The sequence below is a fragment of the Rutilus rutilus genome, assembly GCF_951802725.1.
Source record: "Rutilus rutilus genome assembly, chromosome: 14".
Classification (NCBI taxonomy): Eukaryota; Metazoa; Chordata; class Actinopteri; order Cypriniformes; family Leuciscidae; genus Rutilus; species Rutilus rutilus.
Window position 1 is genome coordinate 23979015 of NC_140219.1, and position 72089 is coordinate 24051103.

Below are 72089 nucleotides of genomic sequence, written 5' to 3' on the forward strand. Positions count from 1 at the left end.
TCGCCATTGCCCAATACCTGCAAGAACTCTCTTTTTTCTTCTTCTTTTTTTTTTTTACAGTTACGAAGGTTAACTTCCCCTGAGATTATCTCTAAACGAGTGTGTCAGAGAGAGACAATGAAAATGAGCTGCATATATTAGAAATGCAATACTGAACATCATTACTCATGCACAATACAGAGTGAAATAGCCTTTTGTGTTGCAGTTTTAACAGAGTGATTCAAAGATGACTCATTGTTATGGTTTTATATTTATATATTATATCATATATAATATTTATAAATATTTAACATTAATATACACTGCCCGGCCAAATAATAAATTAAAAAAAGGCACAGTTTGGATTTAAATAGGCAAATGCTTAAGAGTCTATGATTGGATCATTACTGCAGTGACTATCTATTATGTTTCTAGCATGTTATATGTTTAGCATCAGTTCTTCTAACCCTAATTTATGGAGTGTGTAGCTTTTAATTTTTAAAACAACCATTTAGGAAGACACATCATGGCCATATTCCAGGATGACAATGTCAAGATTCATCAGGCTCAAATTGTGAAAGAATGGTTGGGAGGAGCATGAACAATCATTTTCACACATGAATTGGCACCTCTGAGTCCAGACCTTAAATTCAGTGAAAGTCTTTGGGATGTGCTGGAGGAGACTTTACAGAGTGCTGGACTCTTGCATTGTCAGTGCAAGATCTTGACCAAAAACTGAAGCACCTCTTGATGGAAATAAATGTTGATGTTATTTCCGAGAGCCTAGCACTCTGTACATTAGCAGCTACTTGTACGAGAGTATTTCTCAGCTGTGTGTAAGGTGAACAGGAATAATGTCAGCGACAGTGACAGATGCTGAGGCTGCAGGGAGGGCTTGTGTGCTGCATGGCTGTTTATCAGTCTTGGTCTCCAGTTGCCATTCTGGATACGATGGGACACTGTTGCTATGGCAGCCACAGTCCCATCAGGCATGACAGATTCACAGTTATGATACAGTTGTGTGATCGTATACATTTTAAAATGAAATGTGGTTGTGATTTGTCTGAAAATGATAAATTCAGGTAAATCGTCTCACTCTTTTACCTGAATTCTATTCCTAGTTGATGTGTTTTAGAGAGATATGTATAGGTATTAACTGTCTTATTATTTGTTAGTGTGAGTATTTTCAACCCAAATAAATAAAGTGATACTGGTCCATCTTAAACTGTTAAGTTCTCCACAGCAACTGTGCTTTCAGAAGTTGTGAAATAAAACATGATTTCCAAAGCACTGCTCTCCCTTGTGTACGTCTGTGTAAAGCTGTTCACAGGGGATAGCCTACTATTTTAGAGTACAGCTGTTCCCGGCGAGAGAGCTGGCAGCTTATGGTTGCCCTGGTTTGCTCAAAATATATCTTAATTTATGCTTCAGATTAAATATCTGTGTCATTCTAAACACAATATAATGCATTATTATACACGTGTATGTGACTGAGCTTGAAGGTAGCGGACCAGGTTAACGATATTAAACATGCCAGGGTTTCCTAGAAAACAGTTACATCTTGCCATAGACAAGTTTCTATTTGGTTCTTTCCATCTATCCTTCACTGTAAAAAAATAAAATAAAATGGTTACACTTTATATTGATAGTCCACTTTATACATTATACAACTAAGTAACTTTGCAACTTCATGTCAACTAACTCTCATTAGAGTATTAGTTGACTGTAGGAGCATTAATTCTTTGATATTTATTATTGGTTATTCACTGTCACGTGGGCACAGGTGATCACTTCCGTTTGCTTTATTATTTCCTTTGGCAGATTGTTTGAGGAGTGTTAGAAGGGGCGAGTTGCGGGAGCCAACTATCTGTTGACCGTATTGCGTTGGTTGAATCATGTCTGCATATGTCAAGCTGAAATAAAAGTAAAATCAAGATAAGATCGCCAGTCTATTATTTTGGTAATAATATGACGACCGAGTGCGAGCGAGTCACAAGCCATCCCGTTACATAGCCTCTATGTGGCTATTGGATGCCGTGAACATAGACTGTTAGGTTAGGGTTAGGCATAGTATAATAAGGGGTTCGGGTTTTTAGAATAAGGGTTAGGGTATAAAATAATATATAATATAAAACTCTCCTGATAATAGATCACTTACAGAAGAATAAAATAAAGCATATTTTGTTACGTTTTGTAGCGTCGAAGGGGTCAGTTTGAGCAGATGTTTTATACCATCATCACTGTCCTCGTCAGAGCTCATTTCCCAGTACATTCAGCATCTGGCTTATATTCACCATCTCAAACATATTCTCAAAACTATAATTTTCAACATCTTCAAGATCAATATTTTGATCGCTGACAGCTTCTTCACCATATCCACCATCAAGTGACAGTGACACTAATACTTGATTGCGTTCAGTACTTGCTCTGCAGTAAATCACTGAGCCATTTCAAGTTTTGCTGATGATACTTCCTAATCTTTTGTTTTCTGCCTGCTGTAAAACTGAGTGAAATGTCACTTCATCATTGTGTATCAGACATTGCCACCTTGTGAAATAAAGGTGAATTGCATCAAAGATTCAATTATTGTTGTGCAGAAAAAATATATACGTACACTTTTTCAAAAAGTGAATGGGAAAAGCCTTCTTTTATAATTTTTTTCTCTTGTTGTATGGTTTATAATGAATTGATTGAGCAAAAGTTGATGTCGAACTTTTAAAAAAATGAATGAGGAGGTGTAACGAGGAGAACCACCCAAAACAGTTTAGGAGGGTGGTGAAGTGGAGACAGTCAAGGGGGCGGGATGGAGGGCCAGGCCTGTGAAGGGGCAATTGAACAGGATCATGGAGCAGTGGCAGGCCTGGACGGTGGAGCAGTGGCGGGCCTGGACGGTGGAGCAGTGGCGGGCCTGGACCGTGGAGCAGTGGCGGGCCTGGACGGTGGAGCAGTGGAGGGCCTGGACGGTGGAGCAGTGGCGGGCCTGGACGGTGGAGCAGTGGAGGGCCTGGACCGTGGAGCAGTGGAGGGCCTGGACCGCGGAGCAGTGGAGGGCCTGGACCGTGGAGCAGAGGCGGGCCTGGACCGTGGAGCAGTGGAGGGCCTGGACCGTGGAGCAGTGGAGGGCCTGGACCGTGGAGCAGAGGCGGGCCTGGACCGTGGAGCAGTGGAGGGCCTGGACGGTGGAGCAGAGGAGGGCCTGGACGGTGGAGCAGTGGCGGGCCTGGACGGTGGAGCAGTGGAGGGCCTGGACCGTGGAGCAGAGGAGGGCCTGGACCGTGGAGCAGTGGAGGGCCTGGACCGTGGAGCAGAGGCGGGCCTGGACCGTGGAGCAGTGGCGGGCCTGGACCGTGGAGCAGTGGAGGGCCTGGACCGTGGAGCAGAGGCGGGCCTGGACCGTGGAGCAGAGGCAGGCCTGGACCGTGGAGCAGTGGCGGGCCTGGACCGTGGAGCAGTGGAGGGCCTGGACCGTGGAGCAGAGGCGGGCCTGGACCGTGGAGCAGAGGCGGGCCTGGACCGTGGAGCAGTGGAGGGCCTGGACCGTGGAGCAGTGGAGGGCCTGGACCGTGGAGCAGAGGCGGGCCTGGACCGTGGAGCAGAGGCAGGCCTGGACCGTGGAGCAGTGGAGGGCCTGGACCGTGGAGCAGTGGAGGGCCTGGACCGCGGAGCAGTGGAGGGCCTGGACCGTGGAGCAGAGGCGGGCCTGGACCGTGGAGCAGTGGAGGGCCTGGACCGTGGAGCAGTAGAGGGCCTGGACCGTGGAGCAGAGGCGGGCCTGGACCGTGGAGCAGTGGAGGGCCTGGACGGTGGAGCAGAGGAGGGCCTGGACGGTGGAGCAGTGGCGGGCCTGGACGGTGGAGCAGTGGAGGGCCTGGACCGTGGAGCAGAGGAGGGCCTGGACCGTGGAGCAGAGGCGGGCCTGGACCGTGGAGCAGTGGCGGGCCTGGACCGTGGAGCAGTGGAGGGCCTGGACCGTGGAGCAGAGGCGGGCCTGGACCGTGGAGCAGAGGCAGGCCTGGACCGTGGAGCAGTGGCGGGCCTGGACCGTGGAGCAGTGGAGGGCCTGGACCGTGGAGCAGAGGCGGGCCTGGACCGTGGAGCAGAGGCGGGCCTGGACCGTGGAGCAGTGGAGGGCCTGGACCGTGGAGCAGTGGAGGGCCTGGACCGTGGAGCAGAGGCGGGCCTGGACCGTGGAGCAGAGGCAGGCCTGGACCGTGGAGCAGTGGCGGGCCTGGACCGTGGAGCAGTGGAGGGCCTGGACCGTGGAGCAGAGGCGGGCCTGGACCGTGGAGCAGTGGCGGGCCTGGACCGTGGAGCAGTGGAGGGCCTGGACCGTGGAGCAGTGGAGGGCCTGGACCGCGGAGCAGTGGAGGGCCTGGACCGTGGAGCAGAGGCGGGCCTGGACCGTGGAGCAGTGGAGGGCCTGGACCGTGGAGCAGTGGAGGGCCTGGACCATGGAGCAGAGGCGGGCCTGGACCGTGGAGCAGAGGCAGGCCTGGACCGTGGAGCAGAGGCGGGCCTGGACCGTGCAGCTGCGGCGGACCTGGACCGTGGAGCAGCGTCAGGCCTGGACCGTGGAGCAGTGAGTCGTGGTGCATTGGTGGACCTGGGACGTGGTGTAATGGCAGACCTTGTCGGTGGAGCAATGATGGACCTGGGCTGTGGTGCAGTGGCAGACTGTGGAGCATTGGTAGACCCTGGCCATGGAGCAATGGTGGAATAGGGCAGGCAGAGTTTTCACCAGCGGTCACTACTGCCTCAGGAGGAGCTGTAGCTGTCGCCGCCACCTCGGGAAGAGTGTATGTGGCACACATCTTCCTTTTTTAAGAATGACTTAAGTGCCGTTCTTTGTTCTTTTCTCAAAGAAAAGTTAAACTCCAATTCCTCCAGAGTCGCGGCCAAAGCTGATTCGAAAGACCGCTGTTCGTCATCAACCATTCTTTGTTTTTAAGTAGCAGGGAACTCACACAGAACTCTGTCGTCATTATGTTAAGCCCACCCACTGACTGTATACATGATGTGATTGGCCTGACCAGAGTTTGGTTTTTCCAGCTCCAAAGTCACCGCTAGACTACCCTGGAAGCAAAATAAATTTTGCTGCCGCTAGGGTGTGTCTAGATTTCTAGGCTAGACTTCCATTACAGGCAGCGCAGACGGCAGTGGCAGGGACCACGCTGGCGTGGGGGCCACGGTCGGCATAGGACCAGCCTCCGTGGCCAGGAGTATGATACCCCCCAAAAAATTACTTTAGGAAATTCTGCCGTAGCGGCCATGACGACGTGTCCAGGCTCTGGAGAAGTGGCCATTTTTGCTGGAAGGTCAGTCGTGGCGGCCATCTTGGCTGCAGGCTCAGTCGTGGTGCGGCCATTTTGGCTGAAGGCCACCACATGGCAAAGGTTCGGACATAGGACAGATACCTTGACGGAAGCGAAGTGCTAGGTTCATTCTAATTGGTCGAGTATTCTGTAACAGATCCACAGAGAGGCGAGTTACAGTTTTATTAAAGATTATCCAGAACAAACAAAACAAGACGATAACTTAAACTAGACTTGACCATAAACATAGCATGACCATAAACATGAAAATTAGTGATGGGTCGTTCATTGCGTCTGTCACGTGACAAATGAACAAAAGACTCGGAAGGTAAAGTAATTATTTATTTTCCCTGTACATCATTTTTGACTGCATTATAATGATTTCTTAATTCAGAATATGATCAAGATTGCGTAGGTGGATGTGTTCGGGGAATTTGCCAGTTAAAAGTATAACATTTAAAGCCACTTAAATGAAAGTCAATAAAATGATCCAAACTTCCCATCTCTAGTGAAAATAATCATGACCTTGACAAGACTAGATGCATGAGACTCTCCAACAGACAGGGAATAATATTTGACAAGAGTCAATGGAAACATGAGGTCTGTTTATACACAAATACTAATTACTGAACAAGATACACCTGTGAATAATCAACAAGGAACCAATGAGGACATGACACATAGACAAGGGAACCAATCAGAACATGACACATGAGACTGGGGAAGCACATGACAAGAACACAAGGGCAAGGAAATCACATGACAAACCAGGAAACCATGACTAAACTAAATTACAAAATAAAAGACATGAAACATGAACAAACCAAAACCCAAATCAACGTGACAGGCGGGTAGTGAATGACGTCCCGGGACACTAAAGACCCGAGGTATGCGTTTAAGGGTTAATATGTTTAAATATGTTATTATTATTATTATTACTCCTAATTCGTTATTAGTTATATTTATATATTTACATATTCTAATGTTGTTGTGACAATATTTTTATGAAAGAAGATTTGACGTTGTCATCTGCACTCCACTATTTACTGTTTTAACTTCAAAACAGAAGATCCCACATACACTCCTTTAAAGAACACAAACATCCTGACACAGCGAAACATAGGTTTTGCTAAGTAAAAAACACAGAGGTAAGGACACACGTTATAAATCAAAGGCCTTTCAGAGAGAGAAACTAAAGCTCCCAGGATGTACGTGGGCCATGAATAAGTGATTATGAAGGTCTGATGAATAATGAAGGTGGTTTAGAGATAAAGCTGACAGCAGCTGAAATCCCATTGTTCTCAGATCCGAGGGTCAAAGGTTCAGAAATACCCAAGCTAATTGTTTGTGTTTACTTACTATTTATTTTAATTGTTTGCATGCATAATCCCCACCCCTTCACTATTAAATATCCCAGCCCAGATCTTGGCAGGTCAAACCAGTTCTTGACAAGATCAATTCAAGACCTTTGACCAAGCCATGCAACCACTTAAACACAGTAGATTATGCACAAACACTCATGCAAAATAGGAGACATTTCTTGGGCCATAGACTCAAATCTGAGTTTGAAGTCCAGGTTTATAGGATCTTGATTTTCAGTTGGTTTTTTTTGTTTGCAGTCATAAATCTACATGGCCATACATGTGCCATAATTCTGCACTATATGCAGTCCATTAGCGTGTGTGAGAGTGTGTGTAATCAGTTCTCACACCGCGCGAGTGCTCCTGCAGGTGTAATCTGTAGACTAAAGCAGACAGCAGTGCTTCCGTTGAGCTATTTCTGTTCTGTTCACACACTCAACCCTGATAATACAGCACACGCTGTCTGGCTTATGCTCCTTTCGTCTGCATGTAGTCAGCCAAGAAAACCATGTGCATTGGTGTTGGTTATCAATGAATGAAGAATAACAAACATTATAATATTTAAAAAAATATAATAATTCTACAATGGCTTTTCTAATGATTGATGAAATGGCAAATCTGAGTTCAGAAAATGCTGCCATATTTCCTGTAGGCCTATATGTTTAATCTTATATTAAGAATGTTTAAAAAATCAAAACATTTCCATAGTTTGCAACATGAAATTTTGGGTTTAAATGGAAAACAATTTAAATTAATGGTTTTTAGAGGACTTCTCATATCAGTATCATGTGCATGTTACCTTTCAGCCCAAAATTTGCTAAGTGTGCATGTATTCAAACTCAGTTTCTCCCAATTACTTTCTACCAAGAGTAAAAGGAGGCCACAAGCACACTCTAGTCGTAGCAAGACTGGAAAAACATGGGAATGCAAGCCAGTTTGGGAGCCTCGGGCTTAGGTGTGTGGCTAACACTCACAGAAATCGTTGCTTTCCACTTGAATGAAATTAGACAGTATCAGCACTTTCGGAGGCAGGCTGAAACAGTATAACACATCTCTCACTTTCCTTTTCACTTCCTTAAAAATTCACACAGACAGATGGATTATCGCTTTTTCGGTATGCTGTCTCATCTAACTTTGACTCAACATACGCTCTCTGCAAGGTTTAATACTCTGGCCTGGGTTAAAGTGGACTTAGATGTACAATACTGCTGTGTTAGCTTTGAGCCTGAGGTCTGAGAAACCCACTCAGGTGTAAAGAATAGAAAAATGGCCTGTCTCCATTGATTAGACCGTCTAGAGGAAATGAGTGCTCAGATTCAACAGCACATCCGCAGGGACAGGGAAGTGCTCCAGGTTGATTTGAAATAATTAGCTATATATTTGTATTGCATATAAGTAAACAATTAAGTATTTATTTTGTAAAGGAATGTTAGTTTCATAATGAACTAACCAGTGGGAAACAGAAAAATCAGAAGCAAACATTAGATAACAAATTGGTGCATTACATTAGTTTAAAAAAGGTTGCATGTTCTCAACAAGCGAATCAGTGGTCAATAAATACTACGCTGACCTCCCTTCAGAGTTATTGACTGACCCATCCAAGTTCCAAATTGATTTTTTATGGCCACAAGACAAGTCCCATAAATGCTGTTCTCTATCATTTTCTGATCGAATTATCTGATTTGCTTTCTGGTTTGAGTACAGAGAATCTGATGCTATAGTGTTCAAGGGATCTATAAACTTTAATCAGAGGAGATGCTACAGTATATTTAATTTGACACAATTGCAAATGAGGCTTTGAGGATATTCGGTCACAGCTTTGATAACTTAATAAGATTTTTTGGAAAGACATATTTTCAATGATTCATGAGCTGAAAGATAGCCAACAGTACAACCAACTGAATGTATCATGACCGGTGCATTCTAGAAAATAAAATATGCTGGATTCACACAAAGTATATAAATTTAAGGATTTTGTCATGCGCAGAGCTTTGTTGCTCTTTGCATGACTCGTGAAGTGGATAGCCTATTCAGTGCGAGAACAAAACTGTCATTGTACTCCTACAGTGTGTGTCTTGTTGCATTGCGCTTGGTGTGTGTGTGTGTGTCTATGTGTGTTATTGTTTATTCTCTTGCGCTGTGACTCTCCTCTCTGCTGCCAGGCCAAAGCAGAAGTTCTCACATGGCCAAAGCCCTTAGTCACATGGCCTGGGCATGTGCCACATACCGCTAGCAGTCAATGCACACCAACACTAAAGCTTCTCTCCTTTAACACAGATAAAGGACAGTTTAAAAAAGAACCAGAGAGAGACGGAGACCTGAGGCCAAGAGCTTGAAGATTTGCATTGAAACCGAGAACCTGAAAAAGGACCGCAGGGGAATCGATGTGAGAAACTGAGGAAGGTCAAAGGAGGAGAGAGAGAGAGAGAGAGCGAGAGAGCGAGAGAGAGAAATAGAGAGAGAGAGAGAAATTGAGAAATAGAGAAATAGAGGCAGACTGGCTGCATGCTGCTGAATTGCATGGCCATCTTCCCAGCTGTCCCTCCTGTACATGCACTGACATCGGCTTAGCTTTAAGCCACACATCAAGAAATACAGAAAGGGAGGTGTGTGTGTGTGTGTGTGTGTGTGTGTTTTGTTAGTGTAACATTGGAGGAACAAGAGGGAGGGGTCCTTTCCCAGCTGTTGCAGTGTTTGCACATGGTTTATGACACTGCAGTAAGTGTAGCTCAATCCCTCTTCTAACATGGCTCACTGTTTACTCATCATGGGCCGAAAATGTGGCAAAGATCTGCTGAGGATGGGATCTGTCAGATGGGAACTTTGGAATTTGGGTTGAAGAGCTAATGAATGCAGACAGCCTTCTGATTTAAATGCTTTAGTCACTACCCTAATGATGCAACTTACTTTCATATACCAAGCACAGCTCGGTTTTGCTTTCCAAAAGCTTGCGTTTTAAACATTCTTGATTCGTGAAATCATGCCCTTCACATCTTTAACCTTGAAGGCTACTGCATACAGCGTGCTATTCTCTGCAACCTATATTTCAAACCAACAGCATGCGGCGTCAGTCATACTGTTGCCATGGAGAGATTGCATTAATTGCTTTATTTCAGAAACATCCATGCCGGCAAGCGTTGAGATACGCAACATTTCAATAGCAGCTGAAGGAAATGTATCTTGGTGGTTTTTATGCCACCTCAAGCTTGCAAATCTTTAGAATATATGTTAAAGCTGAAACTAAGGACCTATCCTCTTCTTGAATCATTGAACAGCATGTGAAATAACACAAAACTGATTGCATCACCTGGGGGCGAAGTCTAGCAAGCAACTACAATGCAGATGTGTCAGACAGAACAACATTGTGAGCTACAAGTGAACATAGCTGGCTTTTTAATCCTCTGAGCAGCCCCCTCGCTCTTGTCCTTTCTGCAAGATGACCTTGTGCACAGTATCTTGTGACAGACCCACAGACAGACTGATGAAAGCAAAGACCACAAATGGTTATTCAGGTCCCGGCTCTGCCTGTTTTCTGGGAAACAGAAAGTGAGTGATGTCAATGATGGGTGCATTTTAAACACGGCTGATTCATTTGTGGCTGCACTGTAAAAAATGATAAGATCAATAAGATATGACAACATATGTTTTTACATTGCTTTAACTCATCAAAATAAGTTAAAGGGATAGTTCACTTTGAAATAAATTTTTTATATGTTTTAGCTTACCTCAAGGGCATCCAAGATGTAGGTGTCTTTGTTTCCGCAGTAGTTTCAATTTTGATATTTTTAGGTTAAACCGTTCTTGTCTGTCAGTCATATAATGCAGGTCGATGGTCACTGTCTCAAAACACAAGCACAGAGTCCAAATTAAAACAATTCCCCATCGTCCAAATTAAACAATTCCCCATCATAAGTACACATTGATGGCCTAAGACACGAAACGAGCGGTTTGTGTGAGAAAACGAACAGTATTTATATCGTTGTTATCTCTTGAACACAGCACACGTCCAAATGATCTGACGGCGCGGGCGGGTATAGATATATACATAGATGTCGCCTTGGCTACAGTTTCGTTCCAATGAACTGCAGTAGCGAAGGCGACATCTAGTGTATACATCTATACCCGCCCGCGGGCGGGTATAGATGTATACACTAGATGTCGCTTGGCTACGGTTTCGTTCCAATGAACTGCAGTAGCCAAGGCGACATCTATTTATATATCTATACCCGCCCGCACCGTCAGATCATTTGGACGTGTGCTGTGTTCAAGAGATAACAACGATATAAATACTGTTCGTTTTCTCACACAAACCGCTCGTTTCGTGTCTTAGGCCATCAATGTGTACTTATGATGGGGAATTGTTTAATTTGGACGATGGGGAATTGTTTTAATTTGGACTCTGTGCTTGTGTTTTGAGACAGTGACCATCGACCTGCATTATATGACTGACAGACAAGAACGGTTTGACCTAAAAATATCAAAATTGAAACTACTGCGGAAAAAAAGACACCTACATCTTGGATGCCCTTGAGGTAAGCTAAAACATACCAAAATTTTATTTCAAAGTGAACTATCCCTTTAAGCAATTTTCAAGTTATATGTAATTTAAGTTCAAATGACTTAAACATCCAAGTTGATTGTACTTAAAAACTACAGTGTGGCTGATTATTTATTTATTTTTAATATGCGGTATGATAGTCTAGGAATTAGGCCTATTATATTCTCAGACTTGTTGCGATGTAATTGCTCCATTTGTGGAGAACATATAAAATGCTATAGTTCATCAAAATATTTGCTTGTGCTATTTATTAGAGAATGTAAACAATTATATTCTGTGAATGTTAAGGTAATTCATTCTTAATTAAATTAAGATTTTATTAAAATGTTATTAAAGTAATAATTTATAGAAACTCTACAGATATCCGCTTTCTTTCTTTTTTTAGATTAACATGGTTAAATTTAGACAACGCTCAAACCGTTGATTTGATCGATTCCCGTTTCAGTAAACAGTCCAAATGTGTCAGTTCTCCCTCACATAAATCCTTGGTCTGTGTACTGAAATATAAACTGTACAAACACTAAACTTGACATAAAGCCTACACAAAAATGAATTACTTGAGACAGATTCATCCAATGGATGTCACACATTTCTTTATTTATTGTTATTATTCAGTGCTGCAGAGAAATGGATTGATTTTGATCTGGTCCAGGCATGAATAGTCAAGCACTAAAACTCGATTACAGGCTGAAAATAGTAACAGCTTACTTTAATGGGATTGCAGGCTGCAGTGAGCACTAGAACCAACTGGCCTACTGAAGGCATCCCCGAGCCTCTAAACCCATCATTAAAAAGATATAGACTGTGTCTGCCCATTAATAAAAGCAGTGTGCAGAACTGAATGTGAATAAAATCGAGGCAGGAATCTCGTCCATCGTCCAATATTTCTCCTTCAAACCTGATAAAAAATGTTAATTATTCATCTGGTCAAGCATTGCCGAGGCATACGTTTTCCAGACAAAGAAAATGCTAAAGTTCATATAAACATCTCCTATCTCTCTCTCAACTGGTTTTGATATTCAGACCCTATACCAATGTGGCAACACGTATAATAATTACAGAAGCTGCTCTTTCATGTATATATTTATTAATTGTTATTTATATGTCGATCTAAGACGCAGTCTAGACAGCAAATATTTAAACATTTCAAAGCCGGTTCTATGGGGTATTTACATTCTGGGCAGGTACAGTCACCCTTCTATCGGTGATAGAAGGTAACTGGTTGAGAAAGAGGTGTGGTTGGGATTCTAGGGTCCAATCAAATGCCGCGTTTACTCAAACCAGGGCGGAGATTCTGCTATACAAGGGCGGGGTTAAAGACGGAAGTTCAACTGGATTGGTTGGTCGGTTGCAACACTCACAAACCATGGTCATCTGCAGCACGTCCTTGCAACTTGGAAACGTAAGAAAACCTGTATCATTCTCAGTGTCGATTCTGAAAAAAATCTTTCGCAAAAACAGCCAAAATGTGTCGAGTGTAAATGGTTGGCCGACGAAGACGCGTGGACGTTTTTAACCGCTGTCTTTATTAAAACGCCGACTGCGATGCACGGTGTCATTAAGAAACCAGAACACGAACGCTGTCGTTTGCAGTGCGGGATCTGAAGTAAATTAGCGTTGCTTATGATGCAAATGTACCAGAAATTCACCGAGTAGCGTTTGGCATCACTACCGTGGGATTTAATCGACGCGTCAGTGTAAATTCGAGAATTTATAAGGTAAAATTTGGATTGGGGGGGGGACACTGCCCCGGTCTATAGCACATAGACTGAAACGTCATCAACATTTTCCTGTATTTAAATGGCTGAGAGAGAGGAGGTCATTGCTGAAATAAGGAAGAACGCCGGTAGGTCATTTGCATTATCTTGAAACATTTGCGATGACAATGCTTTAAATGCGTACGTGAAAATCCTCCATCAGCGGGCGTGCGGAATTATTAGATAAGGTGGCCTGTGTCATGATGACATGTCGTGATGTGTTTAAAGGCGACCCCGTTTTGCTTAGAAGAAATGTCGATTAAATCAACGGCTCCCCACGGCGTTTCTCGCTGCAGCGTCTTTTACTCTTGATTTCATTAAGATTAAAATCCATTCCATCATTAAATCCATGATAGATCAGTACTGTGCGTGTCTGTGAATGACGGCAAAGGTCGTTAGTGTAAAACAGTAATAGAAACTGCATATTTGAATGTATTGTATAATGGGTGGATGACATGATTCATTAGCTGTTTAGTATTCTAAATATTTTTCATCTCTCTCTCTCTCTCTCTCTCTCTCTCTCTCTCTCTCTCTCTCTCTCTCTCTCTCTCTCTCTCTCTCTCTCTCTCTCACACACAAGGGTATTAAGAGAAACTGAGGGAATTACGCACAAGTGAAGATTTATTCGATTAAGCTACATAAATGGGGGATTACGGCTTTCTGGTTAAAAACAACGCTGCTAACAAATCAGTTTTTCCAGTAAGAATACATCCACACCTGCAGCATACGGTCCACCACCAGACCGCTCCTCCAAGCCCTCCAGCTTTCATCAGCAACAACAACACTACCAATGGTGGAAGTGTTGGATCCGCTTGGCTTTTCCCAGCTGTGACGACCCACTCTAACATGCAAGATGATGTTTTGGAGTCTGAGACGTCCAAGGCTTCGCAGCCGCAACTGGAGAGTCAGGATGGACAAGACAAGCAAACGCTCTCTCCACCGGGTCACCAAGAAGCACCGGGAATCATATCAGATTTGGACAACGCCATGCCAGAGGAGAATCAGCTGGAGAAGGGGACCATGGAGAATGCTAACGGAAAAGAGGCGCTGCGGCTCGAGTCTCCAGTGTTATCGGGCTTTGACTATCATGAGACGTCCGGTATTGGTACTTTAGCACAGTCCAGTAGCTCTTCTTCATCGTCCCTCACTGGCTTCAGCAGCTGGTCCACTGCTATGCCGCCTAACCCCTCCACCTTGATCGAAGAGGTTGGCTTTTTCAACCAGGCCGCTACTACTAACAATGCTCCTCCTCCGCTGCTATTTCAGAGTTTCTCTCATCACACCAATACAGGATTCGGGGGGAATTTCTCCCACCAGATAGGGCCACTATCTCAGCACCATCCATCTCATCATCCCCACTTCCAGCACCCTCATAATCAGCACCGCAGGTCCTCACCCAGCCCCCATCCGCCTCCCTTTTCCCACCGCAGTGCTGCTTTCAACCAGCTGCCCCATTTAGGGAATAACTTGAGCAAGCCCCCATCACCTTGGGGAAGCTATCAGAGCCCCTCTTCCACTCCATCTTCAACTTCATGGAGCCCCGGTGGAGGGTACGGAGGCTGGGGAAGCTCTCAGGGACGGGAGTATCGAAGAGGGCTGAATGGAGGGGTCAATCCCCTCAACTCGATTTCGCCTTTAAAGAAGTCTTTCCCAAATAACCAGACACCAACGCAGAAGTATCCCCGCAACAATTCCGGCTTCAACACTAAACCCTGGATGGAGGATACCATAAATCGCAATGATAGCATCTTTCCATTTCAGGTAACTAAAGCCCAGTCTCTCTTTAATTTTGAGCTATTTTAGATGGAGGAACATGTTTAGAGGTAATATGGTTGCAAAGATGTGCATTGAGGATTAGATGACATGAGAATTTTTTTTCTTTCTGCATTTGCTCCCTTTGGCTTAATCTAATCTGATAGTGACGAAGCACTCGTGGCCTGTTTGTTAGATAAATGTGATAGATCAAAGCTCAGATGAGCAATGCAGTGCTGTCGTTCCACTTCTGCAAGCTGTTATTGTCAATGATATAAAAAGGTTGTGTGAGTCAAAATCAGGGGATGGCACACAGGCAACATGAGGGGAACTGGAAACTCTGATACTCATTTATCCACGTGTCAACACAATTATCAAGATATTAACATTCATAAATAGCAGGGATTCTATTCTATCAGGCGATTCTTTATTCTTTTCGTATCTATCATTGATTTAGTGACCAACAGATGATTTGATACCAATGACAATACCTTGTGACTTGAATTTTACTTGTTTTAGAACAGAATTTGTATCTTTTTAACGATTTACTTGTTAGCAGTCTGAACTGTATGTTATAACCACAGTGGTAACTGTGAAAACACTCACTGTTTCACATGCTCAGTGTGTCCTCCCTGCTCAGTTCGTAGCCTAATACCAAGAACAAACCATGTATTGTTTGTAAGGCTTTTCTGTTGGTAAGCACAGGATTGTTATGCTAAAACACACACGGGTTATAGTGCATTTCATCAAAAATAAATCAGGCTAAATCAGGTGACTACAGACGCCATGTACATTTTTGAATTGCGAAACAACATGGGTTCTTTTGCAAGCCATCAGACTTGTTACACAGAGAATTACTTCTTTTCTTTAGGTCTATAGCCTTAGGAATCCTTGATTGATGTATTCATTATCTAATGGCACTATTGGTGTACACATCAAGTGCCCAACTGTGTGTGTTAATGTGGGCCCGAGCTGCATGTTTGCATGACATACATCATCTGCATTTTTCAAAACAAAATTATGTGAATGTGCCAGCAGGATGAGTTTCAGAAACTGTTGATATCGCTTAAATAGAACTTTGTCTGCATTATTTTATAAAACCCATTTATTACTTTTCAAACAGAATGACAGGGCCTAATCACATCTCCCTTGTCAATATTTTTTTTTTTTTTTTTTTTTTTTTTTTTTTTTTGCAGGAGCGCAGTCGGTCCTTTGATGGTTTCAGCATGCACTCTCTAGAGAACTCTCTGATCGACATCATGAGAGCCGAGCAGGATTCCTTGAAAGGTACATTACTCACTGCCATTACAGATCCTGCCTCACATGAGTCTGAAAGCGTTTGAGTATCTTTTGCAAGTAAAAACCACTAAATTTGATGATTAATCATTTAGAATTTTTAGGCCAGACACAGAAAATCTATTTTCTAGTTTATACTTGAGTTTATGACTCGGTGTTAATCACAGCAAACACGTAATATAGCATATTTAAATGTATTTTATAGATTCTTTCTCAAAATAACCAAATATAGCCTTAGTTTACTTGGCTTTGATGCTTGGGCTATATTTGCAGCATCATGCATGCTGTTTTGTATATTTATTGCATCAGGTCATGTGTGTTTTTTTTTTTTTGTATCTCATCTGCTGTATTATAATGCTTGATTTCTCCAAAACTCCACATTTGTATTCCCCAACCAAAAGTAAAAAAATGTATAACTCATGTTATTTCCATTCTTGTCATAACAGATATGACTGTCCCCCATACTAACGTTTTCCTGCGTTCAAGTAACCCACATACACAACCCAGTTCTAAGTTTAGTTTTGGAATCTGTTTGGGATTTGTGATTTATTGTTGCCATAGGATGAGTGTTTCAGAAAGTACAGCCACAGAATATATTGAACGAAGGGACATGGAGATCACCTAAGTTCCCTTTAGGATTTGAAGGCTTATCTAGGACAAACACTGGAGAGTTTGATATGTAGTTTTTTTGCACAAAACCGGTTTAGTTGTGTTCACATTACATAATTTATGGTATTTTATTTATCTATTTTAAATCGAGGTGAAGTGTAACATTAATAATTCTTACAAATATAGGATTTAATTATATATTTGAATAGCACAAATGTGGTAAACCAAATGATCGTTCAGTGTTTGCTTGTTCTCAGTGACGTAGTCTACCTAATGCTTTCCAATACCATGTGGACTGATGTCTACTAACTGTATGTGCTATTGTGCATTTAATACACAAATACTCCATTTTTATCAACAGTGTTTTAGACCGATAGCATCTGATTGCAATGTCTAAGACGTCTTTGCTCAAGTTTATTCTGTCTTATTTCACATGCAGCAAGGAATTACGGGAGGCGACGAGGTAAAGATCTTGGTAGTGTATTTATACTTTGTCTGTTGGTTCATGTCATTTAATTTCAAGTTACAACATGCCTTTGTGTTAAATTGTGTTGGTTGCCAGGCAAGGTTTCTGTACTCTGTTGTGTTTAGAAACTGTGTGATCTCATTGTATTCAAATGAAGACGGGTGTTAATTCAGGGTTTCCTACACATTTTCCATTTCTAAATTCCATTATCATACTCAAATTTCCAAACTTCGACCATATTTAACATAAATGGTTCATACATCATTATTGTTTATTGTTCATCATCATTTATTATTATTATTATTATTATTATCATCATCTATTTTATTAAATTCATAAAGAAATATCTTACGATAAACTGCTGTAAAATGAAAAAATCAAGAATTTAATAATCATAGTAACAAAAACATATTATAATACACTCTTATAAACGTATTAATTGAATTGTTATTATTATTTGTAGTTTTATTGTTATTTGTTATTATTATTATTATTATTATTAATAATATTGACAACAATAATAATTGGTATGATCATTTTTGTTTATTTAATTTTACAAAACAATAATAAAATGACAATAGTAACATTTATGGTTGTCCTAATTTCTGTGCTTTCAATTGTTAAACCATTGAGTTTTTATTTTGGCGGGAAACCCGCAGGGAGACCTTAACGATTTGTTGAGATTATGAATTTGGGTTGATGGTTTTCGCATGTTGCGTTGCCAAATGCAAATTCTTAATTATTCAAACACACAGCACTTGCAGAGTAGCATTTACTGTAAATTGAAACTGAAAATGAACACAGTGCTGCGCTTTGGCTTTGCTTTGAAACGTGCAGCGCAACTAATATGTTAATACATTTACGATTCGATAATTGCACTAAGACATATCACATTCACACAACCGTGCATTGTCAAAATTCATAGTTACCGGGCAACTGGCGAGTAATGTGATTTTTAACTCCCATTTGGCACTTTAAACCCAGCGTGCAGCGCTGTCAGAAGCAATCTGTGCATGAAATAAATGTGTATTTGAAAAAGTAACCTTTTGCTTAGTTTATTTAGTAATTGTTTAGGGTCTCTTCATGATTTCAGTTCATGAAGGTCACGCTTTTCCGGTCTGAAAATACGGAAATCCATATAAATATGGAAAAATCCCAACCCTACTGCATATATTTACCTCTGACACATCGGTTTGATATTGTAATCATGGTTTCATGTTGAATGATCACCAAACAGCAAAGTACATTCTTATTTAAAGGAGAAGTTCACTTTTAAAATGAAAATTCTGTCATCATATACTCACCCTCATGTTGTTTCAAAGCTGTATGAATTTCTTCCTTATGCTGAACAGAAAGGAAGATATTTAGAAGAATGTCAGTAACCAGACAGTTTTTGGGTCCCATTGACTTCCATAGTATATTTTTTTCCTACTATGGAAGTCAATGGGACCCAAAAACTGTCTGGTTACTGACATTCTTCTAAATATCTTCCTTTCTGTTCAGCAGAAGAAAGAAATTCATACAGGTTTGAAACAACATGAGGGTGAGTATATGATGACAGAATTTTCATTTTAAAAGTGAACTTCTCCTTTAAGTAATCGTTTGCCCCTTTATCTGTTGCTGGTTCAAGTGGCACGTGCACATTCATTTAGTGAAATTCAAAAGAGACTCGCTTATGATAAAGCCAAACAATTTTGCGCAATCAAAATGTCCGCCTTGAATTCATTTAACGGTCATTAAACGTTTGCCATGAAATCACACTGCTTGTGTTATATACATTTATTTATTATTTATTCATATTTCAGAAAACTGAAAAAGGGAAACAAACATTTTTCCATCCTCCGTTTTCTTTTTTCCATACCTTTCCGGACCTGGAAATTACTTTTCCAAACTGTGTAGGAACCCTGTTAATTGCTTCTCTACATGATCTACAGCAGCTTTTCTATACATATAAAGGTTTGTTTGCTGACTTCAGAATTAGTTCCACTAAATTGCTTTTGGGACTATTGTGTGACAGGTCACTCATCGTTGTTTCCCATGGAGGATGAGCGGAGTTACGGAGAGGATGAGAGGTCTGATCAGAGTCTGAGTGGACTGGGCTCACCACACAGTTTCCCTCACCAGAATGGTGAACGCATTGAGCGATATTCTCGCAAGGTCTTTGTTGGTGGTCTACCTCCAGACATAGATGAAGGTACTAAGGGATAAGAAGGGTTGCTCTTCAGGTTTTAGTAAAATGAGCAAAAACCACAACTAACATGTCATATGCATACAATTTCAGACGAGATCACTGCCAGTTTCCGACGCTTCGGACATTTGTTTGTTGACTGGCCACACAAAGCAGAAAGCAAATCTTATTTTCCACCGAAAGGTTAGTTTCAGAGTGCAAAAACTCTCCATTTATTAAGAAACGAGTCGTGCAGAGATCAGCTTCTCTCATTTTGGGAGCTTAGATGCAAGCCATTGTTTAAAGCCAAGCTTAAGATGAATATCATTGGGCCCTAAGCAAAGGCTACAGGTGAAGGTTACTGAAAGTGCTGGTTGCTTCTTGCATGCATACCCTCAGTGAACCTGTTGTCTTCCAGGTTATGCCTTCCTCCTGTTTCAAGACGAGAGCTCAGTCCAGGCACTGATTGACGCCTGTATGGAAGAGGATGGGAAGCTCTATCTCTGTGTCTCTAGCCCTACAATCAAAGACAAACCAGTAAGATATTAAATGAAGTTCCTAATGTAGGTTCATGAGGAGCCCAATCATTCAGTCCTGTCAATCATCATTGCAAGCGTATTATAAGCAGCAGTCATTGTGCCATTTCTAACAACAATTCTTCCGGCATCCCTTCTCCTCCTCTATTTCTCTCATTCTTCTACATAGTATCATTATTGGGGGTTTAGCTCGGAGCTCGAGCCTCGGGTTCGAGCTTCCTTTGAAGACCGCAAGCCAAGTTTGTTTACCATTAGCCATCAGGACTGGATGGGCAGGCGAACTCATGAGAAGCCTGTATGTCTGCTGTTCCTGTGTGATTTTTTTATTCTTAAGCTCTCATGCAAGTCATGAGAAATTAGGAGAGCATTTTAAAGTTAATTATAAACCTGAACATTGTAACCTGCTCCAACACTGTTGCCAATACTAGTGGAATTTCGTAGAAACACTGGATAGCACTGGATGACAAGTCAATGATTCTGTTATGTTCATTGTGTAACTTTAGGTCCAGATACGACCCTGGAATTTGAACGACAGTGACTTTGTGATGGATGGCTCTCAGCCCCTTGACCCCAGGAAAACCATCTTTGTTGGGGGAGTTCCTCGACCTCTACGAGCTGGTTTGTTTGGCTTTCAGATGAGCCCATAAATCATTTAAAATAAAATAAAAATCTGTTTAGTCATCACAGTAAATACAATAAGGTTTTGTCGATTATTTACAGTGTGATGTTAGAATCATCTAGCACAGGGTTTACTCTAACTCAGACTTGATGCTACAGAATACAAGCATGTTGCAATATGATTATTGCATTATGCACTTGATGTCTTGATTATGAGTGTTTATGCAAGCCCTCTTTTAAATTATTATTATTTCTATTCATTTATTATAATTTATTTTTTTAAATTGATGTGTTACCCCATGACAGTGGAGCTCGCAATGATTATGGACCGACTGTACGGCGGGGTGTGTTATGCTGGCATTGACACTGACCCTGAGCTGAAGTATCCTAAAGGAGCTGGACGGGTGGCCTTCTCCAATCAACAGAGCTACATTGCTGCTATCAGCGCTCGCTTTGTGCAACTGCAACACGGAGAGATCGATAAACGGGTGAGTGGGGGTTGGAGCTTTAAGTAATGTATATGTAAGCTGATATAGTCAAGCTCGTTCTTTAGCTCTTCCATATTTCAAATGTCAGCACCGTGTACAGCAGGGCTCTTCACCTGCAGGCCGGCAGGAGTTTTTAATATGGCCCTCGATTTCTCTTTTTTTCCGCAAAATGGTTGACATTTAAGTCTGCAGTCTAAATTCAACATGGAGTGCACACTTAAGCTCTAAGAGGCAGATTTACTAAACAGAGCCAATTAGCATGAGAGCGCAGTTCCAAAACAGCGCTGATGGGAGTGGAAAGTTCTGTGCGTGATCTACCGACGACGTGCAAATTAAAGACACAGACACCGTCAGATCATTTCCAGAATGACCAACGCAATCTTCCAGGTAGCGTCTGGTTTAAGACATGCACCGATACGTTGACGAGCGCAAACCTTTGTAAATCACCTTGCATGATTCATTTAAATGCTCTCCTCACATAAATTGAGCCTGAAAAGGAAACTCCTACAAATTCATACGCAATAAGTTCAGGCACAAAACTAACTGTGCCCACGCCTTTTCAGCGCTAATGTTTCACTGCGTGTCTCCTGACAGTGGTTTATTAACACCAAAAGATGGTTTGCGCTGGCGCAAGCTGTTAGTAAATCTAGCCCTAAGTTCTTTAGCCAGTCAAATGACATTTAAGTTTTATATAGAAAATGGAGATCTGATCTACTGCATGCTACAATAATGTTGGGCTCTTTGCCTTATTTGTTTAAATGGTTTATGGTCCTAATTCTTTTGTTCTTCATGGTCAAGGCCAGCCTACCGTCACATGTGCTAAGCTAAAAGTGTCTACCTTTCCCAGGTGGAAGTGAAGCCATATGTACTGGATGACCAGCTGTGTGATGAGTGTCAGGGCACGCGTTGTGGGGGCAAGTTTGCTCCGTTCTTCTGCGCTAATGTCACTTGTCTTCAGTACTACTGTGAATACTGCTGGGCAGCCATTCACTCGCGTGCCGGACGGGAGTTTCACAAGCCTCTGGTGAAGGAGGGAGGAGACCGGCCTCGCCACATCTCCTTCCGCTGGAACTGATCTGGGAGGCCAAGGCTGTGCTATTCATATTCATGCACTTTTCATTTTGCTAAGTCCTTTTTATTTAGAGTTCTTTTTTAAGTCTAAAATTGTATTTATTCTTAAGTTTTTAATTTTTTTTATTATTTTTTTTTTTGCAGAAGAGAATGCTAAAAGAAAATGGTGTAATCCTGATTTTTGTTGAAAAGCTACATTGGTGCGCATGAAGACTTGAATGCATTAGATTTAAAAAAAAAAAAGATATATATATATATATATATATATATATATAGATGTTTAGCCTGACTTGAATTACTGTTCTATCTTTATTCTCTTGGAGCGTCATCTTCTGTTTGTAATGGGTCACATTTTCACTTGAATCTGTTGAAGGCTATACACTGAGGCTAACAATGTAAGGGTTCAAGCCTCATTTATATGACTTTAATGTTGAGGTTTGCTATTTCACTGACTAATCTTAACTGGTTGCATGGCAAATGTGGAATCATAGTTACTCCTTTCAAATGCACAGTAACAACTAACAAGAGGCCGCAACCTATTCTGGAATGGATTATATGGACTAGTTCTCACGTGTAAGGCAAATCTTTGTGATTTAGCCATAAAGAAAAAAAGTAGTTATAAAAATCCTTTTAGAGTGATGTAACCCATTCTGTAAAGATTACTATTAAACTACATCCAAGTTACCTATTACTTAATCAAATCAAGCATAAGACTTAAGGCTAAAGGGCAAGAACTAAGAACAGCAGAGACGCGGCGATAATACAGGATGTGACTGTTTGTTGTGCTTGATACACAGGTTTTTGGTCAGGCAAACCAAAGATGAGCCTTAGAGATGTCCTACTGTCTATGATACTATGAATAGAAAGCTTAAAAGCATAATTGGTTTAATGGATTTAAAAAAAAATGAGTTCTATTCACTTAAGTGTTTATGATTCTTGTAATGGTTATGGCAGTAACTTTGGCTCATTTGTCAGGGATTTTGTGCTAAAAGCTAACTCAATGTTGTAGTATTTGCTAATGAGGAATTACCATGTTTTGCATTGATAGTGTTTTACTGCATGGGTTTTGCCATGGGTTAATTGGTGTTCTAACTGAGCATTGCAGTAGCTGAGCACATTTCAAAGAATTTGAGAAACAAATATTATTTTTTACATGGTCTGCTGATTTTTGTACTGTGTTTTATAGCTAATTATTTTGTCATGGACGTAAAACCATTATGCACTACTTTTCTAAATATTGTTTTTCAAGTCACTTTTTTCCACAAATGGAAAGTCCTTTTGTGATAACTTTTTTTTTTTTTTCACTTGTTGAATATAGATTTTGTACTTTTTGTTACTAAGAGATCTGGTTATAATGCAAGCATACCTTAAGGAAAAGAAAAAAAAGCTAATATAATTTTGTTTAGGTTTTTATGTATTTACGTTCTGAAATCCCTAGATTGTCACACACACACACATATATATAGCCTATATATATTTAGGTGACTGTATTGTTCAAACTAATATCTAATATTTGCAAAATGCAAACAGTGTTCTTTTCTATCTTAATGGACAAAGTAAATATTGAATCTAGCATGACACAAATTCCTTAAATTGTGTGCTACATGTAGAAATATATACCTATCCAGTACCTGCCCTCTATCAGTTATGAGAATGATGATGACTTCCCTCATTATTGGCTGTAGAAAATAAAATAATTAACCATGTAAATTAGAGAAATGTTAGGATGCAACGTGTATCACAATGATGAATGTTCCATATTGAAATATCAATGTTTACTGTTATGTATAATTCTGAGAGGCAACAAGGTTAATTTATTCATTAGGTATGCATGAGCTAAATTAAGAAGTTAGGGTTGAATTATTTTCTCTTGCTTTAATGGTGGTTTTGTTTCAGAGTTATGTACCTTACCCATGCACAAGCTGTGCATACCCCCATTTTTACCGTTTTTACTAGTTGACAAAAAGAAGCATACAAGAGGGTGATTTAGTCATAAATTGATTCAGGGCTTACTTGAATACACTTTCAAAATATTGACAGTGAGATCTGTGCAATACGTTTTCCCGGAGACCTTTACATTGTACTTCTAATATAACTACTTATGTGCAAATCCACCACTTTCAACATGCATCACCTCACACACTCTCCTTCAGCTGTTATAACCTTTATTATTCTCTGATTTATACAGAAAGAAAAAAAAATACCACTGAAATTATAGGTGTTTTTACTTTTACGTATTCACATATTTTCCTACTTGAGTTCATGCTACTGTGACTACAATGTAAATACTAAGTGAATAATGTTTCAACCATTTACTGATATATTTTTAATTGGAATGTAATAATTGTCATTTTGATTATAGTTTTTGATCAGTACACTTATTAGATTTTCTAGTTTTAATAATCACTATAGTGTGCTTCATGCCTACAGAAGGATAAGAAAAAAATATCAGAAAATTCTCTATGTAACTGCTTATTTAAATTTACATAGTTTATAACTGTATGGGAAGGTGTATTTATCAATAGATTTTTATAAGAGGAACAATTTTTTTGCTATGTCATTTAAAAGTTTTAATTTTTATATTTTACATCCACATGGAGTTATGTAAAGAAAAAAAAATATCATTTAGACATACATGTGCTTTGGTAGTTGAGTCTTGATTATTTGCGGTTAAATATTTATAACAGAATGCTTAAAGTATTTGTAATGTGAAATGTTGAATGAATAAACTTGATTGCAGGAAATGCCGGATGTCTTGTCTTAACCATGAAAGTTATCAGTGAAACCTTTGATAGGAAATTGGATCTGTAATTCATGTTGTGTTTAATAATTAAATTATTTAACCCTCAGAGAGTCTTCGGTCACTTCTGACCGAAAAAAATTCTGTTTTGAATTTTAAAAAATCACAGCTTCATCGGAAGGTTATGATACTTGGTGACTTTTATGGCATTAGGTATATGTATGCAAAAAAAAATTGAGGTCATGATCCGAGCATGCTAAGTGGTCGTAAAAAAAATAGTCACACTCAGTGCCTTCGGTCAAAAATGACCGACCCATAGGAAATGAATGGGAAATTTACAAAAACACAAAAATTCTCTGAATTTTTGTCTGTACAATCTACAAATCGGCCACGATTCTAAAAAAAAGTACACCGCAGTAAAGGGGTGACACTCTACAACATCAAGAGTGCAAAAAATTCACACCCACCCACCCACACACACATAGAAACACACTTTTATACACATACACACCAATAAATTCAGATTACAAAAAATCTGTTTTGAATTTTTAAAGATCACAGCTTCATTGGAATGTTACGAAACTTGGTGACTTTTCTGGCATTAGGTATGTGAACAGAGAAAAAAATTGAGGTCATGATCCGAGAATGCTAAGTGGTCGTAAAAAAAATAGTCACACTCATGGTCTTCGGTCAAAAATTACCCCCATAGGAAATGAATGGGAAATGGACAAAAACACAAAAATTCGCTACAAATTGGCCACGATGCAGAAAAAAAGTGCTCAGCAATGAAGGGGTGAAACTCTAAAACATCAAGAGTGAAAAACATAACATAATTAATAATTATAATTAATATATATATATATATATATATATATATATATATATATATATATATATATATATAATTAATATAATAATTATTAAAATTATTAAAATAATAATTAATAAAATGTTATAAACCTTGGCAAAAAGTATTATTTGACAATTTCTAAAAAAATACAATCAATCCACATCTTAAAAGTAAGTAATTTGGTCCAAAAACAACTAGAATTCACAAGCATCTCCATTTAGAGCTATTACAGGCATCTAGTGGTAAACCCATGCAATAACATGATTTATTTAATTTTATGTTTAATAAATTGATTTATTTTTTTTATTTTTTTTTATTTTCTGAAAGCCTAGTCTCTATTTTAACCAAAAATACCGCATAGAAAAAATAAAATTAAAAAAAATAATAATAAAAAAAAAAAACATTATTTTCAATGGCAAAAAATGGACTATAAATATTGCATAAATATTAATAAGTTCAATCAAATTGTCTCAAAATACTAAATTAAAAAGAATAAATATTATAGAACAAAAATAAATTGCATTGGTTTTTACTGGGATGGAGGAAGTTTCATTTTTAGGTGTCCGGTCACTTCTGACCGGGAAGGCACTGAGTGTGACTGCTAAACGAAGACTCTCTGAGGGTTAACTCAACCTACTGTACATAAAATCAAAGTGTTAGCTATTTTAACAGAGCACAATAGGAAATGCAGAAAGCTTCTGGCACTACTGACTGCGAATGGGGTCAAAAAATCTATTTTTAGCTTGTCTGATCCAGTGCATGCTGCCTAAAAGACAGTATTATGATTACGAGGAGGACATCAGGGTGAGAACTTGATTATTCTGGAGTTATTAAGATTGTTTACAGTTTTTACTACTAGGCTACTTGAAGGTGTATTAGGCTAATGGAGCTGGTAAGAGGGCAGGCCTTATCATATTTTATGCACAGAAGTACATCTAAACTGTATGGACTTGCATTACTTAGAGCTTCTCATGCTGCAATGCATATTATTTTATGCAAATCGTCTACTAGTGCTAGTACAGCATTTGTTTAGGTCTGAACACGGTACCTTATTATTGCAGGCAGTCTGATGTAGAGGCCGCCCACACATGATCACTGCAGAAGCACACAAACAGCGCCCTCTGGCGGGTCTTCAATCAATACCACACAACAAGTGGACTAATGTAAAAAGTAATAGACTATATAATAGCTACGCAAGATAACATTAGACTCAAACATATCAGTTACATTATTTCTCATTGACCCCTAAAGTTAGATTTTGTCTGAGATGAAATGCCTAAACAAGCCTTTTATTTAATCGTAATTGTAATACCGAGAGGAGCTGCTGGTGTAAAATCCATATCAAATATATATATACATCTCAGACAAAATCTAACTTTAGGGGTCAATGAGAAATAATGTAACTGATATGTTTGAGTCTAATGTTATCTTACGTAGTTATATAGTCTATTACTTTTTACTAAGGCAGGCTGTATGTAAAGTAATTTAACAATGCTGGGACAGTTCATCTGAAGCATTTATTGTGTATCTCAAGGGCAACAGTGACGAGTGTAATGGAAATCTAAAATGAAAAGAACATTTTGTCATTATTTATAAGGCCTAATATTTTAAATCGATTTGATCATGCACTAGTTGTTCCTCACCCAAAGCTATGGCTTTTAATGGGTCTATTATAGCACAGAACACAAAATAAGCTATTTTAATTTCATTGTATTGGGGAGAAAATTTCCCCAAATTACAAAGTAATACGGGTTTGTAACACGAAACACGATGTGATTATTGTTATTATTATTATTATTATTAATGAACTTATTATTGCGTAACTGTTACTTTAAGGGCATATCGGGTGCTTTGCACTGCGCTTGTGATTGAACCTCCATTTCAAACTTGAAGTGACCGTTGATGAAGCTCGACCTCTTCTGGCGTTAATAAATTTGAACAGTATAAGTTTCACATTACATTAATTTTTTTAATTTTAGTTCGTAAAGTGTGGTTTCGTCGTGGGCAATGGCAACTTACTGTAAATTACTCTACACACCGAGCTTCAGCTCTCAATCGCCACAAATTTTCAAGAAACCAGGATTTACCGAGGAAAATAGCAAACACCATAAACTGAGTAGGAGTTTGAACAGGTTGACTCAAGAGGCTACTCCCTCACCCTTGCTCCACATCAAAAGTCCAGAAATAACACCATGTCTCTCAAGAAAGATGAAAACAAACCATCTTTTGAGGTTTTACTCGAATATGAGGACCTATCAGAAATCTACAGTTAATCTGAGGGCACCTGAAGGCGGGAAATCACAGCGCGCCAAACGTGACGCTCGTGGAGGAGGTGCGTGTGGACCACAGCCAAAACGCACAGGTTTTCATATCACTCTGTTGTGTACAGCAGAATTAATGCAGTTGCATGTTTTCTCTGTGCTGTGTGTGTGTGTGTGTGTGTGTGTGTGTGTGTGAAAAGGGCCCTCATCTGATACTTTTGGATTCCCCCCAAGAGATCCTCAAGCAGCAGCAAAGGATATGGTGGGTTTGGTATAGTGTCTGAATTTTATGGCATTTTATTTTATTTTCTGACAATGTGGTGGTGTTGTTTTTCCATGTCAGTCCCAAACAAAACAGGATGTGTTGAGCACAATCAAGAAAATGTTGGAGGAGAACAGGGTCATCAGAGAGCGGTTACTCACCTTGAGGCAGCTGAGCCGAAACTAATGAGGTTTGCCCATTGTCTGCATTTAAAGGTATAGTTCAAAACTTGAAAGTGCTGTGTCACTATAGCAACGGACGTCCCAGTTCAAAGGCTCCTTCAAATGCATCCTTAGTTTCCCGTGAAATGAAGGATGCAACAGATGGATCCTTCGCAGCCTTGCCTACCCCAGAATTCATTGCGTGTCAGTGAGGACACTATTTTTTTAAGAGAAATTTCCGGATTACACTTTTAAACATTAATATTGGGTTTCAACTCAAATACCGAATGATACAAATGTAAAGATAAAAAAACTTTAAAGCTGTTTAAATGTTGACATATCTTACTAAGATACGATTATATATATTTTATACTCTTTTTGTTGATAAAACTTACTAAGATATGATTATATATTTATACTCTTTTATACAGAAATGGACCATGCGTGTGAAGGCAACGAAGGTCGTATCAAGCGCTGTTAAATGGGACGGTCTAGCTTACTGAGGACTGTTCTTGTCGCCTAGCAACTTTGACTGTAATGAGTGACATTAACGTTTTCGAAAGTTATATTAAACAGTCTGAAAACAAAACAGGGTTCACAAACTGTCTAAATATGTTCACCTTGGTCCATTTCTGTAATAAAGTGTATAAACTACACTAAAAACAATTGCTGCCTTACATTTTTAAGTACAATCAACTTGGATGTTTAAGTAATTTCAACTTAAATTACATTAAACTCATTTTGATGAGTTAAAGCAATGCATATGTTGTCATAAATTATTGATCATGTAATTTTTTACAGTGTATATAATTGCATCTTAGTAAGATATGTCAGCATTTTAACCACTTTAAAGTTTTTTACATTTGTATCAGATATTTGAGTAAGCTGAAACCCACTTATAATTTAACAGCACTTGATACGACCTTCGTTGCCTTCACACGCATGGTCCATTTCTGTATAAAAGAGTACATATATAATTATATCTTAGTATAATTAACTATATATAATTATATCTTAGTAAGATTTGTCAACAAAAAGAGTATAAAATATATATATATAATCGTATCTTAGTAAGATATGTCAACATTTTAACAGCTTTAAAGTTTTTTTATCTTTACATTTGTATCATTCGATATTTGAGTTGAAACCCAATATTTATGTTTAAAAATGTAATTCGGCAATTTCTCCCAAAAAAATCCTGTCGTCACTGCATGGCGCACAATGAATTCTGGGGTAGGCAAGGCCGCGAAGGATCCATCTGTTGTATCCTTTATTGCATGGGAAACGAAGGACGCATTTGGAAGCCACATTTGAAGGATCCGTCGAATTGGGACAGCCTTCGTCGCATCCGGCCTTTGAATGCGGCCTTCGAAGGATGCAGCCTCTGAATTGGGACACTGCTTTAGTCTGCACTGTGACTGCACTAGGCTATATAAGCTTTCTTTAGTGTTAGGAAAAACTGAAATTATGTATGAGAAAGAGCTGTGTGAAGAACTTTGAGGAGAATTAATAATGACAGAATTTTTACTTAAAGCAACACTAATGAACTTTTCCTCTTCGCTCGCCCTACAGGTTGGAAGCGGAATTGTCCATTACCGCTGTCGTAAATAATTTCGCCGCCCGCAGCCTACCGTCGCACGCACGCTCGCTGTTTATCCAGCACCGGCTTTGGAATGAACGATGTCCACAGACAAGGTAGAGTATGTTGCATGATTTCATGAAAGCATGATGTATTGCGACATCAGAAACGAAGAAAAACTAAATAATGACTATTGTAACGCTTGACGTAAAGCAAGTCAAATTTGTAGTTTTATTATGTCTCATTCGAACTACAGAAACGTGACCCGGTTTGGCAAACTTGCATAGCGCGGTTATAGCAGATATAGGGCTGCAAAGCGAATCCGGAAGTGCCTTTCACCCTGTTACGACTTGATGAACAACTTAAACCATTTTGGAAACATTATTTTAAGGTAAAAAAATGTTAGTGTTGCTTTAAGGTAAACTGTTCTTAATGCCATTTGAAGGAGCCTGTTGGTTTCTAAAATCCTTTGTATATACAAAATGAGTGTCGAGTATGATTTACAGCTGATTTTCATCTGGTTTTAATTTCAGGTGGTACCACATGCAGTGAATTTTAAAGAGGAAAAGAATGCTGTTCACATGGCAAAGTCATTTGTTAGCGAGACTAGAGGGCAATAGGATGAGCTTTTATTTGTGCACCTTTTCATATGATTGTTCATGAATAGTTATATTGCCTAATAAGTTATAAGAGTTGCCTAATATATGCCTATTAAGTCATATACAAGAGTTTAAAATCTAAATTATCAGAACTAATATATTGAAGAAGAGGAAATGAGTATGACCTACATATGACCACTAGATGGTGATATTTCCAAAATTAAGAGCAACTACATAAACTGCAGTGAGGCTCCCACCTCCATGCTTTGCATTTTAATTATATTTACTATAATTATATATTTTATATATATATATATTTATTAAGAGAATAGCCTTCCGATGTTTTTTTTTGTTTTTTGTGTGTTCATTCATGCCAGTAATGTACATATTGGTTTGTAAATTAACCTTAAATGAGTTTGTTCATCTCTAAAACACCGTTTCACTTCCCACTTTTTTTTGCCCTGCTGTATTGTGAATGTTTGTTAAGCCTTATAGTGACAGCATTATTGCACGTCAAGTCATTTGTTGACCAAAAAAAAAAAAAAAAAACGCTCGTAATGTTTTTTTTTTTTACAGATTCTGGGGGTTAAACCCAGCAACAAAAGTTACTGTAGATTTATAATTTAATGAAAACAATCATCAGTAAATGTTTAACCCACAATAAAATTGCATTACATTTCCAGTGTAGAAAGAGCTCAACATCTTGCTTATGCAGGTTGTGGGTTTGTGGCAGAAGTCATCAGAGAAGCTATTGTCGAGAACATGAACATAGATATTTAAATTGAGATATATTAATCATGTTGTCAAGTCAAGTCTGTATAATGGGGCAATAAACCCAAGGCTTGATTACAGACAATGATGCTTATAGTTTAGGCCCCTCTCCTGGGCGCCTGTGATGATTATGTGTTTTCCTTGAGCATCAGCTAAATGACAGTGGGTAGATCTCTAAGATTAAATGCAGGTTAAATGCAACTACTGTAAATGTTTGTTGTAGATTAGGATAAATTATAGAACTCGGGAAAGAAAAGGAATAGTTCAGGGATGTTTAGATCTCTCACAATAACCAGCATTTCACAGTAGATTATATGTCCTTTACAATGTGTTTGGTTCTTGAAATTTCACTTCTCACGATGAATCAGCAATCAATTTAATAAATATGAATCGAACTGCCATAAAGTGTTAAACAAGGGTTTAAGAAAGAAAGAAAGCCCAGAACAATGAGCTGCGTGCCATTGGGGCCTTGAACATTTGATATGGATTCCAACACTGAATTAAGCTGTAATTATTTTCACCACAAGTTCATTTAGGTTCATGTGTTGAAACATGCTAAGCAAGTGGAGCCACACCTTCTCTTTAGCACTGTTTATGAGTCCTTAGCCACAAGCAGGGCTCGCTTAATGTCATTTTTGTAATGATGTGCGGATAAGCAGGGAAAACACAAATTATCTCTCACAGGATGGGATAGCGATATCGGACCACACTGCGTCAATGTACACAATTTCCAATTACAACTGTTTTATTCAGTTTATGTGTACGTCTACTTTTGCAATAAATCACGTGAATGATGTTTTGCTCGGGCAGCAGATTAGTATCTTCTGTGATCAGCCCTGCTTTAGGCTCCTTTTGAATTTAGCTTCAAAGGGCTTATTGAACTTCAAAACAATACAGTTTTTCATTTTCATCATCATAAATCTTTTGGTCTTTTCTTTTTTTTTTCACTTCAGATTTAATATATTGTGCTTAATGACACATTATGTTATAAATGAGCTCCAGCAGACAGATCAAATCTCTTTACTTCTCTGTCTTTGCCCTCAACTTTTGCGCAGGCTTGATGTGGTTGGATGCACACAAAGCATGCACACAGACAATGACTCGCTTTTACACTGCCACACACACCTAATGCTGCTGGTTACATTTGCACATCCTTTGCCTCTTATTTCCTTTTAACGACAGCATCCATAATTAATGAAATGTCACCCTGTGAATAGCTGGAATTAGTAGGCTCTTTGTTTGAGGCACATAGGAGGAGATATTGTGAAAGCATGCTGCTCGGACAGCGTTATTACCACCAATAACAATTGACTGGTGCAGAGCATACCTGTAAATGCATTGCACTGAGAAACGCGGGACATGTAGTTCCTGGAATGTGTCTGTGCTTTGGTGAGGCCAAGCCCAACATGACCAAATTCCTGATTGTGAATGATCTACAACTGACTACGGCTGAATGTCGTTAATCTCATTAACCAGTGCTTTATGGCTTTTAATTCACTATGTGACAGAGAGCACTAAAATGTCCTCTGCCTCTTGAATTATAAAACACGCTGTAAAAAAAGTCCTTGGTCGAAGCAACCACAGCGTGCAGTTGCTTGTGCGACAGCTGAGAAAAGTTTCTATTAAGAATTCCTCAAAATCTGATAGTCAGAAGAAAATGATTCTTGGTGAAATGATCAAAATCACATCTTACTTTCCCCAGAAATGGGTTTGTCATCTTAACTTCTAGCACACAGGTATAATTGCATATTGCCTTGAGGAAATAGAACGGTGTCAGGAAGAAGCCTTCAAGCGCTTTACACTGATGAGGGCGTAATAAGAACCTGGATCCAGATATAGCCAAGTGGGACACAGACTGCCTGTCCAGCTGTGCCTGAAACATTAGGCTCGCTGTGTATGCGTCTATTGGTATAGTGAGCTCGCACTTAACAGCAGTTCACTAACACAGTGTAGTGACTTCCTTCCTGACTGGCACTGCGTATTTCACCGTATGGGGTCTAGTGGAAAGAGCTATCAAACGAACGCTAGCCGCGTGCAAATGTGCCGAACGTCATTCTTGTGAAGAGCCTCATCTGGTGGTTTTTTCTATAATCTGAAAAATGGGGTCAACTTTGATATTGTGCTGCGTTTATGAACTGAATGTTCCCGTAGTGCAGCTCACCCCTAAAAGTGGGGTCCGTCTGCCACATCAAATATTCCGTCTCCTGGGACATGAATTGTGCATAATGGTCTGCTTACATTTCAGTGTAGCTTAATGAGGAGAAATGAATGCATAAAGGCACTGACTGAGCAGCGAAATTGTTATGAGGTCCAAATTGAAATCTTTTAATTTTGTATATTTACATCATTTCACATTGAATGAGGCAGTTTTAACTCTTGGCTTCCGCTCTCTTTTTATTTTTTTATTTTTTTTTTGACAGAAATGGTCATTTGCGGAGAGTAAATAAATGCAAGTAACTATTATGCGCAAATTATGCTCCCAAGCAATTTTATTTGAGCAGTCTGGTACAAAATTATCCTTAAATGGTTTGATCAGTACAAATAACAGGATTCCTTTTGTGTTCATTTATAAAAATGTATGTATTGCATAAAGCGTCAAGCAGTATATTCAGAACTTACCTTTAACCTTTATCGGTATGAAATTACAGTATTTTCTCAATCCAGCTGAACCGCGTAGTGCTTAAAATGATGCAGATCGCTTTGCGTCCAGTGTCAGTTGTTGAATTACGAGCCAAAGCAAGCAACAAAACTGATGGATAAAGTGATTATATCATCATGTGCATTCTCTAACATGGATTTGTTACAATCGTTTGCTCACTGACCCTCAAAAGCAATCTGGGCCAAACAATTAAAAAAGTAATTTCACTGTTGTAAATAAGCGAGCAGTGCCAGTACTACGCATTTAAACTTGTGTTGTGTTTAACATTTATTTGGCATTGCAGTTTTGTCTTAGTTTGTGTCATGACTTGCTCTTTAGTTCACGTCATGTTTATATACAAAAGTAATGAAGACCAAACTGTGCGAGCATCGCTTTCAAATGAAAACAACATGTAGCAATGCCAGTTTATGTCAAATCTTTTTGACTGCATGTAATTAGGTCTATAATCAAATCATAATCACCCAATATCTGAACAGTTGTTCCAATCCACCTGGTGTGCGTTCCCATGTAGCAATTCTGTAACAGTCAGTCATTTTGGCTCATGCTTTAACAATCTGCCTTGTCTAGAGCGCCACAGGCCACAGCAGCCAAATCCTTGTCAAGGATTATCTGTTCAATTCCCTCCAGTGTTGACCCTGTACATATTACATATTATGTGACAGTATTGGCAGGAGTAAACTTCCTGACATTTTCTTTTTTTTTTTCCACTAATGAGCACAATATGCTGTTCCTGCTAGTCTAAAGACTTTTTTCCTTCCACTTAATTCTCTCGTTTAACATTCTAAGTGACTTTAAAGACACCACAAAAGAAACACAAATTAGCCTGATTTTTAACCCCAGGAGCGCACCCTAATCACTGCTATTACAGAGGGGAATATGTAAAGGTGAATGCTAAAATGATTCCCAAAGCATTTAAGTATAGAACGCAAGTGATGCAAACACAGTGATTCATAAAGCTTAATGAAGCCATAAACCAAGGCCTTTGCCACAGAATTAAACCTGTCACGATTACAGAGTATGACTCTTCTGGAGAGCTGTAATAATGGTGCAGGAGCCCAGACTTGGTGGAGACACTTAAGTGTTAGTTTTGACAGGACTGACTTGTACTTCTGCATTCTCTCGGAATCAAATAATTACCACAGCGCAATGCAACTTCTGCAGTGGGAGAGAAAAAAAGAAAAGGAGTTGCATGTGAAGTTTGTTTTGATTTGATTCGATTGTGCAAAGATCCTAACATTAAATGCGTGTTTTTAAAACCTTTTCCATCATTCTTACTTCTGTTTGATTTCCAGTGCATTCCACAGCGATGTGAACTCTGACAAAGCAGAGCAAAGTTCATAGCCTTTAAATTGACAGACTCATGCTATATGAGTGGGCGCCATACACCTTGAGAGGGTAGCAATTTTCCCGTATTACGGTTAAATCCTGGTAAAAAAGAACCGGATTCCAGGAGCCTAATTACAAGGTGTTAATAGCAACAACAATATAATTACTGTAATTTACATGCTAGCTTGAAACAGTTGGTCCCCTCCAAACGTGTGTCACAAATGTTATCAGTTATCAGGTTTTGCTGTTGCTGTATTTAGGTTTTAATAAATTGTTGTTGTTGTTTTTAAATGAAATATTAAAACCATTCAAACTTGAGTCAGTCCTAATTCTTGAAAGATATATTGTTTTAAAACAGTTCTCGCAAACTTGCAATTGCACCGTCACAATTTACCTGAATACAGCTGTAGATATTAAAATTAAAAATACAAATAAATAATCTCTGTATCTTCACCCATATTCCTTCAAAAACCATAGACATTGATAATTTGTTTAAAACATTTACAGTGTAGGTAGAATAGATTTATTTACACATTTTACCAAAAAAAGTGTCCAAATTATGCTGACTTCATCTGTGACGAGCTTGATTTATCCTACAAATTATTGATGGGAGAGTAATTTGAAGCAAAACGTAAAGTCTAATTTTAGCTTATATATTCCCCCACTATAAACACCACATTATGGTCTAAATATAACCTCTTTATCCGAGTATCATTTAACGGCTAAGGATCTCTCTCTTGATGAGGCAATCACGCTTCATCTCCCTACAAACACTCATTCTGTGTCTCAGGATGTCCACAGCGTCTGAAGTAGGCGGCTCTCAGGGGTTCAGACGCAGCCTCTGACTGAACGATGATTGGTTCAAACTTAGGATAGTCTTGTAACTTTTGTCAAGTTATTGTTAGTCATGTAAAAGTTAAGCAACGAAGAGCGAGCTCACAGGTTTATGGTTCTTTCTCAAATTTCCATGTGGAATATAGATATAGCCTAGTTATTTTACGCGGAATGATTTCAGCTAATTATAAAGGTAAAGTGTCCTCCGATGAAGATGAGGATGACCACGGTTCACGGTCATCTCCGCCGGAGCGTTCGGTTCGCACGCAAAGCCTCCCGTTCAGCGTCGAAGCCCTCATGTCGAAGAAGGGAAGGAGTGAATCAACCTCACAGGATCTGATTCAGATGCCATGCATAATAAATCAAGATGATCGATCTGTGATATATTCCTCCAAACGTTGTGAATCTGTCAAGGAGGACTCTTCCTGGATCAATAAACCCAGACTATCAACATCACCACGTAAGTCATCATGTATTACTATTTTATGTTATTGGCACTAAGTAATAACATTATAATGTCTGAATGACATTGGGGTGTACAACGTGGCATCTTGTAAAATATAATTAAGCCTTTCTCAGAACTAACTTTTCTGAGCCATTTTTTAATCAACTGGTGTGTGTGTGTGTGTGTGTGTGTGTGTGTTTGATTTTTAGTGAGTGATTCTAGCAATTAACCCCATGTCTTCATTGTAAATTGTTTTGTTTTATAATTTAAATAATACAAAAAAAAAAACCCAGATATTAGGAAATACATAAGGAATATACAGTGCCCTGCAAAAGAATGCATTTTAAAATGGATCAATACACTGTAAAATACAACAGTTGGTCAATTAGTTTATAACTTTAGTTAATATCTTCACTTAATTGTAAAAATCTAGCAATCTGTACTATTCACCTACTATGCCTTGTTTACTCAGAAAACTGTACTAACTAAGCATTGTCAGTACACTATACTATTCCTATTTCACTTAACTTAGTTTTTAAGGTAATCGGATTGCATTCTTTTTTCACTGTAAAAAATAAGTACAATCAACTTGGATGTTTAAGTCATTTAAACTTAAATTACTGCCTTTAAAAAACGAGTTGAATCTTATATAACGTATAAAAGCAGTTGACAATTGCTTAACTAATTTTGATGAGTTAAAGCTATGTAAAAACATATGTTGTCATAACTTATTGATCATATAAGTTTTTACAGTGAGTAAGTCTAACTAATTAGATTTTACAGTGTTACATGATAAAAAAAAAAAAAAACTATTTACAAGCATAAATGATTGTGTACAGCCGATTTGATCTGGAACACAATGTATTTTATGAGTTTGCCAGCTGTTAAAGCAAATTAGTCATCTGCCTGAGCTGTTTATTTCCAAGTCTTTTACAAGCTGATTTATGAACTTATTTTACAGGACCACCGAGTCCCTCAGCATGCACTCTCAGAAAGCACAAGACGAACCGTAAACCCCGAACCCCTTTCACCACTACGCAGCTCTTGGCCCTCGAGCGGAAGTTCCGACAGAAGCAATACCTGTCCATCGCAGAACGCGCTGAATTTTCCAGCTCTCTCAGCCTGACCGAGACACAGGTGAAGATCTGGTTCCAGAACCGAAGAGCGAAGGCTAAGCGACTGCAGGAGGCAGAGCTGGAGAGGCTCAAAATGACCAGCAAACCCATCTTGCATCCTGGCCTTACTCTACCGTTCCCTCTCTGTACGCAAGCCCAGACTGCAGCTCTATTGTGTGGACAGTCCTTTCCTTTCAGCAGACACATGCTGCCCTTCGCACCTGTAGGAATATACTCCACACCGGTGGGTTACACTATGTGTCCTCTGTCCAAAGACGGCTACTCTGTGGAGCCAGTCTAGAGGATCTTATACAAACTATTGCATCAATATTATTCGTGGAAACACTGCTGGACTGATATTTGACACATCAACATGGGTTGCCATTAGGTTTTATAAATGCACCGGATTACTTTTTATGTTCGTTTCTATTTTACATTTTTAGACATTAATCTACTTTGGAAACCACAAAGAACAAATGAAACGTAGACTTGCAGGTTTGAGTTTTCTGATTTTTAAAGTGTCAAAATGCCGTCCTTGTAACTTTCCAGCCAGGGCATTTTAGGATGTTATCTTACCCAATGTTTTGCATTAAAATATAGTGAGTCACACTAAAGAAAAAGTCAAATATATTAATGATCTTACCGCATAGCCTTAGAATAAAGTATTTTTGTTGAATGAATCCCAATTCAAATGTTTATGAGAAGCAAATGTGACATATTTTACACTTGATTTACAGAATGAGCTGATTTAGAGTTACACCGATAGGCCTGTGTATTTTTTTCATTTCCCATGCAATTGGAAATTTTAGAGGAAAAACTACTAAGATTAAACTTTTTTTTTTTTTGCTCAGATTTCTGAGGTGTTTTAGGAGATCAGCTCACGCTTCCAGTCGCATGATTGCTAATGCTTTTTAAATTGAGCTGCTGAAAAGAGGCTTTTTTTAAGCGTCTGTGCTCATAATCAGTGGAAATGCTGGTTGACCTCTGGATCTCTCTTCATGCTGGTGGTCCCAGGAAAGTTAATTAAACGGTGTCATTAAATGACGCACTAAAACACTGGGTTAGCCGCGTAAGTATTGAAGTTCGTAAATCTCTCTGTGTGCTGCGACCAAGGAATGTGTCGACCTGATGCATTTCTAAGAAATTCAATGTCGCATGTAATTTATGATGGATTAATTGGCTTTGTTCTATCGCTGACTTTCCATGAAATAATCTATAATCTTCTACTGGTGTAATTACATATATGTGGGGTATCTACACGGTTAAAATAGCCCGATATAATAGCCCCCTTCAGTCACAGTCCCTGAGCCGGAGTGATTGAACACAACTGCTTATTTTCCGTAGACACCAACCGTGTCTTAGCATGTCCCTTGGTAGGTCTTCATCGCTTGGTCTACCCTTTTAAAAATACCCTATCGTAATTTGACTTTGAGCCTTAACTGATTGTGAATGCCGAGCTCTACATCAACCAGACCCTTTATTAATTGTCCTTACCCTCCAAGTTTAACTCCACCAGTGTGAAATGGTGTATGAGAGCTTAAAAACATTACATGATTGGTTGGCTTCACCTTGTTTTGCTCGCTTAACTGTGGCATTGTTTGGCACCAACAAAGTGTTTCCCATTACTGTACACCCATGTCACAATTAGCAGTCATTTCACAGTCCATTTCCACCTCTTTGTTTTTAAAACATTAGTTTGATAACAGATCTTTCTGTGGCACAAAACTGACTTTTGATCCGAAATCTTGGTTGAAACTCAAAAGATCCTCATGCCAAGTTGTTCTGACTGTTCAGTCCATTGAAGGCTTTGATCCACAGTGACCACAAGCATGGAGGTCCAAAAAAGGAGCTTTTATTGTATTTATTCATGTAGCACTTCAAGTTATTAAATGAGCTTGAGAGAAAAAAGAAACCATTTACTAAATAAAATTGCCTCTCACTGACCCTAAAAACTCTCATAATTGTATACTATAATTTAACTGAAACACATTCATTCATTACAATAGATAAAACAAAGCCAGTAATATGCACATTGCAACAATATCTGCATTTCCATATGCTCTATAAGCTTATAAAAGTCACAACTTAAAATTGATATAAAGTAAAACCATATTGTATCCAACACTAACTTCTCATCAATGAGTGAATGCACTAAAGTTTGGAAGGTTTTTTTTTTTTTTTTTTTTACCATGCTATTACTTCATTTACCCTATTTTTATTAATTAAAAAAGCTGAGAAATTATTTGGGAAACACTTTCTTTTAAAGTGACGTAGTTACACTTTACTACTTACCATTGTAATAACAGTTAATTATGCAGAATTACAAGTAACTAACCTAACCCTAACGCTATTGTAAGTACATGTAGCTAATTAATATTACTCAGTTCTTATGTAAGCAGTGTAACTACTGTACATCACCTTAAAATAAAGTGTAACCATTCTTTGAATTGTTTTAATATTTCAGGAACTGCAGCAAAAAGGGTGATGCAATAAAAGAGAAATGTTATTTAAATATATCATTAGATGAAATTCATATGAACATTTAATATGAGAATTACCACAATGAACTCCCTTGACTTTAATTCATTCATTTGAAACTTATAACTTTATGGCGTGTAGCCTAATACGCACGCACTTCACACCCCTAATCCAAGGCGCAAAAACATTTGTGGCGTATAAATGGCACGATAAATAACATTCGTGGTAGACAAATCTAACAAATGGATGCATAATTAAACAGCAGCATAATTTCATGCATAAAGCCACAGTTCACTTTCGGCTCAAAACGGACCCAAACGCAAAAAGTGTAACAATTTAGTTTAAATGGTTCGCTATATCTCTTAGGCTACATTTTTTGTCAAAAAAAGTCTGGAAGAATAAATAAGAAATGATGTATATTTTGACAGTCTTAACACATTTACAAAATGTCATCTTTTAAGTAAAAATAATGAATCTTAATAAAAATGATGTAGGGGCCTACCTCTTCCGGGTCAAAATGGACCCGAATGCAATAGGGGGGTTAAAAGAGTCGGAGGCCTTTTGCGTCGTACAAAGACTGCCGTGCTAATGACAGAAGCAAATATTCTGTGACTAAATATAGGCTAGGCAACTGATAAAGGACCATTTTTGATCTTCGAGTCCAACATTTTTTTTTGGTTAATGCAGTGGCTTCAAAACATTATTGGCTTCCTAGATGCTGCTATTCACAGATGTATTTTATTTATCTAAGTGATTTGGTCCTGCTGACCTGGTACCAATGTATATGGCTTATCCAGTAGTGCCTGTGTCTGTGTTTTAACTGTCCACTAGATGTAGCAATTTCTCTGAGAAAATAAAGTCAAGACAGTCCATTGAGATGCACATTCAATAATATATATATATATATATATATTTAAGTTTACAAAAAATATTTTATATTACGATGTATCTATATTTTCTAGTCTAGTCTTGTTTATATTTATTGTAACACCACTTTTATCACTGCATAGTACATTTTAGTGAAACAAAAGCCCTTCTGTCTGAGTGCACATATGATTTTTATGTTTCACAACAGAAATAATGGTAGAAAAAAAAATGACTATAAGGACATACCACAAACTTCTGATAGACCCTGGGTGTATATTACGTTACGCAAGTGCAACGTTTTTACCTGCTCAAGGTTGCATCTGTGAACAAATTTCCTGTGCCTGTCATTTTTTTATAGACATACAACTTCCATCTTCGGAGGAGCAAAAAATAATTTGTGTGCAATGTTTACACAAAATATGCGAGGTGCGTCCGAGGTGGAATAAATTGTGGTAATTGCTCAAAGGAGTGCACAATTGATTGACAAAGAGCACAATGGCTCTGATGGGGAGTAAAAGAAGCCAACCGATGCTGCTGTGCTGAGCTGCACACACCTGCCAACATGACCAGTGGCTCAGACATCTCTCTGCTCAGCAGAGCATGCAGCAAAAGCAGTCTGAAAGAAACAAACTTCTGACTTTGTGTTTTCCTCTTCACTAAGCTTTGGAGAAACATGTTTTCTCGAAACAAGAGGCTGTCGGAAAGAATGATTCAATGATGAAAAGTCTGTAAGATAAATGAAGAAACAATGAGCAACAGTGCGATGAACAGATCAATGTGCCTAGATCACACAGTTAAGATTAAATGTCAAATTAGATGGAGGAAGATATATTCACGCAATGGGAATTCATCTTTCAGCTGAAGCACAGCACAAAAAGAGTCGTATCTGAGCACGCGGTGACTCCTTTACTCTAGAGGCTGAAATGAAACACTCTTTTTATTTCAGATGGTGTCATTATGGGAGATCCCTTTATCTCGCTTCAAAGCCCTTGAGCAGGTGTGTTTTATGAAACAATCGCTTTATTCAGCCTCTTAACAGCAGGGGAATGAGGCTGTCTAAAAGCTATCCTCCAGGAAGATCTCTGTAGTTATGCAGGTGTCGTCGATGCTTACCTTTATTTGAATTGTGAGCTAATTAAAACACAAATTACATCATTAAATAATACTAATACAAATTCAAGATGCTAAAGTGTTCATTTTATATCCTATACTCAGTGTAATGATCTAGACAACTGTTCAAAAGTCTGGGGTCAATATATATATATATATATATATATATATATATATATATGTATATGTATATATATATATTGGCCACACATTAGATTAGGGTTCAAAGACTTCTGCCTCAATAAACTCATAATTACTGCTTATTAGTTAGTAAGGTAGTTGTTAATAGGTTTTGGGTAGGATTATGGGATGTAGAATCTGGTCATGCAGAATAAGGCATTAATATTTGATTTATAAGTACTAATAAACAGACAATGTCCTAATGTGCATGCTATTAGTAATAATAATTAGTTAATAAACTAGTTAATAGTGAGAATTGGACCCTAAACTGAAAAAAATAAAAATAAATTAAACTTATATTTAGCAAGGATGCATTGATTAAAAAAAAGATTGAAGAAATTAAAATAAATGTTATTTAATGAAACATTCAGATTTTTTTTTATTGTGTTTTTTTTTCATCATATGTATGTATGTGAGAGAGAGAGAGAGAGAGAGAGAGAGAGAGAGAGAGAGAGGACTCGCCCTGATCGGTTAGATTACCTGAACATTCTCCTCCCAAACTTTGTTAAATAAACTTCTTATATTAAAATGATTTCTGAAGGATCATGTGACAGACACTAAAGACTGGAGTAACAATGCTGAAAATTCAGCTTTGCATCAGAGGAATAAATTACATTTAAAAATATATTCAAATAGAAAACATTCATTTGGGGAGTCACCTGATGCTCTCGTTCTAAGTGGCACGGTTTCGCCTAGCTCTTTTACTCGTTTACGTGGGGGTGTACTCGTTTTCGCCGAGCTCCCGCAACCATCGCGCATATTTTCTCACTTTTTTTTTAACGGCGTACTAGACTCATCCATAGACCAGTCTCCTCCAAGAGGTACCAAACCAAGGCAAAGTCTTAGACTTTTAGAATTTTGCAAGGATCTGGAACTGTTTGATGTTTGGAAATCAGTTCATATGAGGGGGGGGGGGGGGGGGGAGATTTTTTTCTCCCAGCCTCACCAAACGTTTTCGCATATAGATCTATTCTTGTCATCGCAAGGGATATTGGACAGAACAATGGATTGCTCCATTGGAATTTGGTCTTTATCTGACCACTCTCGTGGCCGTTTTCCTTTCATTTTCATCATCCAACCCGTAAACATGTCATGGTCAGGTCCCGCGGCTTCTCAACAAGTAACTAGAAGGGGCCGCACGACAGAAGAAGGCCAACCGCCTGCTAATCAGGGAACAAAGATAGTGGTTCCTCAGCTGAACAGTCCAGTCTGGTACAGGCTGTAACTGATCATTTAATCGCCGTCCTGGGCGAGAAATTCGCTCGTTTCGAGTTAACGTTGGACACAATTACAACCCAATTAGAGGATAACACGAAGCGTGTCACAGAGGTCGTGTTTCCCAGACCGAGGACAAAGTGGCGGAACTTCACAACAAGATAGCGGCGTTAAACTCCGTCTTTCGGTGTAATGTGGCTGCTTTTTTTTTCAAGCTTGGTTGAGGGGGGGGGGGGGGGGATGTGTACTTTTTCATGCAAGGTTTGTAATATTTTTTGATAATGGGGCAGGGATGTTTTGTTTTTGTTTGGTGTGCTGTTTTGTTCATTATTATGACCATTCTTCGTGCTGTTTTAACACCCCAGAGCTCTTTCATACCTGGATTTTGGTGTTATCAAGACTATTTCAATGTTATGGTAAAATGTGTCTATGAGTGATCTTAAATCAATGTGAAAGGCATTAACCATGTTGTCAAAAGGCAATTTCTCTTTTTTTCAGAAGGAGAAATGTCAGATTGCCTTGCTTCAAGAAACCCATCTCTCTCACATGAAGCTGTGTAGAAACTGGGTTGGCCAGGTTTTTTTCTCCTCTTATAAGTCCAATAGCAGGGGAGTTGCAATTCTTCTTCATAAAAATCTCTCCTTTAAATGAGAAAAATCGATTACAGATAATGAAGGTCGCTATGTACTTCTTTCGGGGTTTTTTTATATGGGGAACATGTGCTGATCGGCTTCATTTACACCCCCACGGCATGTAAGCCTCAATTTTTTTCCCAAATTACTTGCTGACATCTCTTCATTCTCATGCTCTCTCATACTCTTGGGAGGGGATTTTAACGGCGTACTAGACCCATCCATAGACCAGTCTCCTCCAAGAGTCTTATAGACTTTTAGAATTTTGCAAGGATCTGGAAATGTTTGATGTTTGGAAGTCAGTTCATATGAGGGGGGGGGGATTATATTTTTTCTCCCAGCCTCACCAAACGTTTTCGCATTTAGATCTATTCTTGTCATCGCAAGGGATATTGGACAGAACAATGGATTGCTCCATTGGAATTTGGACTTTATCTGACCACTTTCCCATTACAATAATAGTTCATCCCCCATATAGAGATCCAGTAGACAGTGGCGACTGAATCCTTCATTACTGAGCTGTTCTAAATTTATGCAATATCTTAAACAGCAGTGGGAATATTTTATTTACATCAATAAATCTCCTGAAGTTAGCTCATCCATCTTATGGGAGTCAGCCAAAGCCTACCTGAGAGGTGTAATTATATCTTATACCTCAGCTAAAAAGAAAGAAGCTATGAGAAATATAAGAAAATTCAGACTTTGGAGATAGATTTCAAAGTGTCACCCTCCAAAGTGTCACCCTTAATGCAGCCCGTTCTGCTTTAGATTTGTTATTAACTAAGAAGGCAGAATCATCTATTTTCTTTGCCAAACAAAGACTTTATGAATCTGGGAATAAACCAGACCGTCTTCTTTGCGCGGCAGAGACTAAGGTCATTTCATCTTTAAAGGATAACTCTGGGGCTAATACATTTGAAAACAAATACATTCGTCAAATTATGAAATTATTCATCAGAATGCCACTCCGTTAGGGCAAAGGATGAGCCATTTTCTTAATAACATTAAGCTCCCCTCTCTCACACTGGAGGAGCAAGTGGACCTATATAAGCCAACTACAGAAGAGGAAGTTCTTAACACTATAAACTCTCTGAGGGGAGGGAAGGCCCCTGGGCCAGATGGCTTTTGCCCAGAATTCTATTAAAAAATGGGAAAAGAAATAGTAGGATCACTTACTGAAATGTCTGCAGATTCACTGAAAAATGGTCAGCTTCCACCCACTTTAAATTTGGCAAATATTTCACAAATTCTTAAAAAGGATAAACCACCCGATGTATGTAGCTCTTATAGACCTATTCGTTTAATTGGGAGTTGATGCTAAGATACTCTCTAAATTGCTGGCCAGAAGACTCGAGATGGTTCTCCCCAACCTTACAAACCCTGATCACACTGGCTTTATTCAGAAGCGCTTTCCTATTACAAATATAAGGAAGCTCCTGAATGTAATACAATATACAAACCAACAGCATTGTGAGGTTATCTCTGTATGTCTGGATATGCCTTTAGCTTAGCTATGCCTAATATATTATATTATATGATATTATATTATATTATAATTGGGCTTGCCATGCCAGAGTCATTTGGGAGTGTTATAGGTCTTACTGTGATCTGTGTCCTAGTGTGGATTCCTGGGCTTGTTTCCCATTCTCTATTTGGAGACTGTTTGCTTGCCCCTACAAGCATGTTGATATAGTGAGGAGAAATCCGATACTTTACAATTCGATTAAAGTTTGGCGACAGATCTCAAGGTTCTTTGGGAGAGGAGAAATTATGTTTATGCTGAGTCCAATTTACTTGAATCAGGACTTTACCCCCGGGCTTAGGTTCGCCTATCTTTAAAGCATGGCACATGAAGGGGATTTGTGTACTGGGGGACTTGTTCCAGGATGGCTCCCTAATGTCCTTTCAACAATTGCGACAGAAGTTTGATCTCCCAAAGCAACACCACTTTGGCTATTTACAAATTCGCCATTATGATTTTTCAAAGCAAAGATCTGTGCTGGATTCGCCAGCACTTAGCAATTTGGAGAGTTTCCTCTTCAACACAACTAATGCTGCTCATTTTTTATCTAGGTTTCATTCTTTTATATACTCTCATGCCTCTGGACTCTTGAAAACAGTGGCTCGCAAATGGGAGGAAGACATGTACAATGAATATATATAGATGATGACTAGCAGGAGGCCATTAAATGTGTGAGGTCCACTTTTACTATAAGATATTGCACAGGTTACAAGAGTTTTTGGAGTTGCGAGTATTTCTCTAGATTTTGGAGCTTCAATGCTTGCGAAATTAGCACCATTCTTCAGATAAAATTTTAAAAAAGATCCTGGTCTTTTTGTTTTGGGGCTCCCATCCAAGAGGCAGGCAATGACACTTACACTGGATGCAACAGGTTACAAACTGTTAGATAAACTACTACTTGTGGCAAGGAAATGCATCCTTATTAGATGGATTACTGACACTCCCCCCTCTGTGACTCAGAGGTATAGAGAGATCTTTGCAGTTTTGCCCCATGAGAGACTGGCTGCTGTGCTTAGGGGTAAGGCACAGAACTTTCAGAACTTATGGTCTCCGTTTATAGATCACTTGCCTTCGGATGTGAGGAAAAATAGCCATGTGTGCCAATTAGGGCTCTCTGGGGTGTGGGGTTCCTCCTTCTGGAGGTGGGCATTGCAACTTTGCAACTTACAAAGAATGGCCTGGGTTCTTTTGTGTTCTGATGTTCTTTTGTGCTCCAAATGACATGTATCAGTCTCCGCTTTAGGCTTATGTTTATGGTGATGATAGAGTTACGTATGGGAAATATTTTCATGTGCTTTTCTGTAGATTTTGATGGTTAAACTTTGTGACTAACCTAGTCACCAATATTATTATTTTTATTATTGCTACTGTAGTCCCTTTATCTATTTATTAACTATTTTGAATATGTTTATGCATGTATGTTATAATTTATACAGTGTTAAGATTTTCTGTTAAGATATGTATATTTCCATTGTACAGGCACGTTGTACATTAATCATGTTAACACTGAATAAACATGTAAAAAAAAATATATATATATATTTTTATATTTGTTTGTTTGATTGTTTAATCAGGGACTATACATATTAATAATACATGATAATATGTAAAAGGTGCCAGATTTAGCCAAATTGGCTCATTTTCCTCCGTAGTCCCTGAGCAGGTTATACGGTAACAAACAAACAAAAATTTAACATGCAAACACAAAAGGAATCTCTACAAATGGCTGCAATTTTGATTGGACAGTAAGCACATTTTCATCTTTCTAGAGAAACCACAATGACCTTTTGTATGTTTTCATTCCTTTAGTTCTGTTGGAAGTCTGGTCCAGTCATGTGTTCCTCTAAAAGTAAATGATAACTGGCCAAAGGTTCTTCTCAATCGTATATTTCAATTACCGCATACCAGCTCTTGTCAGCCTGTTGCTGACATTTTGCCTGTACATAACAACACCATCAACACATTTGACAAATCAACATATGGGGAAAAGACATATATTTAGTATACATACTAAACAACAATGGACCTAAAATCGATCCTTGTGGAACTCCAATATTCTAATCTAAATACTCTGATTTTAACTCTTGCACATTGTTTCCTATTTTATAAATAAGATTTAAACCACATAATGGCCTCAACTGAGATGTAAAAATTTGATAACCTAGAAAGCAAAATATGATTTACGGTTTCAAACGCTTTCTTAAAAGCCAAAATAATACAGCACCAACTACACCTCCTTTGTCCATCTTTGATTTGATATTTTCCAGCATAAAACAATTTGCAATTAATTTTTTTCCCCAGCAACTTTAGACATTACCGGGAGAATACTGGTCTATAATTATTGATTTCTACATAATATTTTACAATGTTACTGTTTTTACTGTAGTATTGATCAAATAAATGCAGCCTTGGTGAGCATAAGAGACTTCTTTCTATAAGATTAATTGATATCATCTTACCGACCCCAAAACTTTTGAAATGTATAGTTTAATACTTTGTGTAAGCTGCTGCCTTATAATTATTTAAGGATCAAACACAGGGCAAAACACTTCCTTTTGTTGTTGAAATGCACATATATCCAATCAAACTCATAATGCGTTCAATAGGATGAAGCTAGGACAGGATGGATGACTTTTGTGACTTCATAAACAAAACCACACAAAAAGAAAAGACAAGCCATCAAAGAGAGACATTTATAGAACCCAATAATAAGCAAATTATTCAATGTAAATGTCAGTTTTGGTATACTTCGTATCTTGCTAAACAGTTTTCTTACCATGTTGGATCATCAATCATCACTCAATGTCCGACATAAAAACTGGGTCCTGAAGCAAAACCTGTTAAGAACCGCCGCCTTTGGCTGAAGTGTGTCAGATTCGAAGCCAATCACATACAGAGAGGAACATCCTCCCATCCAACACTTTGTGGATCACAGCTCTCTCCCCATGGCTATTACTGTCTGAGAATGTTATATCTCCGTCCCTATGACTCTCCATCACAGGATGTAGAACAACACAGTTATGGTCCTCTGATGCCAATGGTGTGGACATTGTTTTGCTGAACGAGAGCTTGCACTTCAGTGACTTTGATCTCCGGGCTGGAAGTGGAGCTTTTTTTTTAATCTCCATGTGCAAGGTTAAGAGGTCTTAGCTTAGAGGTTTGGGTCCATTATAAATATTTCACTGGCAAAGCAAAAGTGCTAAAAAAAAAAGCCAGTGAGTGAACTAAAAATACAGCAGCTTTAAATAACCTCAACCTCGACCGGTGAGTTTAGTTGTACCTTAATGTACACTCAGCAATGTAACTCAGTCATCTGTAGAAATGACACAGATTGTTGCACTGATTCGACAACAACAAAACTATTTTTAGGGTGAGATGCAATGTATATAAAATGTTCCCATGATGTGTGCTGCGCATGCTTTAAGGCCAGAATAACAAAGTACAGTGTGTTTTGACCTCTCTGTGAGGGAGTGTTTGTATAGCACGTTGAATGTGATGCCTGTGGGAATGCTGTGGGAGATTTTGTACGCCACAGCATCTGCTTCAATGTGTGTATTAGGATTGGAGATGTGACATTCAATGAATACTAATTCTCTTTGACTGATGGGTTGAACTGGATTTATCAGACCAATGAATATTAAGAGAATCGTGTGACCGTTTCTGCCACTGCCTCTCGATCATTTACATAGGAACAAATCAGAGAATCACATAGATGTTTGCTTTACTCTTTCATGAACTGGGGGAGGTTCGTGCAGCTGTTTTCAGTTTTATATTTATTTATTTTTCTCCTCTGGAAGCTGTTGCTCTTGTTTTGAGTGAGTCATCAAATTCTCAGTCGGACTGTAGGGCGCATGTGAAATGCAAAGATACGGCCCCTTTTCTTGCTTTTATCAAAGGAAAAAAGGCCTGGATTGTGTTTCTAAGCATGCTTAACAAAAACTAAATGGCTGTGGGTGAAGACTAGACTTTTAAAGGACTGTTCAAATCACTTAATCTGTGTTACAGGTTCAGAGACCCGATGGATTTTAACGCAAGGTTACATAATAGCAGAAAACAGCACATCATAAGATTTAGGTTAGTGATCATTTTGGGATAAAATGTTGCTTGGCAAGATTTTTTGCACATCTGCACAAAGGAATCACTGCTCAAATGAATCAGCATGTGATGCAAATATGTCAACATGCAACTTTTTTGATAAAAACAAGTAAAAAAAATGTTTATTTTTAATTAAAAATAAAAATAATAATTATCAAAAATACAATTTTTGATTTTTAGACTTGCTTCAAGTAACCACTTTTAAAAAAGTACACTAAAAAAAAATATTTTGCCCTAAATTTAAGATTTATGCAATTGAATTGCATATAAATTTCCAGTTTTAATATAAACAAAATAATGAACGTAATGTGATGCATGTTTGTCAGTCATACACAAATTAAACAGGTAATATTTCTGTAATCGACCTAAAAACTGAATGAGTCTAATAACCAGGTTTATATATTTATCGTCATTAAATACAAATTGTTTCTCATTTTAACTAAGTGAATGTTGCTTGTTCCACAGCTAGCCATATCTGAACAATGTTCATACATTTTATCTAAATAAATCTATGCTGATTCTTAAAGGTACTTACTATGCAACTCTTTTTAAATCATCAATACAACAGCCAATACATCATCAATCCTTCTTCCAAAACAAGTTTTTGTCTTACCCTGATTCACTATGGTAAGCCTGGTTATATTTTAGACCTTGCAGGATGGTTTTTCGCTGGAAATTTGAGTACACTTCACTCACCAGTGTGTATCTCGTCATATCCATAAATAAAGAAAAGTTGCTCCAGCTTGACGTGTGTCTGGTGTGAGAATGGCAGAGGTTAGTTGTCACAACGAGTGAGAAAGGTTGACATGAAACACACTAAATCTCGAACCTCCGGGGAATCGCTCGTTTTAAAAATGGCAGAACAGAGGAGAGTCTGCTGGCAATAAGAGAACGTGAAAGAGCTTGTAATAAAACCAGAATCAACATGGGCTTGGCTTTTTGGAGATGGTGAGAACTGAGGGATTTGAAATGTTGTAAAAATGTTGTTTGTTTTTATTACTCAACAGGTGGGGAAGGTATTTTATTGATTAATAAATTGCATATGTAGCTCTCTAACAGAGTTCATTGTCAAAGGGTCATTTCATTATGGTTGTTTTAGCGCTGTGCTGGAATTTATTTTCAAGGAAGTACCGTGTCTATTAAGTAACGTTTTCAACTAGTCAGCTTGAGATCCTTTCCATCTAATCTAGTTATATCTCTTAAGCCTAGCAGTGAATGTTTTAAGAGCAGTGGAAAAACCATATTCATCCGCACAGTCACGTAGATCCGAAGCACAACCAAAACAATGTTCTTCCACAAAATGCATGCAGTTTTGTTTTTTTAACCGCGAGAGGGTCAAAAGTTACATAGTGTACCTTCAACAATTTGAATAAATGCATTTTGCATTTAAATAAAATCGAATAGCGGCAAACAGTTAACAATAAACAGTCATTATTTTATTCATTTCTTTTTGAGTGAATCGCAATATGCATCACATTAAGTTTATGCGTTTATGTAAAAACTGAAATGATAGTGGAGGCCGGTGCGGCGCGCAGGTGTCGCTCATCATTAATTGTCTCGCGCCGCTGTCTCTCGGCCCTCGGCCTCGTCCTGCTCGCCACAGTGGGAAAACTGAGGAAGACTAAAAGCCCTTGTTGTTCATTTTCTGGATTTCACTGTATATAAAATATTCAGGATGCAAAATCCCTGCACAGCTGCAGCCGAGTTTATTTGACTCTTCCTTTTCAGAGGGGGTCGGCTGGCTCCCAGGAACCCATTTGACACACGCATTTTTCAAACAGGGCCATATTTAGCCTGCTATTTGCTGATTCTATTGTGAATCTGGAATTTCTACTTCAACGTGGGCACCGGTGCAATATTATTTAAGGATGTTTTTGTTGAATGCTGAAACGTTTGTCTTCCTTTGGTGAGGCCAGACTCAAACCTCAGCTTTATTCTCTTGTACACAAAAAAGGTACAAAAGCTGTCACTGGGGCGGTACCTTTTCAAAACGTACACTTTTGTACTAAAAGGGTCCCTAAAAGAAACAAAATTGTACCTTTGAAAAGGTGACAGCTGTTGTATCTTTTTTTTCCTGAAAGCGTATGTATTGTTTAACTCTATACGCATGTGGTGTCTTTCTTGATCAGCTATATTTTTCTGTTCCTTTATAATCAATGTTTTGTTGCGTATGACTCATGCAGCTGTGGAATTCAGGTGCTCTCTGTGGTGAGTCCGACGCACAGGAAGCTTGGCAGCATCGTTGGAGAGCTGGAAACCCTTGTTGAAGGTCTAATTGTTGGCAGCAAGCAGGAATCTCATGCTTGAGTGTGCCCCGCGCCTTTGAACGGCATCCAAACCGCACCAGAGGTAACGTTGTCTTTCACAATCTGCAAATTAGCACCATTCACCACTGAGATGTTGTATTCTTCATATGTTGCCAAGGCGTTCCTGTGTTTTTTTTCTGGGGGGAATGCAAAGAAATTTTCTCCCTCACTTTCATCCACTTAAGTCCTTCAGTCTCTCATCCTCTCAGTGCGAGGCGGGAGTCTTGTTTTGTTGATAGAGGGCATCTGTCCGCCAATGGCAGTGATGTGATGAGATTAGTCAGATTGGACAGGCCGCACTTCAAAAACAGGCCTAAAGGGCAGTGCATTAGCATTGCATCCATTCAAACATGACACAGCTTCCCCAGACTCTGTCCTTCAATGGGCATTCCTATTTTTGAAAGACCAAACCATCAAGCTCTAATTTACATTACACTGTTACAAAAAAAGAAAAAGAAAAAAAAAAGATAGCTGCCTTCAATTTTTAGGTAGGTAAATAATTTAGGTCATTTCAACTTAAATTTCACTTCACATTAAACTGACTTCTGTTCTATAACATAAAAGTGGAAATTGCTTAACTTATTTTGATGAGTTAAAGCAATGTAAAAAGCATATATTGTCATAACTTATTGATAATTTTTTTTTTTTTTTTTCAGCGTAGGCCTACATCCATCATGCTTCATTCACTCTCACAACATGTTGCTGGCACAAACCATATCAAATATGCATCATAAGGCATGTTAAAATATAACTTTAACCGTTCGCGTGGATTTTATGACTTGTAAAAGTAATTTACAAGTAAAACATCTTTTCTGATTAAATTATTTAAAATGTCTAGTCTTGCTGTGACTTTTGTTTTTAGGTTTTTATGTATTTTACTTAAATTGATGTCACTGATCACAGCAAGCAAGTCACAGCAAGACTTGACATTTTAAATCAGAAAATATTTACTTTTAAAGTTTTACTTTTACAAGTCATACATGCAAACTGTTTAAGCTGTATTTTAACATCCCTTGTGATGTATAGGCTATTTGATACGGTTTGTGCCCGCAACATGTTAAAAATCTGACATCAGTGACCTATCAATTTAAGTAACATAAACACATGCTGACATCATGAGACAGCTACTAAAATATGACAATAAAATCAACAACTACAAAGCGTCAAATATATGTAACAAGTCATGACCCAGGGTAGGCTAGCCTATGCTGTGCTGGGAGGAATGCATGTGAATTATAGGACTGAACCCAAACACATTTATTAGGTCTCTTTAAACTATTTGAAATGCAAAGTGCTTCACGTATGTGTAAACGCAAACCTGCGTTTCAATGCCAGAACATGTCTGATGATGGGGTTCTGGCAGAGGAAGAAGCAGCAGAAAGTTTTTATAGCCTACAAACACTAAAATAAGGAAAAATATCAACCGGTGCGAATCCGGGCAGACGGAGAAATGAACCGCGAGTGTATCGGATCCGTTCAGAATAACAACACACGAATGAGTGGGGATTCTCGGGGATATCGGCTATATATGTCACATCGTGATGGCTTCACGGGACTGCCCCGGAATGTGTGTATAGCACATCTTGTTGGTTGGTTTGCTTCAAGTCACAAAATAAAAGAGGCATTTTGGGGTTTTCTTTTCATTTTCCCTTAACCACAAGATGGCACAAAAACTCACCGCAGCACAAACATCCGCATTCAACATGCAGGTGGAAATTTGTCTGATCCTTGACGCCATTGCGGGTATTACATATTTTAATGTCGATTTGAATGTTTTTTTAAATGTTATAGATTCATGTAGGAATAAGAATCGTTAAAATAACCAAAAAACATTTTCAAACCAATACAATTCTTTCAAAAACTGAAGAATAAGTAGGCTGCTGTAGAAGTATGGTAGCCTATTTGGGATAAAAAAATATAAAAAAACACCCTGGCATATAATTGACGTGATAATAAGCCTAAATGGCTGGCTGACTTTTCCACGTGTTGACATGAATCAAATGGTCAATATCATTTATTAACTTTAGAGATAATCGCCATCTCCATAGTGATATTTTAAGAATATGGTAGGCATTAATCATATTATATATAATTAAATATCATATTTATTGTTACTACTGATTTTCCTTAAAGTCACCAAAGTCACCTGGCTGAATCCGAAATCGCATAAGCTACTTCCCCAGTAGGCAGAAAGCAGTATGTGACAAAAGAAGGATGTCTGAATTCACAGTACTCATAAAAGAGTAGACAAAAAGTACCCGGATGATACTTCCGGCAAGATACTTAAGTGTGCATACTATGGACTCTTCACTATCCCATGAGGCCACGGAAGAGGATTTGTGATGGCAGTGACGCTGTAGGTCACGTGATAAGAGTTTCTCCATCTCCTCCATATCACTTTAAAATCTAGCATTCTGTGCAGATTTCAAATGGGTCTGATTTGGTTTCTGGTCTGCGTTGACTCGCGCATATGATCCGCTCTGTGATATCATGTCTCTGGACCGGAGCTGTGTGTGCGCAGTGACACCAGTGTGAAACCAGACTTCATTCACCCCAATATTTACACTGTCTGAATCGTTCCCTATCCCCTATATAGTGCACTATGTGCCATCCACCATACAGTCATTTTTCTAACAAGTGACCGATTTTATTCGCAGCTTCAGCGTCTATTTATAAGGGGTGGGACGCTTTAGATTCTAAAGAGCATTTGATTGGACGGAAAATCTGATGAGAAGCTGAAGTGCAGAGTGATGTCATTAAAATCATTGATCCATATTGGCAGAAGTGAGAGACTACGTTTTGAATGCTTATATCTTCTAAATGTGAATAATTTGTATCATTGTTTTGGAGCACACTAGCTTATAGATAACAGTAAGGCTAACATAATCATACTAAACATACTTTCATGGGGACTTTAAGGTGTGTCTTTTGCAATATATGTATTTTAATAATTGTCATTGTTTGAACTTTGGAATATCAATTAAACAAACAAAATCTACATTAAAAAAATCAGTTTACTTGAATGAATTTTTTATTTATTTTTATGAAGAAATGATACTAACTGGCACTGCAATACACACTGATCAGAAACAGCATGACTACCCTGCAGTGAAGTTTCATCTGAATTCACTGGCACAGGTTCAGGCGTTGTCAACACAGTTTATACAGCCCTTGTCTTTTGTCAACTGATTTTGCATAATCTCTTTAACGTAACTCGAGCATGTTTTCATTTTTGGAGGGGAATTTCATCATTCTTAAGTCTCAGTCAGGGGCTTCTTTTGGCAAAGTGGGTGAACCATTTGAGCCTGACATGTCAATAAACTGCAAGGATTAGGATGGATTAATACAAAGTTTGCCTGATGGCTGCTGAGATTTATTTTAGCTGTACAATGTGTTATTGCTCCCAAAAGGCTGCACCCACCCATCTTTACTTTGTAATAAGGTTGGATAATGCTGATGGCTGGCATTTGCCTGTTTCCAACTTACGAATCTTACGGTTGTGGGAGGGGTCTGGAGGTTGAGTGACAGAGCATCACTGACAGGTTAAACGGCTGTGCAAAAACAAAACCATCACTCACCAGCGTGGTAGCATTAAGACATCAGCATGTACAGCAGTCACTGTAGCCTTTGACATCAAACGCGCAGTTGTCAGTCGACATGTGGATGTGTAGACGCATTACCGCTGTGTCCCTCACCGCTTCCGACCCTTTACTTATGAATCTGTCACAGCAATTGTATGCGAGCTATTAGAAATGCATTAGTTCTGGTAATACATACAGTAGCAGCCTACATTTTAAATGAGGGGATAAAATTAATCTAAAGGGGCTGATTGCACTTCCATCATGCTCCTTTCATACAGCTGAGAGCTTGGACAAAGGCAATGCGTTTCAAATTTCTCCCACCCGTATTTACTGGACATGTCTGTTATAGAACAGTCCCCAATGACATGGTGAAACATAGACATGATTCTCCCACAATTTGCCCAAAACTGACATTGTCGGAAAATTGTGGTATAGACCGCTTATGCAAGTCTCTCTCTAAGGGGCCTCATCCTGTTTCTCTCTCTCTCTCTCTCTCTGAGGTCATCAGTAACTTTACTTCTAAAGGCTACTACACTGACCACACAAGTTACTTAAGTTACACTTAAAAATGTATGAATGTCCTGGCATTAGATAACAAATACAAATGGAATTTTTCTGTTAAAAAACAAGCACAAGCGTACGTTTCAAGCTTTTCAAGCGTGAAAAAAAAATTTGTTAGGTTTGAAACAATAGATTCAATTCATTCAAAAAGATATTCTGAAACTTTCTGGCTGTGAACTGTTAGTTGATCACAGTTGTCCATAGTTAATGCGATGAACTTCACCTGTGGTTACACTGCTGTGCGAACTTGAGGAGAACTGACTTCATGCATCCACTAAAAACTATCTTGACACCAGCTGATTAAAGTCAAAGCTAAAGGCAAGAGAAAAGCATCGTTCTAGCATTATGTTCAGTCACAGATTTGTTCATTTGTTTCAGACAGTACGTTTTAAATGTAGCTTATGTCCAGATACTATTTGGGGCTACACATCTAAACATTAAATACACTGAAACCAATGTTTAAACAACCTAGACCTAAACCTAAACCTAGAAAAAAAAAAAAGAAAAAAAAAAGGCAACTTGCAGTTGTTTTTGCAACTTTACATTTATTTTGGTCCAGTGTGCCTTAACTTAACAGTAATGTTAATTAATTAATTAATTATATTTTTCCTTGAATAAAATCAATTAATTTAGATGGTCCCCAATGAAGCCCAATGAATCTCAATGAACTGATTTTATTCAAGTCAAAAGCATTATTTTACTATTTATTATTATCTGTTATTGTATTATTACTAAATCAACATAAACGAATGAATGAGCTTCATCTATTTTAAAATAATTGAGTTTGTTCATATTAAGTAGGCTAATATTAACATTCCTGAATCAACCTAAATACACAGGTTACGCTGACCAAACTAAATGCGAGGGTTCAAAGTAAATAGTTCTTTAAAGTTTCAGGTTACCACTTTTTATAGTTGTACGAGCGAAACAAAGGTTGCTTTAATAGTTTTACATCACTGTGTGACTTTATTTATGGGGGCCTGGTAAATTGAATATACACTCCTATGTCTATTAAGTATGCTATACAATATTAATGCTCTTCATTACACATAATTGCACAGTGGCCCCGCTGTTTCCTGTCAGCTGACGTAGTCCAAACACAAAGTAGTACGACAGTGATGACTCACTCACTGCTGTTTCTGGATCTAAAGCACAGCATCTACTGTTTAATAACTCATCCAATATGCTTCCTATTGTGTCTAATATGAGAGTGTTGTATTTGAGGCTGAGTGGGAATGTCAGCTTTGAGGGCCCTGCTGTGAAAGCTTGACTCTTACACATTCACGGAGGCTGGCAAACAAAAACAATTTGACTCCCCGGTTCCTCTGGGCCAAGGCTGAGCTTATTATCTCTATTTATGCCAGCTTTGCACAGTGTCAAAAAGCACATGACGGTAACCAATGAAAGTTTAAGAGGTTGAGAGCTACGCTTCCTGCCGTCTGTTATTGCTTCCAATTCAAGTTTCATCAAGTGAAAAATAAGAATGTGAGTGCTGAGGAATTGTGAATCCAGAGATTTTCTATTTTCTAGACGTGAAGTTGATCATGTTTTGAAGAGGTTAACAAACACAATGCTCGCAAAGAATGAATGAACACTTTAATTTACCAAAAGCCAATGAAATGAACTTTAACACCATGAGTCCTAATGGTTGCTTTACATATGTACTTTCTCATCAGTCAATACCATAACTGGTAACACTTTAGAATACTGTTCCATCATTAATGAATAATTTCACAGGAACAAATGAGTAACGCACTATTAACACTAACAAGAATTTCTTAGTAAGTAATAGCACTCACTATTAGTGGTAGCTCATTAGTTAATCAATAACTACTTTTTTTTCATACCTCCCAGAGGACTACTAAGAACTGTTATACAGGTTCATAATCAATGTAAATAATGCATAATTCTAAAATGAAGGTCATGGTAACCCACTAGTAATGACTCGAAGAATGACTTTGGTCATTAGGGAGTTATCATGCTTTTCACTTTAGAACACTGATCCAAATACCGTAACTAATTCCTTCAGAAGGATGTAGAAACACTTGAGTCATTACTGTCCAATACTTTACAAAAACATCACAAGCTTACAATGATTTCAGTCATTACTAGAGAGTTATCATGCTCAAATTATTAGTAATTAGTCATTTCTTTCTGAAGAATGTAGTATCACTTGAGTCATTACTAGTGGACTACCATGACTTTGATTTTAGAATGAATAATATATTATGCATTATCCATGGCAATTATGAACCTGTATAGTTCTCAGTAGTAAAAAATAGTAGTTATTAATTTAACTAATAACGAAATACCACATTTGACTGAGCACTATTACTTACTAATTCGTTAATCAGAGTTTTTTGTTATTTACTAGAATGTCAATAGTGCGTTACTCATTTGTTCCTGTGTAGTTATTTATTAATGACGTCTTAAATTATAGCGTTACCCTATAATTTAATTCTACTTCAACATTGTAATGCTAAAGGACTGAATCAGTGTCTTTCTCTAAACACCACAACAACAAATGTAGTACTGTGAAATACCAAATTATGTGTTGTGAAAGCATGAAAATATCTCTGCCACAAAAATACCATAAAATTGACCACATAGTTGGACTCATCACAATTAATTACATTCAGTTTGCCACAGACGCTCTGAGATTCTCGACGTTTCATTTTCTACATTATCACATGGCACATTGCATCACATCCACAGACATAGTAACAATCCAGTGTTATTTTGTACTGGGCCTGAAGGCCCCAAACGCTTTCAGAAAATAATTACAATCTCAACAATAACGTATCTATTACTGGATGACCGTAACTGAGCACACTGCCATATCTGCATTTTTATTTTATGGCCATCTGTTCTGCTAATCGTAGTGTTTAGCTTTCACAGTTTAATAATGAATCAGAAAACAAGTACCACAGAACAATATACATGTTCATTATGGCAATAATGGGATGGCCATCTCATGATTGACCATCTGCCCTCTTGTTTTGGAAAAAAAAGTCTCATGAATAAGGCAGATGTAAAGGAAATGTAATGAGAGTGGAGAGGATGAGATAGATATTTATCAAGCAGTGATGTATTAGATTCAGATTACACTGAATTTTATTGCAAATGCCTGAAATGGTCATTTATTCAGTGATACTTCAGATATTAATGGAATGATACATTGAGACCATATTCTCCACTCATTTGCAGTAAATACACAACATTTGTTCCAGTGAATTGCAGTTTTGCCCAGCACTGAATAGCTTCACAAATATGATTACTGTACAGTTTCTTTCAAATGAAAATAAACATTCAAAGAAACATCTATATTTCCTTACATTGCTTCTCTAGTTTCTGCAAGTCACTTGTGGATTCAATAATCTGTTGAGTATACTGTCTAAAATAGACACCGGGAACACACAGACCACCCTTGCGTCATTCTTTGGTGAAGAATAGCTTTTTATAGAGATTAGCCTTGCTTAAGGGACGTGGCGACTGCTTTCTCTGCTCTCCAGCACAGCAGGAGGGCTCTCTTCCCAGAGTCTTAATCCCAAATCCATTTCCCCACTTTTTTTTGCCTTCCTTGGCAAAGCATTGATGTGACATTGGGCTCACACATTGAGCGTTGCTTTTCAGTTCTTGTTCAGGCTCGGTGTCTCCATGCTAGTGGTTCCTGGACAGAGTCTCTGGCACCCCAAAAGGATGGCAAAAGCTCGGCGAAAGTCGGCATTGAAGGCGTATATGATGGGGTTGAGAGAAGAATTGGCCCATCCGAACCAGACAAAAACATCAAATGTTGTCGGACTGATACAGGGGAGACCAGTCGAAGTGTTCTTACAAAATGGCACAATGCAGTTCAGGATGAAGAACGGCAACCAGCAGCACACAAAAACACCCATTATAACGGACAAGGTTTTTAAGACTTTCGTCTCCCTTTTGAAGGACAGTTTGAAGGAGCTTTCGGACTCCACGTTGGAGCTGCCGCCCATGCTGTCATGGCGGATCTTGGCGTTCTCCGCAGCTCTTTCCAAAGCGGAGATCCGTCGGATCTGCTTCTGGGCGATTCTGTAAATCTGAGTGTACGTTACAATCATGATGGCAACTGGAATGTAGAAGCTGATGAGCGAGGAGGAAATGGCATATGTTCGGTTGAGGCTGGAGTCACAGTTCTCCGTCAGCAGAGCCCTGTGAGAAGCGTTGACCTCTGGGAAGCTCACTGGCTGAGCGTTGTGCCATTTGAGCTGCACTGGGATGAAGGAGATGAGCACAGACAGGGTCCAAGCCATGCTGATCATCACAAAGGCCACCCTGGGAGTCATCTTCCTCTCGTAGCGGAACGGGCTGGAAATGGCCCAGTATCGGTCCACGCTGATAACGCAGAGGTTCAGGATGGAAGCTGTGGAGCACATGATATCGAAAGCGATCCAAATGTCACAGAAAGCACCAAAGGGCCAGAAGCCGGCTACCTCTGTCACAGCCTTCCAGGGCATGACCAGAATGGCCACCAGCAGGTCTGACACCGCCAGTGAGATGACAAAAAAGTTTGTGACTTTAGAGCGCAGGTGGCGGAATTTTGTGACAGCTGCACAAACCAGTGTGTTCCCGAGTAGGGTGGAGAGGATTAGAATGGAAAGAAAGCAACCTGTCAGAACCCGCCTGGACTGGTCACTTTCCATGAAACCACTGTCAATTACAGTTGTCAAGTTCAAATCCATCACTGCCATTATGCTGTGCATTAAAGATCACTGCATCATGAGAACTAGACGTGAACTGTTCGAACACTTCATCTTAGAGTCCGTAAGACCTGTCACGCTTCAGGTAATGTTGACCGTGTGTTCTAATTAAGACATTTTCATACCAAAGGTAACATTTCCAGTTCATTACACAAAAGATTTGTCCTGCATTCCAGTTTGGAAAGTGCCAAAAAAGTCATTCAGTTCAGGTTTACTGTCATGCCGGTTGATATCATAATATCAGTGATTCCATCAAAACTGTTCAGATAAGTTCATCTAATCACTCTGCACATTGTTTTTTTAGTGTTCCCTTATATATTTGAGTGTGATCATGTATGAGTCCTTATGCCATAAGAGGACGTTTTAGATTCCAGTGAGCAATAACCGGTTCCTGCAGTTCTGTCAGTCAAACAAAGGGACAAAACTCATATTACAAGAGTAAATACACAAAACAGCTATTATATTCTCTATGATAATTAAGAAAAACACCTTATCCTCACCTGTTAGATAATACCGAAGAGCTTCTTCTGTGCTTAAAGCTGCATTTATCCGAAAAATGTTGCACAATTTGCTCTTTGAAACATCGTGTCCGTAAAGAACGATTCACTTAAATAAACTAGAAAGAAAACTTGTTTGGTGTACGTCCTCCTCGATGAACGACTGTAACGCACCTTCATCCTGTCGAAGATCAGGTGTTATTCCATCAGGATGCCCGAGCAGCATGAGCTCCACGCGACGAATGCGCGTCGTGTTCTTGCTGCGCGAGCGTGGCGAGATTGGTGAGACCCACGTCGCCGAGTGACAAGACAAATACATTTAACACCGAGATGTGTCGTGTCCGATGCCCGAGGGTTTCGACAAATTACTCTAACAGTAGGTCATCCAGTTTCTAGAGTCAATGCTGAAAGAAAGAAAAACACTGTGGAGTCACAGTGAAGTGCACGTGAGCGATGCGCTCCTAATATTACGATCCTATTACGAGCTTGAACGATTCTTGATCCGTTCATCTTAATTAAATCTTTACTTTACGGTCAGGCTATTAATTACATGACTAAATTTCTTTATTGTTGTTATCGTTTTCCACTAAAAGTAGGCTTCTGTATGAATGAATTGCTAATTGCTTTATTTACCTGAGTGCTGCAGATTTTCACTAATCTTCATCTAACCGAAATTAAGGAGATAGCCTACCTGAATTAAAGAAAATGTTGCAAAACTCGCATATTTGGTTTGCCAGATGCTATAACCTAAATCAAGTCTATGAGGCCACCTAATGGGGAGTCTTATACTAAGCAAATGTGTTTCTTACATGCATTTACATTTCTATGACATCCAGTGATGTTACTTGTTTGTTGTCCTTTACAAACAAACAATGCTTCATAATTAAATTACAAAATGCATTTTGCCAGGTTTTTTTTTTCAAGATTAAAGATAGCACAGCACAATTCATGTCTACTGCATGTAAAATGTTGAACTAATGGGTTTATCAGATAAAATATTAATATAATGATTAATACTGCATGTTTAATTCCCTAATTAGTCATTTGTTACAGTAAAGTGCCATCATATTCAGTGAGTCAGCATGTATTTAATATGGATTATTTCCTAGAGCAGTTTACACTGCTTGTTAGTCCTATTGCACTGTATTGTTATTATTATTTTAAATATGCAATGCAGTGTCGGCACGGTAGTTTGAAATACTGCTCAAATGTCCAAATGTCCTGTCTACTGGACATCAAAAAGTATGCAAAAATACACATCTTTTTTAATAATAAAATGATTAATACTTTAATAATATAATTCTCACAAAGGATCAATATGAGGAGAGTTGTGTATAAACACACTGCGAGAAGTGGCTACACAATGCATTAGGGTAAAAAGTCCAATGTGAGTATTTTTATCTTTTGTCTCTATCATTTCTTTGGAATTCTCTCCCACTTCACATTCGCCAACTGGACTCTCTCCATCAATTCAAATCACAACTTAAAATACATCTGTTTAGATTAGTTTATTCTACATAAATTTCATCATTCCAATTTAATTTCCTGGACTTTTAGCATCAAGATTGTACTATTGATATTATTGTTGGGCTTGTATGTCGTTTATTTTTGTTCTGTAAGGTGTCCTTGGGTATTAGATTAGACTGACCTCATCGCTGTCATCAACTTTCATCATCATCCACAGCGTGTAACAGATGAATGCTGCTTAACTGTACAACTTAAAGGTATAGTGGAGGATTTTCCCGAATTTTTGAAAAGAACCGCCCTCTCCACTTTTTGAAAAAATGCACATGCGCAACACTCTACCTGCTCCCGAGAGGGAACGCCTATTAAACGTGTGCACGAGAGAGCATGCACGAGCCTAGTTCTCCTCGTGCACGCTCTGTTTACAAGTTGCTGTCGGTGCGTGACTTGTGCCAGGGCTAGCATCGCTAATCATAGCTTACATTAACTTTTACTAGCAGTGATTTTAAATGGATTTCTCCAAATAGCATGCCAAACTTTACCTGTCTAGTAGAAACTTCGCGACTGAGGCATCAGTGGGAAGCTCAACCTGTGCTTTTAGCGCACGCCAGCGTGTGAAATATTCTCCCAAAAACACTCTGGTCTTGTTTCTTTCTTCAGAGGCCTTTCTCTTCTTGTCATACAATTCGTAGACACTTTTTCTCTTGCGACCCTCAGACATTTTGAAAAAACCCGGTGAGAACGGCGAGCTTCAATGAATGGCTGAAACCGTAGCTCACCACACATATACACCTGAAAGTGCGCATGCGCAGAAAGCGAGAACTACCTAGGGACGAGCACGTACGACGGCCTTACGTAAACATATCACCAGAATGATTGACAACTAGGAGGACCAATAGTCTTGATGATCCACCCGGAAAAATAAAATCCTCCACTATACCTTTAAGTGTGCTGCTTTAAAGCAACATAACTGTGAACAGAAAATACATGCATTATATCTATAATGGACTATAATGGCCTCTTTCCTCAGTGTGTTTTCTATGCAACAACTTGGTTGATCTTGCAGTGCTTTGAAAGACTCGAAACGAGCATATTATGCCTGCAGCAATTCCTTGAAAAAAATCATACATTCTCTCTACCAACAAATATCCTTTTTCTTAGAAGTTACTTTTTTTTCCTTTTATTGTGACAATGTTTGATGCTACATTCTCACAGTGATATAACAAGTCAATCAATTTTAAAAGCTTTTGCAATTTTTATAAGGATAAATGCACAATTATAGTTGTTGATCCTTATTAACTGGTAGACTCATGATGTGTTGAATGCTTACATTTTAATTGTTATATTTCTTATATAATCAAGTCAATCACTGAAACCAAAAGGATCCATTTCCTAAGAACCAAAGCCTTAAGTTGACTTTTTTTGTAGAGTTTCTGCTTGCTGAATACTGATTATTAGACTTTATTCGGAAAAAAAACAATATATTTTAGTAATACTCTATGTATTAGTAATATGTAAACTGTTAAACAATGTGATTGGTAAAGCCTCTTGTATAAAAGGCACACCATCTAAAGGAGTTTGCTGACCATATAAGGTAGGTGTGCATACCTTTTTTCTGATCATTTCCTTCTGTGACTCTTTCCTGATTAAGGTCAGCCTGCTTCAAGATCAGATCTAGATCAATTCAGACATGGCTACTGGTTTCTCAGGTTGGAGTGATGAATGTGGACACTTGAAAAATCATCAAAGTGATGTGAGTTTAGATTTGGCCACCAGCAGCCCATAAATCACAGCTTCAAAAGAGACGATCTGTCTGGAGTCACCGAAGCCTCAGTTGAGGGTTTACACACTGCTCTTGCAGTTTCTTTCAAAATCATTGACTCACTGGTGTGGATTCTTTCAGTCATCATTGTCTGGCAGTTAGACTGACAACAAATCTAAGTATAGTTATATTTAGCCACAGAGTCTCCTTCATGACTCATTTGCAATCAGTCATCATTATCATCAAGTGAAAGATTGATGATTTCTTGCCTTGGGAATTTATTTGGTAAAGCAAATGAGGACCTTCAATAAATAAAACAATGCAATAAGGTCAACATAAAGTTGGACTTCCTCCTCCTCACCCCCTTCCTTCATGCCAAACTATCAGCCTAACAAAAAACAACAACAAACATATAACCAACCAATAAGAAATAACCATGTTAACCAATAACCAGGATTCATAGAGAACAAAGTAAAGCATTTACAAGAAATCTCTTCCCCACACTCATCCTCGCAATGACTCTCAAGATAGCATCTTATCAGATGTTTTAGTACTTAGATATCAATGTTTTGGACTGTAACAACTTGTAAGAAATTAAATATCTGTTTCCATGCATGATAGACCTGAAATTTCAACCGTGACTGGATGGCACACAAAAAAAACCTTGTTCAGATACTTAGTTGTGAAATGGATGGATTTTTTTATAGAATGCTTCTCAGTGTTGCAATAACACCCATAAAATACGAGCGTGTGTAGTGTATTGTGTAAGTGCATACTGTCTTGTCCATGTCCATGTTCATGTCTAGTCCAGTTCTAACCAGATGGAGTTTATAAATAAAGTAATTGCAGTGCAGCTGATGACTCCCTTTGTGGTTGTGGACAGGGTCCAGATAAGGTGCATGTCCAGTATGTTGAAGTCTACATGATGTTTGATGAATCAGCAAAGACACTTTCCACAGATAGGGTACAAAACAAGGTAAAAAAAACTCTTTAAAATACAACATTTTTAAGCAAATATGAAGAAAATCTATGTAAGGAGGTGCAAAGCCTTCAGAAAATGTTAATCGTCAACCACAGAAGGTCAAGGTATCTGCATAAAATACATAGAAAAAAGTAAAGTAGTAACACTTTACAATAAGGTTTCATTTGTTTCATACATTTAGGTATTGGAGAAATATAAAAGGGGTGGTATAATTTTTATAATATGAAAAATAAGTCTCTGTTGTCCCCAGAGTGTGTATGTGAAGTTTTAGCTCAAAATACTGCACAGATAATTCTTTACAGCGTGTTAAAATTGTCCCTTTTTGAGGGTCAGTTTGTTTTCTGTGTGTCCCTTTAAATGCAAATGAGCTGCTGCTCCCAGCACAGAGTGTACAACGTGTAGAATGCAACAGGACGTTTCTGAATGGTTAGTTGATTCATTTATGTTGCTGATGTGGAGTTAACTATCTTCAATTAGCATATTCTATCATGATAATATATAAAATCGCTCGTGTGGGAACTGTTGTAAGATGCCTATGAGTGACATGCTATTGCATTTGTGTTACCTACTGTATTGCATGTGAAAGGACGGATGCAACAGCTTGAGCAGACTCTCAGATGTGCTGTACTGCAACTCTTCCTCTTCTCAACACTGTGCGTGTTCCCGGGGGCGGAGTTTATGTAAATTTTAGGGTTAGTGATGTCACTAACCTGGGAGAAATGTCATATAGTCCCTGCCAGCCTTTTGTTGTAGTCCTTAAAAAACAACTGTAGTTTTACGGAATTTTACTGTTTTATTTTACAGATTTTTCATGTATTTTTGAAATGTGGTAAAACAAACCCATCAAATTACAGAAATAGACTGCAAATGTATATTTCCTGTGTAAAATTACACAGAAAACATGTAAATGTCATGTAAATTTCTGTAATTTTAAGTTTTTTTTCTGGCACCCCAGCTGCCGGAATATTACCGTTTTTTTACGGGGATATTTTTTTACAGTGCACTAAATTACAGTGTCCTTGTTACATGTAGTTAAGCTGTAAAAACGTTATTCCAACTTAAATGACATTAAACCTTAGACTTAAAAATGAGTTGAATCTCGTATAACTTGTAAAAATGTTGAAAATTACTTAACTTATTTTAATGAGTTAAAGCAATGTAAACACATCTTTTGTCATAACTTATTGATACTTTTTTACAGCGTTGTAATAACTTTAAATTATGCATAATTACATGCAAGTAACTTCAAACCAAACCATAATCTAACAATCATTATTTTAAGAAGGGATGCGGACATTTGATATTTACTTCCGTACAATTGTTTCAACAATCTAATATTTCAGAAAGGATTTGTGCATCTCCTTTTTAATAAAAAAAACCCATTAAGGTCCCATTAGTTAACGTTAGTTAATGCCTTAACTAATACATTTGTTGCAGTATTTATTAATCTTTGTACACATTAGTTAATAAAAATAAAACTGTTCATTCACTCCAAAGAAATTAAACCTTTTTTAAGATTTACACTTTTATTTTACAGTTAAATTCCATCAAATTGAATTAAATAATCTTTACATATTATTCCTTTTATGAAATCAAGAATTTTAAATGACTTTTAAGAAAAAGCTATGGCTTAATAAAACATTTTATATTGCAATGGAACAAGGGAATGGATCATTTAGTTTATGTGATTCGTATTAATAAATTTAAACATGCGAATCAGATCAAATTAAATGGTCCATTCCCTTGTTCCATTAAGATTTGTATAAAATTAAGCTACAGAGCTTCTTTTTTTTTTTTTACTCATTTAAAATTCTTAATTCATAATAATGATATGTAAGGATTATTAAATTCAATTTGATGGATTTCTACAGTAGCTTACAATTAAAATTTGTAAATCTGTCGTGTGGGTGTGTTGGTAGTTCATGTTAGTTCAGGTCCACTACATAATATTAACAGATACTGCTGTTTATTAACCAAGGTTAATAAATGCTTAACGTAGTGTTATCAAATGACCTCATTATAAAGTGATACCTAAAAAACCTAATGGGACACAGAAGTGTACCATGGTGGAAAGCGCCTTGAATTGATTGATCCTGAAGTCCTGATAAGACTGAGGAAGCTAAATCTCTTGACACAATGATTTCGAAACGCACTCTGGAAGCTGGATTTTCTTAAGTCACCGGTCTCCTGAACATTCCATCGTTGTGTTGTTAGGGATGTTCCCTTTCGTCAGGACACTGCCAGCAGCTGCGGGACTGTCTGTTTCCATCCATCAGACTTAATATTGTATACAGCCTCCTTCAAGACTCACCACATCTCATCAAGAGAAGATAAACAATACACAGCTGGGTCAGTTAAAAGTGAGTGAAGTTTTTTACTGCAGCAATACAGATTTGTTGAGTGGCCTAGAAATATTATGCTATATGCAACATAATGTGCATGAAGTTTTGTATCAGTCTAGCATATAAATGCACTGAAAGGTACGACATATATCAGATACGCCATTTCTACTGCACATTACGCCATAAGAATCAAGACAAAACATGAATGAAACAACAGAAAGAGTTGATCTTAAAAATATTCTTTTTATTTTTTATTACACTGAGCACAAACAAACTTTGGACCATTAAGTAACATGAAGTTTGTATTGTTACAATACAAGTCAAAACTTTAAAGAATAAAGGATAGATCATGTTTCATCCCATGAATTTTGTAGCAACATTTTGTAATTAATTTAGATAAATACATTTTAAATAAATAAATAAATAAATACATACATAAATAAATAAAAACACATCAGGACGTCCGTTTAGTTTCTTTTGTGACTTTAGTGACTCGGCTAGCAGTTTGTATTCCAATTTTCGATGAAATCAATGTTGTCCTTAATCAAGTCAATTTTGAGAGATGCATTTGTCAACTTATGTGTTTTGAAGTGACAGTTGACACTTGGCTTCTGGAAAATCAAAAGAAAAAAATATTCATGCATTGCGTTATTTTAAATGATAAAGCAGCTCTTTCCATGCTGCATAACTGCATTGTCTTCGAGACCCTGAATGATTTCTTTACTTGAACTTGATGTTAAAATGAAATGAGAATGTTTAATAAGAGAAGTGTCTTCAGGCCTTTTAAATGACCTACACTCTTCATCTTTCATGTATTGTGCAGGGTTAAATATTAATAACCCAATGGATGATGCTAGTGATTTAAGGCAGAAGTCTCACCTTGACCGTAGGCAGATCACTTAGGTTCTCCAAAATGTTGGCAATTTCATCCATGGGTAAAACTTCTTTAACTAACATTAGAGCATCTTTCAGGTGTTGAACAAATGGTGCCTCACACTCACACTGTGGGTGGAAAAAAAAAATCCCCATAGTAACTATTTTATGCAAATGATTATTTAAAGCATTTGTTTCAATGTTCTGCAATACAGAGGGAATGACAAAATACTTACTGCATTCTTTAGATCTCGAGGTGTTTGGATTTTTACTGTGTGACTGAATGCCTGGAAATTGACAAAGGCAGTTGATATCAGAGAATGTGTGAGATATACATATGATGTTACTATACATATCTGCTTATACAGAACTATAAGCTATAAAGACAAATACTTCTCTCTTCACGCTTGGTGTTCGACTATTTTAACTTAACTAAAGCAAGTATGACAAATATGGCAAAATCACATGACGTCTCTCTCCCTTGCCATAATTGAAAAAATATTTACTTACTTTGAGAAGTTCATGCGGCTTATGTCCATAAATTTTGTTTCGCATTTCCTGAAGGTCGTCCTTAATTTCATTGAAGATAGAATGATTTGTAATCAATGGCTTGCTCAAACTAGGGTTAGCTCGAACAAGCAGCGTGACGAGAAGAATTAGCAGTTTCATGTTCTTGTTCACAGGGATGCTTTCAGAGATAATGATCTCATTCTGCACTCTAACCCTTAAATACGTGTAAAACAGGAAACTAATGCCACATTACGCTCACACCTAAGTTAAAACCATGATGTATGTCAAGTTTCTAAATTGGTTAAAGGGGAAAATACTTGGGGTTTCATTAAGAACATTATACTGCCCACAGAGGAAAAAACAGGCCAAACTGGGTGGGAATATACAATAATATTGTCTGTGAAAAGTTACATGTTAATTTCATCATGTTACAAGAGTCATTTTTTTATTTGTATTTTTTATATTAATACTATTGCAAATAGAAATGATAAAAAAAACAAAAACAAAGCTCCAACAGTCATTATCCCGTCTGACGGATACAAGGAACAGACTGGACTGTGTGAGACTCTCTTGGAAAAGGAAGAGGACATGATAGTTAATCAGCTTAATTTCAACGGTCTACTTCTGAAATAAAGCATCATGAGAGTTTCATCAAAAAATACATTAAAACAGCAGATTTAGGTTAACGGTATTACATTGATAAAAAGTGGCCAGAATATTCAGTTTGTAAATCCCAGAAAAACTTCAAATGTGTTTGTAAAGCACCATGAGAGTTTCATCAAACATTAAAGGTCCCGCTTTATATTAAGTGGCTTTAAGTACTATGTACTTTCATTGAAAAATAAGTACAATGTACTTAAAGGTGCTCTAAGCGATGCCGGGAGACGTAACTTCTTGTTGACATTCGAATTGTTGTCAAACAAAACGGAGGCTAGCTCGACCCTCCCTCCTCCTCATCCCGTCTCCTCCCTCCTCCCCTCCCTTCCGGCATAAAGGAAAGTCAAAGTAGTCACTACAAACAAAGTTAAGTTTTACTGATACTTCATTCAATGTGTAATGTCGCCAGGTTAGATAAATGCTTTTATATATTGCAGAACATTATCTTAAAATAGTTTCGCCACCTGAGGTTATAACTATAACAAGTTAGCTCCTATACAAGGACGCAATAATAGCAAGATAGCGTTAGCTTCGCATTTCCCAGTGAGCATAAACAATGGCGGCGTCGTAAACTAATTTACTGATTTGTCGGATTGGAAACCCTTCTGCCGGCGGGGTTCTCGCCACCTTTCGAAGGTTTTTCCGATGTAAATTCGGTACTTCGCGCTTTCCTTATCCTTGTCCCTCTTCTTTGCAATTTGTTCATCGGAACGTCGTCTCTTTGGTCGTGTGTCGGCCATAATTCAAACTTCCCTCTTCATGCTTCTCTCTCCTCCACACCCCCTTCATGTGTACGCGCACTAACCCCCCAAACCCCACCCTCAAATACTTCTTACCAGTGATTGGCTGGAACACTGTTTGTTGTGTTTCGTGGTGCGGGTGAGCCCAGTTTGTTTTTGTTGCCGTTTGTGGAGCCTGGGCTGTCTACAGAGACCGCGTTTTTTTACAGTGTGTTCAGGGGACAGGCAGCTAGCGGATAGTGAGGAGATGTTTGCTGTATGTGACAAAAAATGTTTTGGCCTAAAAAACGTGTGACATCACTTAGAGCACCTTTAATGTGTTCATGTTGTTTAGCAAAAAATGTTTGCTGCTATTGAGGTACGGTTATGGTTAGGGACAGGTTTGGTGGTATGGGTAGGTTTAAGGGTGGGTTAAGGTGTAAGGGAAGGGTCAACAGTGTAATTACAGCTGTAATTAAAGGTGCTCTAAGTGATGTTGGGTGACGTCACTTCTTGTTTACATTCAAACGTATTGTCAAACAAAACGGAGGCTAGCTAGACCCTCTCTCCTCCCGCGCACTAACCCCCCAAACCCCACCCCAAATCCTTCTCGTCGGTCATTGGCTGGAACAGTTTGTTATGTTTCGTGGTGCGGGTTAGCCCAGTTTTTATTTTAATTTTTTTGCCGTTTGTGGAGCCTGGGGTGTCTACAGAGACCGCGTTTTTTTACAGTGTGTTTAGTGGAAAGGCAGCGTATGTGACAAAAAAATGTTTGGCCTAAAAAACGTGTGACATCGCTTAGAGCAGTGGTTCCCAATTCCGGTCCTCGTGACCCACTGCTCTGCACATTTTGTAGGTCTCTCTTATCTGACACACTCAGTTCAGTTCATGGAGTCTCTCCTAATGAGCTGATGATCTGGTTCAGGTGTGTTAAATAAGGGAGACATACAAAATGTGCAGAGCAGTGGGTCACGAGGACTGGAGTTGGGAACCACTGGCTTAGAGCACCTATGCAGGTATTTTTTAAATAAAAGTTCAATTACACAAAAAGTACACAAAAAGTCCATTGTATCAAATGATTAATTTCAATGTAAGTACATAGAAAAATATCAAATGAGTTTAGTAGATGTAGTAGTTTATTCTGAGTAAATGACAGCTTATGTGTGAGTCAGTTTTGGGTGTAAAACTCACAAGTCTCTTGACTCACAAGACTCACAAGTCTCTTGACTTGTGGAGTTTTATCTCATTAAACAGAAAATTGTTGTGGCTGTCAGTGGTTTCTCTAAACAGTCTGTTTGACACTGGCATATTGACGCTGTTTACATTAGTATGAAAAAGGTCATAGTATATATATATTTATACATTAGAGGTCTCAGGAAGTAACAAGACTGGGCGTTTTCACATTGCATTTCAAAGCAGGAAGAGGTGGGCTTG

The 72089-nt window shown here is 38.4% G+C and overlaps 4 protein-coding genes and 1 long non-coding RNA gene across 8 annotated transcripts; 3 read left to right on the top strand and 2 right to left on the bottom strand.

Annotated features, from left to right (window-relative positions):
• Nucleotides 1-12520: 12520 nt before the first annotated feature.
• cpeb4a (cytoplasmic polyadenylation element binding protein 4a) lies at nt 12521-24714 on the top strand. 4 transcript variants are annotated; one of them, XM_084430451.1, is made up of 11 exons: nt 12521-12612; nt 13548-14728; nt 15916-16006; nt 17064-17087; nt 19108-19284; nt 19372-19461; nt 19676-19794; nt 19963-20088; nt 20297-20411; nt 20718-20899; nt 21747-24714. In XM_084430451.1, exons 2-11 carry the CDS (start codon nt 13610-13612, stop codon nt 21972-21974), a joined length of 2271 nt encoding a protein of 756 aa, XP_084286577.1. In that variant the 5' UTR covers nt 12521-12612; nt 13548-13609; the 3' UTR covers nt 21975-24714. The 4 variants fall into 4 exon arrangements, with proteins under 4 accessions (XP_084286577.1, XP_084286579.1, XP_084286578.1 ...); XM_084430453.1 differs by lacking the exon at nt 19963-20088; XM_084430452.1 differs by lacking the exon at nt 17064-17087.
• A 2853-nt stretch (nt 24715-27567) lies between these two features.
• Nucleotides 27568-30729, top strand: LOC311303314 (uncharacterized protein; the record flags this gene model as incomplete). Its single annotated transcript, XM_084429741.1, has 4 exons — nt 27568-27892; nt 28022-28083; nt 28165-28273; nt 30357-30729. 3 exons carry the CDS (start codon nt 27568-27570, stop codon nt 28267-28269), a joined length of 492 nt encoding a protein of 163 aa, XP_084285867.1. The 3' UTR covers nt 28270-28273; nt 30357-30729.
• A 5358-nt stretch (nt 30730-36087) lies between these two features.
• On the top strand, nt 36088-39519 carry msx2a (muscle segment homeobox 2a). Its single transcript, XM_084431214.1, has 2 exons — nt 36088-36472; nt 37419-39519. The coding sequence occupies exons 1-2, from the start codon at nt 36184-36186 to the stop codon at nt 37871-37873; spliced, it is 744 nt and encodes a 247-aa protein (XP_084287340.1). The 5' UTR covers nt 36088-36183; the 3' UTR covers nt 37874-39519.
• Nucleotides 39520-57700: 18181 nt separating this feature from the next.
• drd1a (dopamine receptor D1a) lies at nt 57701-61667 on the bottom strand. The gene is made up of 2 exons (XM_084430372.1): nt 61350-61667; nt 57701-61248 (listed from the first exon to the last, which is right to left on the bottom strand). Exon 2 carries the CDS (start codon nt 60850-60852, stop codon nt 59749-59751), a length of 1104 nt encoding a protein of 367 aa, XP_084286498.1. The 5' UTR covers nt 60853-61248; nt 61350-61667; the 3' UTR covers nt 57701-59748.
• A 6293-nt stretch (nt 61668-67960) lies between these two features.
• LOC311303397 lies at nt 67961-71208 on the bottom strand. Its single transcript, XR_014629749.1, has 3 exons — nt 69006-71208; nt 68776-68898; nt 67961-68507 (listed from the first exon to the last, which is right to left on the bottom strand). It is a non-coding gene; the product is annotated as an uncharacterized lncRNA (long non-coding RNA).
• Between the last annotated feature and the right edge of the window lie 881 nt (nt 71209-72089).

Bases quoted from the DNA above. Each gene is read 5' to 3' on its own strand.
- cpeb4a (XM_084430451.1), top strand. From the start codon at position 13,610: ATGGGGGATTACGGCTTTCTGGTTAAAAACAACGCTGCTAACAAATCA. The intron at 16,007-17,063 runs GTACATTACTCA...TTTCACATGCAG, and splicing joins CGAGCAGGATTCCTTGAAAG to CAAGGAATTACGGGAGGCGA. The intron at 20,900-21,746 runs GTGAGTGGGGGT...TACCTTTCCCAG, and splicing joins ACGGAGAGATCGATAAACGG to GTGGAAGTGAAGCCATATGT.
- msx2a (XM_084431214.1), top strand. From the start codon at position 36,184: ATGATTTCAGCTAATTATAAAGGTAAAGTGTCCTCCGATGAAGATGAG. The intron at 36,473-37,418 runs GTAAGTCATCAT...CTTATTTTACAG, and splicing joins CAGACTATCAACATCACCAC to GACCACCGAGTCCCTCAGCA.
- drd1a (XM_084430372.1), bottom strand. From the start codon at position 60,852: ATGCACAGCATAATGGCAGTGATGGATTTGAACTTGACAACTGTAATT.